General features: G+C 36.1%; 7 protein-coding genes across 16 annotated transcripts; 4 read left to right on the top strand and 3 right to left on the bottom strand.

Moving 5' to 3' along the window:
• The first annotated feature begins 14,694 nt into the window (after window positions 1-14,694).
• On the top strand, window positions 14,695-23,207 carry LOC121261931 (rhodanese-like domain-containing protein 6). Of its 6 annotated transcripts, none has more exons than XM_041164354.1 (10): window positions 14,695-14,957; window positions 15,087-15,248; window positions 16,051-16,156; window positions 16,293-16,491; window positions 17,467-17,548; window positions 18,307-18,419; window positions 19,671-19,803; window positions 19,938-20,103; window positions 20,472-20,954; window positions 22,737-23,207. In XM_041164354.1, the coding sequence occupies exons 1-10, from the start codon at window positions 14,703-14,705 to the stop codon at window positions 22,787-22,789; spliced, it is 1,752 nt and encodes a 583-aa protein (XP_041020288.1). In that variant the 5' UTR covers window positions 14,695-14,702; the 3' UTR covers window positions 22,790-23,207. The 6 variants fall into 6 exon arrangements, with proteins under 6 accessions (XP_041020288.1, XP_041020284.1, XP_041020289.1 ...); XM_041164355.1 differs by having other exon boundaries at window positions 14,696-14,957; window positions 18,337-18,419; window positions 19,941-20,103; XM_041164350.1 differs by lacking the exon at window positions 22,737-23,207 and having other exon boundaries at window positions 20,472-21,553.
• A 2,334-nt stretch (window positions 23,208-25,541) lies between these two features.
• LOC121261930 lies at window positions 25,542-26,323 on the top strand. The gene has a single exon (XM_041164348.1). It carries the CDS (start codon window positions 25,615-25,617, stop codon window positions 26,104-26,106), a length of 492 nt encoding a protein of 163 aa, XP_041020282.1. The 5' UTR covers window positions 25,542-25,614; the 3' UTR covers window positions 26,107-26,323.
• Window positions 26,324-31,408: 5,085 nt separating this feature from the next.
• On the bottom strand, window positions 31,409-35,176 carry LOC121261927 (pentatricopeptide repeat-containing protein At3g62890-like). Of its 3 annotated transcripts, none has more exons than XM_041164343.1 (3): window positions 34,949-35,176; window positions 34,791-34,878; window positions 31,409-34,702 (listed from the first exon to the last, which is right to left on the bottom strand). In XM_041164343.1, the coding sequence occupies exon 3, from the start codon at window positions 34,112-34,114 to the stop codon at window positions 31,754-31,756; it is 2,361 nt and encodes a 786-aa protein (XP_041020277.1). In that variant the 5' UTR covers window positions 34,115-34,702; window positions 34,791-34,878; window positions 34,949-35,176; the 3' UTR covers window positions 31,409-31,753. The 3 variants fall into 3 exon arrangements, with proteins under 3 accessions (XP_041020277.1, XP_041020279.1, XP_041020280.1); XM_041164345.1 differs by having other exon boundaries at window positions 34,811-34,878; XM_041164346.1 differs by having other exon boundaries at window positions 34,811-34,873.
• A 63-nt stretch (window positions 35,177-35,239) lies between these two features.
• On the top strand, window positions 35,240-36,873 carry LOC121261929 (psbP domain-containing protein 1, chloroplastic). The gene is made up of 3 exons (XM_041164347.1): window positions 35,240-35,603; window positions 35,864-36,298; window positions 36,530-36,873. Exons 1-3 carry the CDS (start codon window positions 35,364-35,366, stop codon window positions 36,749-36,751), a joined length of 897 nt encoding a protein of 298 aa, XP_041020281.1. The 5' UTR covers window positions 35,240-35,363; the 3' UTR covers window positions 36,752-36,873.
• Window positions 36,874-38,458: 1,585 nt separating this feature from the next.
• LOC121261926 (AP-3 complex subunit mu) lies at window positions 38,459-43,846 on the bottom strand. Of its 2 annotated transcripts, none has more exons than XM_041164341.1 (8): window positions 43,674-43,846; window positions 43,291-43,390; window positions 42,606-42,716; window positions 42,348-42,437; window positions 40,758-41,005; window positions 39,700-39,909; window positions 39,271-39,478; window positions 38,459-38,954 (listed from the first exon to the last, which is right to left on the bottom strand). In XM_041164341.1, the coding sequence occupies exons 1-8, from the start codon at window positions 43,706-43,708 to the stop codon at window positions 38,709-38,711; spliced, it is 1,248 nt and encodes a 415-aa protein (XP_041020275.1). In that variant the 5' UTR covers window positions 43,709-43,846; the 3' UTR covers window positions 38,459-38,708. The 2 variants fall into 2 exon arrangements, with proteins under 2 accessions (XP_041020275.1, XP_041020276.1); XM_041164342.1 differs by having other exon boundaries at window positions 43,305-43,390; window positions 43,674-43,715.
• Window positions 43,847-44,914: 1,068 nt separating this feature from the next.
• Window positions 44,915-48,663, bottom strand: LOC121261925 (Golgi apparatus membrane protein-like protein ECHIDNA). Of its 2 annotated transcripts, none has more exons than XM_041164339.1 (6): window positions 48,448-48,663; window positions 47,473-47,529; window positions 47,153-47,356; window positions 46,958-47,017; window positions 46,348-46,474; window positions 44,915-45,282 (listed from the first exon to the last, which is right to left on the bottom strand). In XM_041164339.1, the coding sequence occupies exons 1-6, from the start codon at window positions 48,460-48,462 to the stop codon at window positions 45,191-45,193; spliced, it is 555 nt and encodes a 184-aa protein (XP_041020273.1). In that variant the 5' UTR covers window positions 48,463-48,663; the 3' UTR covers window positions 44,915-45,190. The 2 variants fall into 2 exon arrangements, with proteins under 2 accessions (XP_041020273.1, XP_041020274.1); XM_041164340.1 differs by having other exon boundaries at window positions 47,153-47,248.
• Window positions 48,664-66,792: 18,129 nt separating this feature from the next.
• Window positions 66,793-69,001, top strand: LOC121261924 (galactinol synthase 2-like). The gene is made up of 4 exons (XM_041164338.1): window positions 66,793-67,369; window positions 67,860-68,180; window positions 68,269-68,403; window positions 68,511-69,001. The coding sequence occupies exons 1-4, from the start codon at window positions 67,055-67,057 to the stop codon at window positions 68,742-68,744; spliced, it is 1,005 nt and encodes a 334-aa protein (XP_041020272.1). The 5' UTR covers window positions 66,793-67,054; the 3' UTR covers window positions 68,745-69,001.
• Window positions 69,002-70,441: the final 1,440 nt, after the last annotated feature.

Raw genomic sequence — 70,441 nt, 5'->3', positions numbered from 1 at the left:
ATGAAATGAGTTTATTTCCATAAAAAAAACAATTAATTAAATTTTATGTTTTTAATTAGGAATAATGATATTAACCATACCAGTCGTAGTAAAAATGGGAAATCGACCAATAATTCGTACATTTTTTTTTTAACAAAGATATTTGGTGTGAGAATAGTTTTTTTCTTAAAAAAGAAACAGATTTCATTCATAATGAACTACAAGTACATAGGATCACAGAAAGGTATACTTACAAAAGCATTATCTGATAAAACTCTACACTGGATAAAATCTGGACATTGATGCCTCTATTGTATAGTGTCTTCCACAAAACAAGCATGTCTTACAAGTAAGTGATCGGCTTCATTCCCTTGTCAATCAACATTAATCACATCATGCATTTTGAACCGAAAAAGAAGACATTGAATTTCTGCAATCACTGGCCCCTATCTAGATAAATTTGATTATTTAGAACAAATTACTTCAATAATAGTCAAAGAATCCTATTTTAAAATCATATTAGAAACACCCAAATGCAATATTAATTGTAAACCCTATAATGAAGCTAAACTTCAATATTATCTACCTTAAACAACACTTATATCATCTCTTAAAATAACATCAATACCAGCTAACTCTGAAGGTCGAAATAAGACATCATCAAAATTAAGTTTAACCGTATTTTGTGGAGGAGCTTCCAAGAGAATAGTTGAAAGAGGTGATTTGTTGCAGCCTAAAGTCCAACAAGGGAATTGAAAATGCGTTGGTCTTGACTCTTTAGGGGGATTTGTTGTGCGGTCTAGGGTGGGTTTTGGAGAATTTATCTCTCTTGAAGTGGATAATTTCTTATATGAAATTATTTTCTTGAATGGAAGTTGTGTAATTAGTTCTTGTGTTATCAAATGTGCTGGTCTTGACTCTTTATTCTTCATCCTTGATTGACTGTTCTTGTTATTTATTTCTATTGTTCTGTGTATGTAAACCCATTTTTTAATGGTGAAATAAATTGTATGAAAACCCACTTGTTCACCGAGAGTTGACTACAACATAAATTTTCCTAAGAGCCATTGTTTTAGGTGGTTAATCATTTAATCAAACCATGTGGTCAACTAGAAATGCTGAGCGTTATGGGTTTGCATGTATTTCTCATTGAATGGACAACAAGGTTATACAGATGATCTTATACTCACTTCTTTATAAGGTAGGAAGCAAGTTTGATGAATATGTGTTTTAGGTCTAAGGTGCCATTTCATCTTCTCCAAAATGCTGAATTTGACATCAAGAAGGAGGCTGCTTGGGCTATATCAAATGCTACCTTTGGAGGACCTCACGAACAGATTCAATAGGCTTTACTCTTACACTGGCTTTTCTTCTTTACATTGACCTTTTATCTTGCTTATATATATATATATATATGTCTGTGATAGTTCACAAGAATAGAGAGATATTTGGGTTGCTGATGCCCTTATTGATTGGTCCGTTTTATATTCTTTTTATCGAGTTTTTCATTTGGCTGTTCCCATCTTCTCTCTTTGCTAAACAAAACAAAGTAAGCACCATATTACTTACTCCATGTTTTGTTGCTTGGCCTTTCTTATGCTTGTTCAAGATAATTTCTTGAAGACCATTCTTATGTTTGTAATCGTTAGTAGACTGTTCTAATTCCTACAATCGACGAGTTGGAATAACGTCTTTTGTTGGTTTTAAGTTTTGACCTGAGGGACTCATATCTCTTAAAATGCATCAATTTCATTTTATTTTATCCATCTGATAAAGTTCATCTTGTATTTTTACTACCATTATGCATAGACAACAAAGCCTTGCACTTACATGCTTGGTCTATGCTCTTGTAGATTCCTGGTGAGCCAAGGTTGCATTAAGTCGCTATATTATTCTAATCTAGCTAGACTTGATGATTGTGACGGTGTGCCTAGAAGGGCTTGAGAACATTCTAAAGTCCGAAGGGAAAATGGCAATGAATAATGGAATCAATAACGCACAAATGATTGATAATTGAGATGGGTTGGATAAGATTGAGAATTTGCAGACCCATGACAATAATGAGATTTATGAAAAAGTCGTGAAGATCTTGGAGAGATATTGGGCTAAGGAGGAAGAGCAGATCCTCAAGGAGAATGGGAATGGAAATCAACATGGTATTAGTTTTGGAACAAACCAACCTAACCTTCCCCCTGGCGGCTTCAAATTGGGTAAATTGGCAGTTTAGGATACTGTCTTTCCCCTGCCAATAATTGTGTTATGTTTTACCCAATTTGAGTTTATTATTGTGTTATGTTTTATGTTTATAAATAATTTATTTAATTTTTTAAACGAGCTTAAACTTGTTTTCAAGTCATTTAATTTTAAAAAATTAAATTATTTATTTCATCTCATATAACTTTACTTATAAATCTTTGACATACAAAGATGAGGATTTGTAAATCTATTTAATAGTTTTTACACACACACGCACACCATTAAAGCACATGGAATAATCGATTGAATAGAAAACAATGACTTAAGATGCTGTATGTTGAATCTCCCAACTCCAAGATGAGCTCTCCCCACCTCCCTAGTGAGTCAAACCCATCCTAAGGATCTCCCAACAACCAGCTTCCCCAGCTTAAAACAAACTTTCCCAAACAACATCTCTTAGTCCTCCCATGCTACTAATTAGATCTCACTACTGCAACAAATCCTCACCAGCAACACTTAACAAGTACCTTTCTTATTAATCACCACAAACAAACCTCATTACTACCATTAACCAACACTCCCATCTGAGTTTCCCAATCTGTCATTCACAAGAAACTAGAAAAGAAAATGGCTGCCTAGGTGTTGTAGTCTAAGGATCTCCCGACAACCAAATCTCCCTAGCTCAGAACCAATTCAATCAAAAATACCAACTTCCTCCTCAGATTAATTATCAGCATTGAAGCCTCAATAACCAAACCAAAATGGGCATTCCTCATTAATCCCCACATCCCATTACCATCTTTATTTAGAATCCCACACATGAACCTTTCAATAACCATATTTTCAGAACCCAAACCTCGAGCCATGACTTCCACCCTTGACACAGAAAGCCAGTCCTCAATATCCATAACCCTAAATTGGAAAGAATTGAATCTGGAACCATAAACTGAACTTGTTGCTTATCTATCCAACCAGCACTCATAGGCCAGATGGTATCATCCAAACATCTCAATAAGAATGCCCTTCATTCTACCATAAAGGCAGTTTGGAGCTTTGCAACTGGACTAACCATTGAAGGCATGACCATCAATACCTTCCAATTTACATTCTCATCTCAACAAGAGAAGAATCGAGTGATGGATCAAAAACCTTGGAACATCAAGGGTTTTCACATGCTGATACGTGACTGGCCTCCAGCTTTGAGTTTACAGAAATTGGATTTAAAAATGTCAGTAGTTTGGATTCAAATCCATGAGCTTCCATTAGAGTTAATGACAAACCAAAATGCTGAAAAGATAGGAAGGAAATTAGGAAACTTCATCCAAGTGGAACAAACAAATAATCTGGGTATAGTCTTTAGTAGATATATGAGGATACAAGTTGAGATTAATGTCAAAATTAGGAAACCCTCTGCCAGATGGATTCCCTCTAGCAAGAAAAAGAAAGCCTACCACTTGGATAAGTTTTAAGTATGAGAAGCTATCAGATTTTTTTATTGTTGTGGCTGCGTAGGTGATATCCAACAAGCTTACTCCCTCCTCCAAGTTCAAACTGAGGTCACTAATTTTGGACCATGGATGAGAGTAGAAAATCCGGTCTCTAGAAGAACACCCCTCGTTGCTAACTATTATGAGCATGTACTAATGCAATCAATTGAAATGGTAGCCTTGGGAGAAAATGCAGCAGGTCAGCCACAAATTCACCAACAACCACCTGCCACAAGCTCCTAGCAAAGGTAAGGACAAAGTGATTCAAGAGGAGACAAGTCAAACTGTGAATCAGAATCTATGATGGGATCAAAATAATGACGCAAGACCACATTGCATCCAGCTTGAAGCTCGAGGTTCACCATTCCATGGAAGCCAAACCTACATGGGAATGAGATTCTTTGAACTGCACTCAGTCACACGTGCCAAGTATACAGTTCAGAAGGCAAAAAGTCATCATGCTTTTCAAAACATCAGATATTATCACATCTGATCCCCTGGACAGACCCAGATAGTACAAGCGGACCTCCCCATCACATTGGTCAAGACAATCCAGCCCTTCCATGCAAAAAGTGGAGATCCAATGGCAAGCATCAAACCTCATGCATTAAAACTCAGTCCACAAACCTCCTCACCTATCACTTCATCTACTACTAATTCCCTCTCTGAACAAAGCAATACCTCAGATTCCAACCTGTTCAAACATATCATCTCAATTTGAGAACTTCCAAAGCCCAACAAGCCTGGACCCAAAAGCAACACTGAATTTCACTCCTTGTTAGTCCATCTGGCAAGTCTTGCCTAGCAATTAGGCCCACTTCAAGTATACTCAGCAACACAGACAACATAACTAATCCAACACAAGAACTCGATCTATTTGACCCACACTGTAATAGAAATATCTCCTCAAACAAACCAACTCTCATCAACTCACTCCTGAATAACCCACCAAATCCAGAGATATGAATGGTATTGACTCAAGAAGGACAAGGGGATTCGAGCAACCTTAGAAACAAATGACTCAAACTGCAGATAAAGGAAGATGATGAGCCCATTCTTAAGTACATCCAATCAGCAAAGAATAAGAGAAATGAGGGCAACTGCAAGAAATCCAAAAGAATCTGGTTCTCTCCATATCAGAAAGAGTACCACTAATCTAGTAATAAGACTCAGACTCATTTTTTTGAAAATGTTGGTGTGGTAGGGCCCAAACTGCCACCAAAGCAGAAATGAAGCTACTTTCTTAGAATTGCAGGGTATAGCCTGACCCCATGCAATCAGAAGTTTGAGGGCTAACATCAAGGCCTATAACCGTGATGTTGTCTTTATCTCGGAGACCATTTTGGTACATGTAAATATTTCTAACATTGTAGATAGACTAGGGTTCTCTATGTATATAGAAGTGCCTCCCACTGGCAGAAAAAAGGAGTCTTTTGTTCATATGGAAGCATGGTCTAGATATGTAACCAATTTATGTTAATAGCAATATTATGTCTTTGTTTGTGTATTCTGACCCTACTCATAATCCTTGGCTTCTTAATCTTGTCCATTGCCCTGCTCAAAATAGTCAAAAAGGGAAGTTTTGGGACACCATGAACTTAATTGTCAATAATTTCAATGGACCTATCTTAGATATTGGGGATCTTAGCTCAATTCTGATCCAAACTGAAAAAATAGATGGGAGACCTTTTGCCTGCTCCTCACATGAAAATGGATTGAGAATCTATATGGATAACACTAACAAGATTGATATTGGATTCCTTGGTCCCAAGTACACTTGGACTAATAACAGACAGTGATTAGGTAACATAAGGGAAATGCTTGATAGAGGGATTGCTAACCATCAATAAATGAACCTTTTCCCTAATGCAAATATACAATAACTCCCAATTAATGCATCTGACCACTCCCATATTTTACTTGATACCTTAGGGAGAAAACATCATAAACTCTCCTTTAAATTTGAAGAATTTTGGATGAGGGGTCCCTCCTGTCAGATGGTAATCCAAAAGGCATGGAACAACCAATTCTCTGGAACACCTAGCTTCATTCTTTCAAAGAAACCGAAGGAGGTTAAAAAAGCATTGAAGATCTGGAATAGGAACCATTTTGGCCATATTTGAACTGCTATTAGACACCTCACACAGGAGCTTTCACAAATCCAATCAAAAGATCCAACCATTCAGTTCATGAGCAAATAAAATGAAATCAAAGCTAACCTCAATGAGCAACGTAGAAGAGAGGAAACCCTTTGGAGGCAAAAAGCTAGGCTAAGTTGATCAAAACACCAAGTTCTTCCATATGTCCACCACCATTAGGAGGTGCACCAATTCCATTGAGAGCCCTAAAATAAACCCTTAAACATGGACAACTGAGACATCTATGATATAGAATAAGCTCCTTGAACACTTTAAGGACATCTTCACTACTTCTAATCCAATTTTAAACACTGAGTTGAATGACATTTTCCTTGACAAAATCACTGACTTGGAAAACCAATCCCTCTGTGAAATCCCTTGTGATCTCGAGATCCTCTTAATACTGAGACAAACTCCCTCAAATATAGCCCATGGCCCTGATTGCCCGGTTTGTATTCACAACCCATCTCAATTCATCTCAACTAATCTCAACTCATCTCACTACTATTCATTATTATTCAGCAACTTTAGCTCACAAATCTCACTACTATTCACAACCCATCTCAATTCATCTCAACTCATATTCGAATCCAAACGATACCTAACAATCCTAATACTATTCATCAGTTTAGGCCAATTAGTCTCTCCAATGTATGTTACAAAGTCATTGCAAAGCTATTGGCCAACAGGCTGAAAAAGATAATTCCCAAAATCATTTTTTCCTACCAAACAACTTTTGTCCGAGGAATAATTATCCAGGAAAACACCATAATAGCTCAAGAGATATTCCACCATATCAAGAGGAAAAAGAAAGGAAAAAAAGGATTTATGACTATTAAAATAGATATGAAAAAATCCTTTGACTTCATGGAGTGGAATTTCCTTCTTAGCATTATGTCCAATCTTGGTTTTCATAGCTAATGGATAAACTGGATCAGAGAATGTATTTCTACAGTCTCATACTCAGTCCTCATCAATAGCAATCCTTGTGTCTATTTTCATCCATCCAGAGCTCTTAGGCAAGGGGATCCTCTATCCCCATTCGTCTTCATTCTTGGTACTGAGGTACTAACTCGAATAATCACTAGAGTGGAAAGTCTAGGGCAGCTCAGAGGAATTTCTATTAGCAGAAATGGACCCAAAATCTCCCATATGCTTTTTGTAGATGATCTTATCCTTTTTTGTTTAGCCTCTAAAAACAATGCTCAGAAGTTAAAAAACTGTCTTGATAAATACTCCCTCTGATCTAGCCAAAAAATCCATGTAGCTAAGTCCTCAATCCAATTCAGCTGTAACACCTCATCTCACTCCAGAAGAGAAGTGAAAGAAATATTGGACTTCAAAATTGCTTCTTCTAACATAAAATACTTGGGTCTGCCACTCCTTTTCAAGGCCTCTAAAAGAGAACATTTTGAGGAAATGCATCAAAAGATCACTAAAAAATTGGTTGGGTGGAAGGCTAAGCTTCTCTCTCAAGCTGGTAGGACCACCTTAATAAGATCAGTAACAAGTTCCATTCCTTTATACCAAATGGCCAACTCTCAATTTCAAAATCTGTTGCCCAATTCATTGACAGTTCTTTTATGAAATTCTGATGGGTATTCCTTCTAAAAAAACTCACAATTTCACTCTTAAGTCTTGGAAGTCCATCTGCAGACCTAAATCAATAGGTGGCCTTGGACTAAGAAACACTCCAGACTTTAACAATGCCCTTGTTAGCAAGCTAGGCTGGCAGATGGTAAATGAGAGTAACAACACTTGGAAGAGAATGCTTACTGAGAAATACTTGAATAATTCCTCCTTCAATATTAGTCTTAAACCCTCTGATTCTTAGATTTGGAAAGGGATATTTAAGCAAAAAGATTTCTTAAAAACCAGTGTATGTTTTCAGGTCAACAATGAAGTGAATATTAAAGTTTGGATTGACTCCTGGATCATTACTCTCCCATCTTTCCAACCCAGTCCAAAATCAATTTTCATTCACTAGGACCCTAACCTTACTATTTCTGAACTTACAATGGAGGAACCAAGAAGATGGAATACAATCCTACTTCAAGCCGTCTTTCATTAGGACACTGTGAATGAGATCAGGAAAATATCTCTTGCTCAATTAGACCATCATCACCAAAAAGATAGGATCAGATGGACACACCATAACCCAGGGAACTTTTTTGTTAAATCAACATATGCAACCCTCTCCATGAACCAAGTCCACACTAACGCCAGTGACCATTTCATTAACTAGAAAAAACTTTCGAAAATTTGAATCCTGAATAGACTCAAATTCTTCTGTTGGAAAGTTATTCACAACATCATTCCCACCAAGAAGAACCTTAAAAAGTTCATCCTCTTGAGTGAAAAGCACACTAAATGCCCTATATGCAAAGCTGAGGAAGAATCTTAATGCCATCTTTTCTTCATACTTTGGAGACAATCCCCTTGGGCTATTGATACCACTAACTTTGCAAGCAAGTACATAAAAGACTGGCTAGAATGTATAATCACCCCATTTAGGAGACTGAATATCCCTGCCAGTGATGAGCATCATTTCCAAATATTTGCTGTCATAGCCATGGACAACATATGGTTTCTTAGAAACAAGATAGTCTAGGAAGACACCCAACCTTGTGTTAGCAGTTTTGGTAATGGCACCATCAAAACTTTCAATGAGCACTGTTATGCATGGGGCACTAAACAGGTGAATGAAAGCCACTAATGGAGAGCGCTACCTAGAGATCACTATGCCATAACCTTTGATGTGGCGGTCAGAAACTTTAACAGTACAACAGTTGCCATATGTGGAATAGAAGAAGGCATATCAGTCTTTGTTCAGACAACATTCATCCCTAGCCAAAACCCTAATCAAGGAGAAGCCACAACACTGCTTATAGAAGTCAAGGCATATTAGTCTTTGTTCAGACAACATTCACTACTCCTGAGCAAGTTTAATAAAGAATATAAGGCAACTCCTGAGCAAGTTTCAAAGCTGGCAAGTTAGGAAAATTCATCGAGATATGAATCGATACGTGCATTTTATTGCGCAATGGGCAGCTTCCAATAACCTTTATGGAAGCATACCCCTCATTTCTATTCCCCCAAGCCTCCTAGACTTTCATAGTAGCAAAGACCCACCAGTCTCTGATGTTAATTCCTTTGGGTTGTAATGTGTTATGTAATGCTGTACTTAGGATGAACTATATTGTACTCAGTTTTTTAGGTAATGAAGCTCTAGTTACAGGAAAAAAAAATCATTAAAGCATATTCAACACTTATTGTGTTATGAACGTTGTTTTTTCATCTTTTTAAACATTTAACATTGTTGCTGTAATGCTAAAAGTAGAATTATAAAATATAATAAATACAAAATTACAATTTTATGTTTAAGATCTTGGTTCATTTTATAATTATAATAAATGATTTGAGTTGATGTCTAGTTTGAAGTTGAACTTAAAAAAAAGAAAAATAGTTTAACTTAGTTGATTTTAAACAATTTGATGAGTAGTCTTATTTACTTGTATTTCTATTTTACTCATACTTCACTTGAAATGAAAATTGTGCAAAGGTAAATGATATTATGCCCGTGAGCTTATCTCCTTAATTTAATCATTCATGTATTTTATTTTTAATTTTTTTACTTAATTGTTAAGAAGGTGACTGTTAATGTATTGATATTTTTTATTTTTTAAAAATATTTAAAAGAAAAATAAAAATATAGTTTGCACTAAGAACATGTCCAGTGATAGCATACAGGGGTGATCTCGGTCCGGTCCGGTCCAGTCTTGGGTGATATTGTGGACCGGACCGGACCTATTCGGTCCAGGAATTCTCCACCCTGGACTGGACCGAATCACATATAGGGCCGGTCCGGTCCGGTGCATTTCGGTTCGGTTCGGTCCAGGGTCGGTCCAGTCGGTCTGGACCTGCCTCAGATGGGCCTTTCAGCCCATCTAAATCTGCTTTTTTTTGGGCCCAATTTCAATTATTTTCGGCCCATTTCAAATTTTGTACATTTTTTTTAGCTAAAACTACTAAAAAAATTTGATCTTGAAAAATACAATGATAAAAAAAACTAATCTATATAAAAAAAAAAAAAAAAAAAAAACCAAAAAAAAAAAAATAATACAAAAGTTATTACAAATTACAAATTATAATCCAAAACTTAACAACTTAAGTACTTAACATATAACGGGTAATTTACAGAACTTTGAAAGACCAAAATATTAGAACCATCTTCAAAGTTCACATCAATGAAAATTTCTAGTAATCTTCAACTCAGGACTGGCCCATATTTTTGTCTAAAATTAAGACACTGCAGTATATCAAGTAGGGCTGCGACAAAAAAAAAAAAAAAAAAAAAAAAGTATCAAGTAGGGACCAAATGAAGATCATGACATAATTTCAGAGCCTAGCTTACCAACAATCTTCTCACATCTTTAATCTTTAATCATCATTGGGTGTAGGGCCAGTAGGCATTGAATTTGACCCCTCCATAGAATCAGCAAAGTTCGGGTTTCCAACAAGTTCTATCCATAAAAATTTAAAATAAAACAAGTTAAATATAATTACATAACATAGAAGATAAAATAAAATAAACCACAAAATATATCAAAGGTAATTTTATTACATACCCATATCCAGCTGCTTCTCAAATTCCTCCACTTCATCCATTAAAGTCCTAAGGCTTATTGGAGTAGATGAAGAACGAAGCCAGTTTTGTGCACATATGGGACCCTCAACACTCATTGGATTTAAACTACTTCGGAAAGAGTCAAGTACACGACCCACAGTGCTAAATGTAGATTCAGAGGCCACAGTAGATACCGGTATTGCAAGAACATCGCGTGCAACTGTTGAAAGTACGCGATATCTAACTGAATTCACATTCCACCAATTAGAAGGTCAAAACTATCATCTTTATCCTCACATCTTTCAGCTAGATATCTATCAACCTCTGACTTATTTTCCAAACTATTCTCTCACTGCAACTATTGCTTAAATTCAGCCATCATTTTTGCCTTTCTACTAGCTGCACTGTCAGCTGAAGGAACTACATCTTCTTGTTGGGGAACTTGTGCGCTGAGCATAATGCCCTTTTTCATTTTCCATGTATGCCTCATATATGCGGATAAATGCATTTTTCACCTTCCAATTGAAATCAATTTTTTTTGCATGATCATGAGCATACATCTTTCCCAACCCAAAATCAAAATATCACATCTTGTAGCGATGATCAAGAAGAACACCAACATAGAGCAACATATTTTGATTTTCCAAGTTCTTCCAATACTTGTCAAACTTTCTCTTTATATTTGTGGCCATTTATCCTACCACGGGATTTCATTCTTCACACTCCATGTTAATGACATCTTTAATAATAACCAACTCCGGAAAAAAAAAATTACAAATTACATATCCACCCCCCGAGAATTTTAAAATTACATCATGAAATAATGCAAGGAACCTCACAAACAACTGAACCTTCGCCCAATTGGATGCATTGGGAGGCCCTAACTTCTTTGACTTTCTCGTATTCACCACATGGTCTACATTTTCATCATCGACATCGTCGTCATCATCATCTCTAATACTACTAAGGAAGCACGGATCTTCTTCCTCCAACCGATCAAAAGCCCTTTTAAATTTTGAAGCTCTTTCCAACATAAAATAGGTGGAGTTCCACCTAGTCGGTACATCTAGGCAAACTTGAATTTTAGATTGAATATCTTCTAACCCCACACATTTCTGAAATGTACTCCACATTTGAGGGGAGGATTTAACATACTTCACAACACCCCTAACCTTCGCAATAGACTCATCATATTCTTTTAATCCCTCACGAACGATTAAGTTCAAAATGTGGGCACAACATCGAACATGTAAGAATTCATGTTCCAAGATCGTGTCTCTCCTATACTTTGTTTTTTTTTTCAAATAAGAAACAACCACATTATTAGAAATTGCATTATCAAGTGTGAGTGCAAGTATTTTTTGTCGTCCCAATCATGCAAACACATCTCTATGCCCTTACCAAGGGTATCACCCTTGTGATTTTCAACCAAACAAAAGGAAAGAATCATTTTGTGTAACTTCCAGTCATCATCAATAAAATGTGCTGTGAGACACCTATAGTTTAAGATTTTGCACGGATGTCCATGTATCCATGGTGAGAGAAACTCGCTGCCCTCGAAGAGCATTTCTCAATTTTTATTTTTCTTTTAAAAACAAATTAAAGCAATCATTGGCAACCGTCATACGGAATGGAATCTCTACCCACTTAGGGCAAACCACAAGCATAAACTTCCTGAAACCCTCCCCTTCAGCATGCCTAAAGGGCAACTCATCAAGAATAATCATCTCTGCTAAGGCTTGTCGGTAAGCCTCAACACTAAATGCAATAGGCACAAGTCTCACTACCACTTCCTCCCTCCACCTTCCAACCTAAAGTCGTCTGAGATTTATCCGTTTTCTTAAATGGACATTTCTTACATTGGTGCTCAATGTGATACTTCATATTTTTCATACCATTGGTCTTCGTATCACATGCATACGAAGCACCACAATAATTACATGCAGCCCTAGTTTACTTGGATCGCCTTTGGGAATTTTTGTAAAGTGATCCCAAACAAAAGACCTAACTCTACCTCTTTGTGACCCACCAACTGATTGATCACTTACATTGGATGGGAGTGGGGGTGGGGGTGGGGGCATGTTTGGTATTGACTCTTGCACATCATTTGTAGAAGACTCCATCTATAAAATGGATTCAGGACAAACAAGACAAAAAAACAAAAGAACAAAATAATTAGAAAACAAGCATTAATATATAATGTTAAAGCCTTGTAAATTCATGCATCTCAACTATATAATATATATGAGCATATATATGTATGTATATATATAAAATATATATATGAGTTATATTTTTCTACAAATTATATGCATCTTAGATTCTCAACTCATATATTTATACATACATATATATGCTCATATTCATTCCAAGAAAGCCTAAAATGCAACAGTGCTAAAAATCACACAATACTACTATTGTGCTTCAACCAACAAAAAAGCTTCAACCAAAAAAAAAAAAAAATGTCGGAGTCCCTGACCCGTAAGTTTTATGTAAATCCCTTTTTTGCCACACATGACACAAGTTCACAACAAGAGTCAAGAGTCACCGAATTACACTGGGTCATGACAAATTGACAATCGGCATCCAGCGATAAAAACCAAAATCAACACCCAACGAGAGTCAAGACTCAACACCATCAAAATACGCGAAGATTAAATACCAGAGAGAGAGAGAGAGAAAGAGAGTGCCAAAATACTCGACGGAGGGAGGCGACCGAGGGGCTGGAGGAGGGGGGATGCGACGGCTAGAGTTTTTCCGAATCGCAAAATCGCCTTTCGGGGGAGAGGGGGGCGAACTGGGGAAGTGAGGGCACTGAGGGGGGGGGGGAACTAATATTGAAACGGTGCCGTTTGGATTGAAATTGGACCCAAACGGCGTTGTTTTAACAAACGGTTTATTAAAAAAAAAAAACTGACACGCAACTCAGTTTCAAAATTCTGCCCCTCCTGGACTTAAACGACTCCGTCTAGGTCCTATTTTATACTAAACGGCGCCGTTTTGGCTTCTTGGCAGTTGGCAGATGAGGTATCCGTATCTCCCCCTCATTAATAATTTAATACATTAATATTAATAGTACTAATTTAATACTATAGACTATACATTAATTTTAATAATACATTAATAATTTAATACTATAGACTTATAGTGATTAATTATTATCAATCATGATTAATATAAGTGATTAGTATATATTTTTTTAATATCATATTAGAGTCTGTTAGTATACTAATACTATATAGACTTATAGTGTGTGTATATAATATATATATATATATATATATTACAATGATATAGTGATACTAATACTATATATTATATAATAATACATTAATACTATAGACTTATAGTGATTAGTTATTATCAATCATGATTAATATAAGTTATAACTATATAATAGATTAATAGTATTAGTACTAGACTATTAGTAATATAGTATAGCTATATGTTAGTATATACTAATATTAGTTATAGTGATTTAGTATAAGTTATAACTATATTACTATAACTATAACTATTAACTATAGTCTTAGTCTATATTAGACTATTACTAATATACTATTAGTATATATTTTTTTTAATACCATATTAGAGTCTAGAAGTAGAGTCTAGACTATTAATATAATACTTGTATTAGTATAAATATTAGTAATTTAGTATTACTATAAAATTATAAATATTACTATTAGTATAAAATTATAAATATTAGTATTAGTTAATAATTACTTAATGATGAGTTAGTGATAGGATTATGTTAATTAGTCAAATGAAAATTATATACTTAATATATATAAATTATTAAATTATATATATATATATATTTAATTCGGTCCGGTCTGGTTCGAAAAACCACCGGACCGTGGACCAGACCAAATTCATTCAGTCCTTTGAATTTCGGACTGAACCGGACCTGAACCACTCTCGGTCCGGTCCAGTCCGGACCGAATTGGCTGGTCCGGTCAGTTTTTCTGGTTTGGACCGGCCGATTCTCACCCCTAATAGCATAGTATAAAATTGGGCTAAAGAAAAGAGTAATGTTGGTTCAAGTCCTAAATAGATAAGTCTAATATAAGATTTTTTTAAAAAAGTGAATCATACTAATAAATGATAAGTTTTTTTTATATTTTTTTATGGTGAGATCTATTTTTTTTTAAAAAGACTTATATAAAATTTGTCTATTTGAACTTTGTAGAAATATTTAAAAAAAGAAAAAAAGGATGATAATACAGAAGAAGTATCAAGGGCAGAAAAGAATTTTCCAATATATTGGGCCCAATGAGAGTTCCGGTCTCACCTTCTTCTTCCTCCACCATATTAGCCTGCAACTCAAAGATAGCTGCCGTAGAAACCCTAGCAATGGCGAAGACCCATGCCGAAGAGCAAGACCGACAGCAGTATGGTGTCCTCCTCTACTACAAGTACACAGAAATCCCCGACCTGAACGATCTCGTTGCCTTCTACGAGTCCAACTGCAACTCCCTCGGTCTCCTCGGCCGTGTCCGCCTCTCACCACAAGGCGTCAATGTCACTGTAGGCCCCTCCTTTCCCTCTTCACTCTCCTGTTTCCCGAGAGAATACAAAGATTCTTTACCAAGTGCGGCATTAACATATGTTCTTCTGTCTCGCTTTGATGAGTTATTGTGATTGGTACGTGAGTAGGTTGGTGGGAAGTTGTCCTTGTTGGAGAAACACATTGCTGCTGTCATGTCAAATATGTTGTTTGAAGGGACTGACTTCAAGCTCGCGACTTGTGATCACCCACTGAATGACAAGGTTGCAAAGGAATGTGGGTTCACTTCTCTTTCTATTCGAGTCGTCAAGGTAATTGTGATTGATTTTTCTTCTTGAGTAGGCTTGAAGACTTTTTATACACACCCTGTACATGACTCCCCTTTCTAATGAATTCTCTTTTTACTTGCAAAATTGAAAGGGCTACATTTGCATACACGATTTTCTTTCATGGTTCCTTTGTGCTTTTTTGAAAACTTTAGCTATGATTAATCTATATTTAGTTTTATCTTATTTTAAATTGAAGATTTAAATTCTTATTTTTCTTCATTATGTCATGGGATACTAGAGAGACTTCTTCATGACGTAAGCTTTCTGTGGCGTTTCGTTTTGCTAAGTAACCGTAAGGAGAGGGGAGAAGGATGGGGTCCGTAAATACACTCCCAAGCCCACCCCAAAAGGATTACTCGATTCCCAGAATAGCTTAGACTGTTATAAACCATCATTCGTCATCTGTTGTTAGCAGTGTGAGATTGAACTTTCTGGTGTGGAGGCTGATATTTTTGCATAATTCCTCACACAATGACCATAAGGAATTCATTTGTTTAGAGGTTGAAATTAAAATTTACCTCCAATTGGTTAGGTCTAATTGCGCTGTACCTCCATGACTATTACAAAGTTATTGTAAAGGTCATTTTACTTCCAATTAATTATAGGAAAATTGAAGACAAGCACGGAGGAAAGATTTTGGGCAGTCAAGGGATCAAACAGATGAAGATGATATGGCATCACGTAACTAATTCACCAAAAAACTACCAATTTAATTCAAATAATTGCAATGTTTAATGTAAATTTCCTTCAACCATTTAATAACATAACTTTACCTCATTTTCAGGATCTGGTTACGCTTAGTTCTCAACCCCTGTTAAAGTCACCTGAAATTTCTAATGCTGGGACACATCTCTCTGCAGTTGATTTTCATTCTGCCCTTCAGAGTGCTGGTAAGTTATTTGGTTTTGGCACACAGAAGCTCTTGAATATGCTTCTCTCTCTCTCTCTCTCTCTCTCTCTCTCTCTTATGGAGGAAATAATTGGAAATTGCAATTGTCATCTTCTGATTGCGCATATGTTTGCCAGGACAACTTTTGGAGAAAGAAAGTCCTGCAGACACCGAAGGACTTGTTTTATTGGATGCAAGGAATTTATATGAGACAAGAATTGGGAAATTCCATGCACCAAACGTGGAAACTTTAGATCCGGGAATTAGGCAGTATAGTGATCTATCCTCATGGATTGATGATAACTCCGAGCAATTGAAAGGGAAATGTGTTCTTATGTAAGTTCACCTCTGGAACTCTTACTCTTCTGGATGTTTCCTGCTATTCACTTTCTATTTATCTTACTGCATAGCTGGAACAACATTATCGTGTAACATATTTTTGGAAATTTTTTTTCCTGGGGTGCATATTGTTTTGATACATATTTGTTGAGACAAATGATTCTATCTGCACTTCAGCTTTTGGTAGAGATTTAGGTTGGGACAACATGATGTATGTGTCTTATCTCTAGCTATTTGTGGAGCCTGCTTATGTTTATGTTGTTTATAACATTTGTCTGTGTGTTTCCCATTGCTGTTTTGTTTATCACTTATCAAAAAATGGTGTTTCCTTGTGTAGAAAGCCTTGTTGCCACTATTTTTTTTTATTATTAAAAGCAAAGAAAAGTGCAATCTAATGCATGGGAAATATACCGGAGAAATGCCAAAAAAAGTATTAAATTAAGAGAAGTAGCAGCTTCAAATCCACAACAGAAGCTTCTTAAGCCTAAAAAATGTGAGCATTCATTTCCCTTCATGAACACCAAACAAGACCCAGCAGTTTTGATACTGTTTCTTGCACCATATGTTAGTACCCTCAGTTTTAATTTACAGAAGCCAATGCTCAAGTGAGTAGCTCATATATTTCTATTGATTTATATTTCTGCAGTTGAGTCTAGGAGATTGTAGCTGTTTGAGAAAGTACTTGTAATAAGTTCAGTGCAGTTCATTTTTTAACTTTTTTATTTGCATTTCAGGGGTTTTACATTTTGTCAATTGCTTACTGATTGATTGGAAAAGCCAATATGTTACTTATATAGTTTTTCTAATGTACCTTGCTCGGAATGGTAATTTAACTATGGACTACCACGACAAGCATTTCTTATATACTGACTTCTTTGTATATGGGCAATACTACTTCCGAGTCATTTCTGTTTTTTCTAATCCTGTGATGCATACTTCATTTTGGCTCCTGGTTCGTTGTTTATGTTTCAGGTACTGCACTGGCGGAATTAGGTGTGAGATGGCATCGGCCTATATTAGGTCTAAAGGTGCTGGGTTTGAGAATGTGTTTCAGGTGAGCTCCTGCAGAGAAAGTTTTCTTCCCCAAAACAATTTTTTCTATTGGTGATGTTGCTAATTTCTGTTGTTTTCTTGGAAATTTTTTCCTCGCCATAGGAGTACATATACTTCAATAGTTGCTGTATCCATATCCAGTATGTATCTGATGGGATAATCTTGGATACAGCAGGATACTTGTTTGCTATCTCCCTCTCTCTCTTGATAAATGCTCTCTCTCATTAATAGCTTCTTAGTTAATTTTATTATTTTGACACATTTGATGCCTTCTAGCCTTTTGATTTTTCTGTTGAAGTAAGGCTAAGCATATTATATATTTATAAAATATTTACTTATATCTCAATACATTAGAGAACCCATATTGTATCATATCTTAAATTTTAGAGAATTGATACTTGTGTATTCCGTATTTGTATTAGTGCTTCCTAGTCATGAACCATAGACTACGATAAGCTTATTTGAAAAGCTCATGAATTTGTGGTCTATTTTTCATTTTCATTATCTTTCCCAAGACAAGGATTGCATTACCATATTTACCCGAGTAACTATTTTGTTTGGTCATCTTATTGTTTTATAGAGATCTGCTAGAACTCATGACATCATACATACCTCTATATTTTGTTTGGGTGTTATCTACATAAAGATAGAATATGTATATATAAAAAACATACTTTCCTTGATAAAATGGCATAAAAACATGGCTCTTATTAATGGTGATAATGATTATATTTGTTGACAATATGGTCATTGTTGCAGTTGTTTGACTTAGCAAAAAATTTATTGCAGTTATTTGGTGGGATACAGCGTTATTTGGAACAATTTCCGGATGGTGGTTTTTTCAAAGGAAAGAATTTTGTTTTTGACCATCGGTATGTTGTTTTAATCTCTCAATGCCTCTACTTATTTATACAGATACTGCTGCTACCTATCATGTCAGGTCTGGAATATGGTACATCCAATTTGAATTTTCAAGTTTTACTATGGGATTCCATTCCCACGGGTTCATATCAGTTACATATTCAAAGCCTCTATTGGAAATACGTTTCTAAAAACTGTCACAATGTTTCCCAAAGAAATTAGTTGAGATAGTCTCTTGTTTCTCATTATCTCAACCTAAAAGAGACATACTAGATGTCCTTGTTCACGAGCTTGGGTTCCAGAGTACTAAGCAAGTGATTTGAATCTTTATAATTATTTTAATTATGATGATATACATGGTTTTACATAGACTTCAAGGGCTATGGTTTTGTGCTGGTTGGCTTAAAGGTTTTATCATCTTATAAATAGTGAATTTTTCATGTTATAAATAAATTAGTAAATAGTGGTTGTGACAGCTATCTATGTATGGACCCTTCACTTTTTATGTAACAATAAAACTGCCTTTGGTTTCCAGGTTCTTTTGAGAGCCCTAGATTTGCTAGATTAAACACCTAAGAAGAGGCTTTCCCTTTGTTTTACCCAAAAAAAAAAAAAAAAGAAAGAAAGAAGAAAAGAACAGAGGTTTTACCAAATAGATACGCTATTAAGATGAGAATCGCTATTGAGATGAGAATCTCATGGTTTGAACATCAAACATTTGAATTTTTTGGGATGTTTATGTACATATATGTGTGTGTAGTAAATGACATGCAGACGGGGTTCACCCTTTATTTGGTTCTTAAGTCTGTCTCTTTGATGTCATTAATATTCTTAACTATAGGATGCTTATAATTTTTGTTTCCATTTTTCTTTTAACTTCGGGATCTTTCCATTTTGATTTTTTTTTCTTCTATGTATCAATTTTTTGTTATTTTTTTCTTCCTTTATGATATTATTGTTGTGTCCTCTTTTGATGATCCTTATCTAGTTTTATTAACATTGAAAAAAAGTAAATGACATGCCCCATGGGTGTGTGCTTAAATATGCCAAGCAAAAAAGGAAAATGTAAATGACTCGTGCTATATTGGAATATAGGCTTTTTTGATACATAACTTTTTTTTTTTATCAATGATACATATGCAACTTACATTGTGAGAACTGCTGAAAATAACATTGACAATGTTGCAAACGTAATTCCTACTCTTTTTACTCGTAAAATGAAAAACTTTGATTCCTAAAATTTTTTGTTTTGTGGCTGGTAGGATATCAGTTGGGAGCTCGGATGCGAGTGTCATTTCCACCTGCCTACTTTGTGGCTCTGCATTTGATGATTATTCTTCACGCTGCCGATGCACCCATTGTAGGATGCTAGTTTTGGTCTGTGGTAGTTGCAGGGTACAGGCAAATAATCCTTCTCATGATTAGAAATTGGCTGAGCTATTTTAGATTTCCCTTTGTCTTGGTTTTAAATGATTGTAAGTGCTTCATACCTTGTATTTTTTTCTTCTGAATTTTGTTATCATGGTCAGCAGAAGGAGAGATCTCTATATGTTTGTGAGCTTTGCCAGAAACATGGGAAGGGTGTTGGATCAGTGCCATCAATCAAAAATGGCGAAACACAAGCAGTATCATCAGAAGAGCTTAAAACTGTTTTCTCAGATACAGAGCTCTCACGTCAAGTGTCTTGGAGCCATGGTAAGGTCTGAAATTTACATCACTCTAAATGCCCTTTCTGTCCCGACTAGCCAGAGCAAATTAATCAATATTCCTGATTCTCTGTTGCTGGCAGTAAACACTTATCATACACACGTAGACCCCAGTACATATTAGCCAAATCTGTAACTTTCAGGAACACTATTTTCTCTTATTTTCCCTTATTTGGATGAATCAGAACAGTCTTTTTAACAATGGTATAATATTTTTTGTGTTTTTCCTTTTTTTCAGTGGTTAAATTAGAAAATTCATTTAGTGATTAGTGGCTTTCTTTAATTCCGAAGAGTTGAAGGTTGAGGGTCCATGTTTTGGCTTCCTTGTGTTCTTCCTAACATCCTGATACATTGTAGATAACCAACCTCGAAGAAAAATAAAAATATTATGCCTGCACGGCTTTCGGCAGAATGCCTCCAGTTTTAAAGGAAGAACTGCATCATTAGCCAAAAAGCTCAAAACCTTTGTTGAGCTCGTATTTGTTGACGCACCTCATGAATTACCATACATCTACCAGCCCTGCTTCACAGAGTCGCATGGAGATTGCCCATCACCTTCATTCGAACGAACCCATCCTCCACCATCTGAGAATTGCAAGAAAAAGTATGGATGGTTAGTGGCACCTGATTTCAATGGAAGGAGTGAAGCAGATTGGAAAATTGCAGATTGTCCATTTGATCCTCTCCAGTACCAGCAACAAACTGATGGCTTTGAGGCATCACTGGCATACTTGAAGACCGTGTTCTCTCAGGAAGGGCCATTTGATGGGATATTGGGATTTTCTCAGGGAGCCGCAATGGCTGCTGCTTTAGTGTCTGCACAAGAAGGGAGGCTAACAGGTGAAATGGATTTTAGATTTGTGATTTTGTGCTCTGGATTTGCTCTTAAATTACCAGAGCTTGAGTGTAAACGGATCAATTGCCCTTCGCTTCACATTTTCGGCAGTGACCATGGGAAGGACAGGCAGATTGCAAACCAGGCTAGCAGGGACCTTGCTTCTTTGTTTGATGATGGTTGTCGTGTGATTATTGAGCATGACTGCGGTCATATCATTCCTACGCGGCCTCCTTATATTGATGAGATCCGAAATTTTCTTCAACGTTTTCTCTAATTGGTACTCTTAAGTGCAAGATTTGGACCTTTTTTTGGCAACTAGTGAACTATACATAAGAACTAGAACTGAGATTAATCTTTAAATATTTTAGTCTTTATATTTAGCCAAAATCTTGTGAGAGTAGATTTCTTGATGGCGAGGTCATGGTGACCTAATTGCCTGAGTGCTATGGATGTGAATATTTTTTGTATAATTATAATTGGTTTCACAAATAAGGGGTGTGTTTAGACCGTTTGTAAGCAGCAAAATTTGTAGGTGAATGTCTTCTTGCTATTAATAGACATTATGATGGGACATCTGGTATAGATCTCATGTTTAGATTCATTTGAAATCCACATGCCTTCCCCCTTTTCTTTGCAAATGTCCACTTCTCTAGCTTTAGCACTCTTCAATGCCAGTCACACCTTGAATGCTACTCCCAAAGAAACTAGCCATGACTATCATTACTGCAATTTCATTCTATATAATTGCAACAAAATGCCTATTGTGCCAAAACCTTCAAAAGGAAACAACTTCATAAGATATAAGAGAAATCCTTAGAGTCGGTCTGGCTGGTTTTTACACAAAAGCAGCCATCATATCTATTCTAAACCAGCAAACATCAAAAAACTGATTTCAATCACAGAAATCCTCGCACCCCCTTCGTCCTTCGCACCGTACAGGGGCGGTTATGACATCGTGCTCACCTGCGACAGCCTCTCCTGTCGTCCGATGAGACCTGCTACCCTCTCTCCTCCTCCACGCCTTTCGATGACTTTGACTATGATCGCCCCCAATACACCTCCTATGTCGAGCCCTCCTCTTGTCGCGATGAGGCCCTTGAGACTGAATACAGTAGCTACGCCTGTCCTAAGCCTCGACCCGCGCCCCCTCCACTTGGTGAGGGAGATTTCGGAGGAGGTAAGTATGGGGCCTAAAGTCGAAGCTCAACCCAAAGTCGAAGCTCAACTCGAGATTGTGGGTTTGCAATGGTTTCACTGTGATTTTGAGCTTATTCTTTGTACTTGATAATCTGAAATTGTGGGTTTGAGATGGTTTCACTGTAATTTTGAATGGATTATGGTTTTATTGTCGGTTGATTTTGGTTTGATCGTGGGTTGATTTTGGTTTGATTGGGTTTTGATGGAGATGATCGACAGAGATGGGGGAGATCGACGATAGAGATGTGTCGGACTAAGATGGTTGAGTTGGCGTCGGCGTCAGACTGAGATGCTTGTGTCGGAGTCAGATTGAAGGCAGAGAGACCAGCGAGGAAGAGAAGGCTAGCACGTACGAGGTGATTGTCTATGGTGGGGTGTATTTCTCGTAGAGTGTTTTATCCTACGTGGCTTGAGATGAATGGAGGGCTGTTTTTGTGGAAAAACCAACCCGACCAGTGTGAAGCGGTTCTCAAGATATAATTGACAGCTCCTATCCACTCCTCTAACAGAACATTGCCATATCTTTCATATGCAGGTGTTTTCATCCAGTCAGTTAATAAATGTTATTTATGCTGGGCTTATTGCAGGAATATATGATTTGGTAAGAGATTTTGCAGCCGAAGACTTGGATGATACTTGAACCGTTCCAGCTAGGCCAAAGAAGCAGTGTTCAACTTGGTTATTTGCTGAGGTGGATATGACCATGGGCTCAACCTCAACTCAGTGTCATGGACCAGGGCAGGAGGCATTTTGGTTGGTTTAGGTTGTTTTGGGTAAAGAAACAATGTTGAAGTTGGGAATCAGGTGTGATGAATATGCGCCTGGGTTTTACTTCCATTCGATGTCATGGACCTGGGGTAGGTGACAGTTAGGTTTGCATCAGGATGCAGTTGGTTGTTATGGGTTGTGAGAGGGACAGTGTGTATTTAAATGCTTCATTCATTAGCTGATTAGGCAAGTGATGGGCTTCCTAATGTTAATATTCACCAAGCTCACTAATGATCTAAAACTGCCTATTAAATCACATGTCCCACCTGTAATAAATGGGATCTAACTTAAAACCCGATTGGATAAAGAATCATTTCATTTCATCTCATCTAATTTCAACTAATAATCTCACTACTATTTACAAACCATTTCAACTCGTCTCATCACACTATTCAAGACCCGTTTAATGAATCTGTCAAACACATAAAAAATATACCTTTCTATGATACAAAAATCAATATCAGACTTGCCAAAGGTTTTTCTTTCCAATATTCTACCTTCCACAACATAAATATGAAATTTTAAATATTTATTTAATTGAAAATATAAGACGTTTTAATTATTTTATGTATCGTTATTAATAAAATCACTTTTATATAAATAAAATAACCAAAATTTCTCATATTTATTTAATTGAAAATGAATAGATCCTTGGATGAGATTGATATAAATTACTCGATGTTTGAACAAATAAAAATAACAACAAAATACATTTATTTATTTAGGTGTGGTGTTTGTTGGTGGATACACTTCTCATATATTCAATTGACACCTCGGTCATGCACGTCGAACTCCCAACCCCCAATACATAGTTCAGCGTTCCCAACTGCATCACACGTGGAATAATATAATTGGCTGCTTCCTCAACACACCTTAATTCCACCATAAATGTTCAACCATAATATCATTACCAATATCAAACAATAATAATGGCCTATATATGTTACCCTTATTATTTAATCTTCATTATGTAATAATTCATTTGAAAAAATATAGGATCTATATAAAAAAAAAAAAAAAAACTAATTTAATTTAATTTAATTTTTTTTTATAATGGATATCTTTTTCAAAGAATTTACTAGAGTTTTGCATATATGATACTCTTGTTGAAAAAGTGAAACTCATAGATCATAATGAATTTTTTAATAAGAAAAATTACACCAAGCTATCCCAAACTTGGTGGATAGATGGGAACCAATCAAATCTGAAATTAAAAATATTTAAAGATAAAAGTGATAAAAAAGAAATCCACAATTTCAATATATAGAAGATGATATATTTGAAAATGCTGTAAAAAATGAAATAGCACGATGGATGTTCTGAATTGAAAGATCTCTTATATTGCTATAAGAAGTACTACAGATACAAAGAAATTATATAAAAATAAATTTATAAATTGACGTTATTAATTTATGTAATCAGTTAAATCTACTTTATAATAAAAATAGATTTACAAACTGATGTATCGTATCAAATCACGTTAATTTATGAATTTGGTTTTGTATAATCATTTTGTGGCTAAATTATTTTTCTATTGATAATATCTTTTTCATGCCAATGATACACGTTCAAATTGGCCGTGAGCGTAATTCTAATTGTTTTGGTTCAAAGAAAAGATATCCGTTAAATAGTTTGTCCATTTTAGATATTCACTATCATCAAGAAGTATTATATCTGTTTTCAGGTAGGCCTTGAAAGGAATTATGCATTGAATTACTCACTGAACTTGGATTTCTTCATTTTAAATAGAATGGAAAGTATCCATAGTACAAAATATGAGAAAATAAGTCTTATTTATAAAAAAAAAAATATTACATAAAAATAAATCTACAAAATAAAATGATCATAATAATCTTACGTTTTATATTAAATGATTCCATCAATTTTAAAGAATAAAAATGTTACAATTTCCTTCAGTTCACCTGGAGTAGATGGTATCCAAGTATACAATATATTTAATCATTTTATTTATCAGCATAATGCGAAATGGATAACATTTCCTGAAAAATTCTGTACAATAAAATTCCTATATTATTATATTATGAGAAATAATATTTACAGTAATAGGATGTGTAAGTCTCACATATTCATTTTAAAAAAGGTGAATAAATTTGAGACTCACATGAAAAAATTATTTTTTAATAATAGATTTTTCTTTTCTTTTTTTTTTTCTCAAGAGAGTGCACGAGACTTACGTATCCTAAAATTATATCTAACGTTAGTCTTATGTTATATCGACAATTAAGATAATCCATAACCAAATTAAGATTTATAAACAAGTTCTCATTTTTTAAAGAAAAATACTCTTAACTACAAAATGATTATACAAAAATAATCTTACAAAGTGATGTGACTTAATATGATTTATCATATATTAAATAGAAAATACTCTAGCCATAAAAGGATTAAGAAAAAAATAATCTCACAAATTAACGTGACTTGATGTGATTCTTCATATTATTAAGTTATTTTTATTGTAAAATAGATTTAACGGATTAGATGAAATCACATCGATTTATTGAATTGTTTTTATAAACCCCAGTGGCATTATTGCGAAATTTTAGAAGAAACAAGGGTGACTTTATAACTTCACAACTATATAAACCCGAGCTCTTCCTCCGAACTTTTCAACATTCATCTTCCTCTCACTTCATCAAACGAAAGGAAGGAGCACCCAAGAAGGAAGCTAGAGCAAAAATGTCTACGGTCACAGATGAGATCAAAGCCAAGGCAGAGTTCTACCAGGGAGACGAGATTTGTCAAGCAAAGTCGAAGGAACTGCTCAAAGAAATGGCGTTGCCAAATGGTTTACTGCCGCTGCATGACATTGAAGAATGTGGGTATCTGAGGGAGACTGGGTTTGTATGGCTGAAGCAGAAAGCGAGCATAACCCACAAATTTGAACAGATTGACAGGCTTGTGACCTATGCCACTGAAGTCACAGCCTATGTTGAGCCCGGAAAGATCAAGAAGCTCACCGGGGTGAAGGCCAAGGAGCTCTTGGTTTGGCTCACACTCACTGAATTCTCAGTGGCTGATCCCCCTACTGGGAAGATCACTTTCAAGAGTACCACAGGGCTCTACAGGTCATTCCCCGTGTCAGCTTTTGAAGTTGAGGAGCATGTCAAGGAATCTGTGAAGGAAAACCTGGAAGTGAATGAAGCTCGTGTGGAAGTGCAAGAGGTCTGATTTTTAGGAGTGCAAATATCTCTTTTGGGTAAAAAAAAGTGTTAACCGATAATAAAATGGAGTTATCAGAATAATTTCACATGGGGAATCATTGTTTGGCCATAGATATTTATAAGTTTGTGAAGCAAATTTCTGCAGAGTGCAGAAGACTATCTTATAATATTGTATAAGCTGTAATCTCAATTGGGAGAAGTAAAAGAACCGTTTTAAGGATTTATTCTGAATGCAATATGGGAAGCAAACATACTGTTTTATTATCTTTTTCTGAGTAAGTCTAATGAAGTTTGGGTTTTTGTCCCTGGAGACATATACCCCAACAGGAGGTTGCTCTGTAAGGATGCCATGGTAAGCATGGAGTTATGGTAACAAGCTGACATAACTGCTTAGAGGGACCAAGAGATCAGTGGGTCCCTAGTTTGAAACCTTGATACGATAGATCCAACACTTTTTGAGGGTTTTCCTATACTTTTTAGGTTGATTGAAAACAAAAAACAACCTATTCTTTTGTCTAGTCATATGTTTGGGTATTCTTTTCTCCCTATTGAACTTGAGTACTTCAAAAAGTACTTATTTTAATTAAAACTTTCAAGTTCAGGTAATATCTAATTAAAACGGGGAGGACATGATAATCAATCAATCTTAATTTATCATTATAATTTTTTTAAATTTTAATACAAAATATAATAAATAATTTAAAATTTTCAAATCTTAAAATAATAATAATATTAAAAAATAATATTCTAACAATATTTTATCATCTCAACTCAACTCAGTTCAACATCTAAATACAGCCTTACTCTTTAAGTCATGCAGATTCTCTTTGAAAAGAAAAATGAGGTTATTATAAAAAATTGATTTAGATTTCATATTTCTTATACTTTCTTCACTATAAGAGTACACGAGCCTGGTATATTTTAGGATTATATAAATCATGTCCTATTTAGCAAATATAATGTCGAAAGAGAAATAATATTTACAGTTTATGGTGTACAAGTCCCGTATACTATTTTTTTAAATCTAAAATCTAAAAAAAAAAAAAAATTTAATAATAAATTTCACATTTTTTTTAAAAAATGAGTGTTAGACTTTGATTCTAAAAATGTATATAGGATTCCTTACTTCGAAAATAGTCTACCAATCATTCTACCTATCTATCAATCATTCTTCATTTTCCTTTTATTTATTTTTCAACAACTCTTAAGATCCTTAATTATTAAAAAAAAATAAAAATACACAATTTTATTAATATTTAGTTCTTTAAGTAAAAAAAAAAAAAAAAAAAACAATTAAAAAATTAAAATAATCAAACAATAACTTTAAGCTGTATCTTTGAGGGACTCCACTAGTCTTTTCCGAAAAGCCAAATAAAAGCCAAATAACGGTTGAGAACCAAAAATTCTCAACTTCAAAGGATAACATACAAAATAATCCTTCAAAAAATAAGCACCTCAGTTGTCATACGATACTGTGGTCATATTTATCTAAATTATTAACAATTACAACATGTTATTCACATGCATTGTCCATTTTCTAGATAACTGCATGGTCTGTGTTTCTTGTAGTTCTGATTGAATGGTATTATTTAATGTTTATTTTCCATCAATGGCACCATTAATAGACATGAGATGGAAGTGTATGCAGAGTAAGGGCTTGGTGAGTGTTTGGATAATAATATCATTGTATTACTAATGTCTATCAGAAAACTGTTTATTAGATGAAATCAATTTTTTAAAGATAGAGGATGGTACTATAATTTTATTAATAAGCTCTCACTTGTGGTAAAAAAAAAAAAAAATAATAGCATGTTAACAATTTTGAATACCTTGGCGATTACAAGTATTTAATGAATTAAAAAACCAAGTATCCTAAAATTCTTAGAACTTAAAAATGTTAGACATAAATCTTATATCTTAGTATGCGAATTCATATACTGATATTCTATATATGATACGTTAGATCTATTTTATAATAAAAAAATTACAATATGATGTACCACAAGAAGTCATCAATTTGTGAGATTGAATTTTGTAAAATATCTCTGTTAAACTAAAATTTCTATAAAATCTTTAAAAGATTCCCAATCCTTTTCGTTGTGCTATATTTTCACTTCTCTAGTAGACAAGATTTTCATTAGAACTACATCTTCACCACATTTCTCGAAGACAAGAATTTCATCACAACAAAACCTGAAGATGGGGGACTTGAGCATGACCTGAAACTGAAGGGGTTAATGGTTCTGAAACAATTTTCGTTATTCGTACAACCTCAAGTTGGCTATAAGAAAAGAAAGAGAAAGGAGTTGTTTAGAATAGGAAATGGTGTCTCTCTTGAGAATTTCAGTTTTGCTACATCTAAAATCAATAGAAAAGGGGAAACATAACAGGAATGGCATGATGAAAGACTTCATATGTTCATTTAATTAACTCTTATCACTTCTTTGTTCTCCACAGGATTAGTTAGGTTTAAAGAAATTCAACTTCGTGAGAGGATGAAACATGCAAGAAAATAATTATGCACTAGCAGGAGCATGTGCATCTGTGGATCCATTGATGTGCATGTTAATGAAAATGCACCCCAGGTATAATCTCAGAATATTTTTACTGGTTGCGCTTTAGAATTTTAGGGGTAGGTTCTCAGCCAACAAACTGAATTAGCATATGCACTAGTTGCAGTTCAATGAGACATGTGACTACTCAATACAAGTACATATTTGTCTCAGTCAGATAGAATTGATTTTTGACCGAGAGTTAATTTTCCTATCTATTCATGGCCCATTTTCCAGAATCATGCCCAATATAGGGCAAACATTACATCGACTAAATTGAAATTTTGGAACAAATTCAAGTTAAACAAAGTACCAATAGATAGGAGTCATGGAGATGAGGAGGCATCTGTGTTCATGATCAATGGTCAAACTACTACCCAATTTTGGCAACATGCAACAAATAACACGAGGCAACTAATATGATTTGGTAGCATATGAAACTCAATGTTTATAACAAGTAAATCGGCTAATTCTAGAACAGCCTGAAGTGAAGGATTATTGAAACAAATGAACTAATGTCACATAGAACAGATATAGATTGAACTAACGATCGCAGGATCAACAATGATCTTCCTCATATATCATAAACTAACCAGAACAGACCAAACTAACAACCATAAAGTTCCAGCAACATAATTTAGCATTAAAATATGTATCCATATGTGATTTTACTAGCAGGTAAAGAGATTGTGAGTCCAATAGTTAATGGACCTTCGTGGGATGATTAAAACTCACTCTCATTCCAAACAATACCAGAGATAACCATACGATTGAAGAAGCGGTCATTGATTGACAACGTCAAAATATAATAAACCTACTAGATGGGATTCTTGGCACAAAACCAGTGAAACTGTATCAAAAATAACATACAACTCAATTCAATTGAGAGTGGGCTAGCTATGCGCCAAACAATCAGAAAGTTCCATCTTTGTTTTAGATTTACTTTCAACTGATGATCCAACATCAATTGCATGCACATTTGCATGCTAAATGTTAAATTTATTGTTCGTCGTTCCCCCCCCCAAAAAAAAAAAAAAAAAAGATATTTTCCCAGTAATTGACAATACTTTCTTAATCAGAACACAAGAATTTCACCAGAAAGCCAAAATATTTGTCTGTGATGCATAAACCGAGGCAATATTTAGGGAGGCAAAGTTTGTGTTTTTGACAATTCAAGCTGCCTATGCTATTTTTTTTCAAGAAAAATGCTATATATAGTACAAAGTTGGGTTGAAACATCCATAACAATCTTGTTGATTTAAGAAAATGCGTTTAGAAGAGGTAATTAATAGGGTTCTTCTACAGAGTACTGACTGACGTCCCATGCATACTAGAAAGTTAAGCAAACGGTAAAAGCACATACACATACAGTCCCAGACCAAACAGAACCGAAGGATTTCGACATTTCTCATCGACCTCTCCCAGACCAAAACCAACTTGAGCTTGCAAAAAATATTGCATAATATAATACGTAAATAAGCCAAAATACCCCTACCACATTCATCAAAGCAAATGTATAAAAGGAGCAGGAGAGCCTAGGGTTTGGCTAGCAAATCCTACCAAGAAACGCGTTTGTTTCTGCCTGCATTTGTGCGAGCAGAGGAGGGGGGAAGGAAAAGAAAAGTGCGAAGAGGACGGAAAGGGAGGGTCTAGGTTAAGGTTTTAACAGAACAAAAAGGAATCCAATAGAGTAATAAACACCACAAAAACAATGGATTTGAATACAAGGAGCTGACCTTGAAGATCCTGCTTATACAGATCTGCACTATGTACTCGCTTTGGGGAGGGGCGGCGTGATGGAGGAGTGTCACAGGGTGGCGCTGGGCAGAGGGAGGCGACGTGGGGTGGCGCTGGGCAGAGAGAGGCGACGCAGGATGGCGCTGGGTTAGGAAGTGGTTTTCGCAGGATGTCAATTCGAAATGGGGCTCAATCCAAATCGCGCGTTTCTGTAGTGGGGGAAAAAAAATATTCCAGCTCAGGTGTGGGGTGTGGGGTTATGAACAGTTGCTGATTTGTAGCATTTCTCTATAACTTGAATGGCTCCAATGAATTTCCAATTAAATTAATCCACTATCTTTAACAAGACATTAGCATCAACTATTGCCAACAATACAAGGCATAGATTTATGTCCACGATGAATTGTAAAATAAACTTACAAAATAACCAAAATAATTTTGTTTACTCCAATGAATTTCGTTTACTTCCTCAACCACAATATTAGAGTGCAAGAAAAAATAATTTATTTGACAATGAATAATGTGGATGTGAATGGGGTAGCTTTGGGGTAAATTTTCTGGAACAAAATCTAAATTTAGAGGTGCAACATTTTTTACTCAATCATGCCTTCCATAAAGGTTCAACCTTATAGACCTGGGTTAAATTTTCAGGTACAAAAAATATACCAACAACTCCTACAAAGATGCATTTCAGAATTTAAAAAAAAATTCAGAATTTAAAAAAAAAAAAAAAACAGTAAATAAAAAATAGAAAGACAAACCACTTTCAGAGGATGGAGATAGACAGAGGACGTCACGACGGCAGTCTGGTTGCGACGGAGAAATGGTCCCAACAGCAGCGAAATGGTTGATGGTGGTGGGAAGAAAAAATTGTAAGGCTGTGGAGAAGAAGTCCTGGGAGTAAGCCAAGTGCGAAAGCAGCGGCTCATACACAGAAGGCAGGATTTGTTTTCTCTAGATCTCCTGTGATGCGGCTCAGGAGCTTATTATGTGGAGGGCTTACATGTCTATATGCTATTGGTGTCCGTTATTCTCAATAGAACAGCAAATCCGCTCCAAAGCGGAACTGTTCCTTAAAGCCTCGTTATAGGCCTTAGCCTTCCAAATTTTCCTTTTCGTCGTAGGAACTATCTTCAAGTCTCACAAGAGTGGTGCTGCATCAATCATCGCCCGTAAGCAATTAATTGCTGCCATGGTGGTTCACCAGCATGCAACTTGGAACTGTAAAACTATCAAGCTTCACAGCAAACTATCAGGCAGCAGTGAAGCAGATGTCTATTGTACAGCCAGAACTGGATAAGCTCTCGAGGAATAAGGTGAATAACCAATAACATTGAAATATATTTGGTTGTGTATAATATATTACTACCAATAGTCCGTGCATGAACAAGAACCTTGCTTAAAGTGGTGAAAGCGATGCCGATCCCTGATCACAATTTCCCGATTAAAAGCTCTAGAAATGAACTTAGCTGCTGCATGACAATCATTACAGATTCGTAAATTCTTCATAATCCTTATTGGTGTTGGTGGACTGATAGCAATAAGCCCAAAGGCAATTGCAAGCTTCTCACTATGCCTAAACAGAGAGGTTTCCTTCTCTTCTTGATCAATATCAAGGGAAATTTCATTTGTGTCCGGTGCATAACCTTCCATTTTTAATTTCTTAGCTATTTCATCCAGCTTATCCTCAATCTCCTTCATCCAAGGATGGGTCTTATCTCCTGCTAGAAATTCATGAACTACTCCTTTTGCTTCAATCATACTACAACCTGGGGTCTTCACCACCCCATGTCGCATCATCATGCCCCTAACTTCAAGAGCACCATCCCAATTACCTTTTGAAGCATATATATTGGACAATAACACATGGAACCCATCATGGTCAGGTTGAAACTCAATGAGCTTTCTTCCTACTCTCTCCCCCATTTTATTGTCACCATGTTTCTTGCAAGCCCCAAGCAAGGCACCCCAGGTAGCAACATCTGGTGCCATGGGCATAGTTTCGATGAGTTGCTCTGCTTCTTTGAGCATACCGGCACGCCCTAGAAGGTCCACCATGCATCCATAGTGCTTAATATTGGGTTCTATCTTGTGCTCTGGAATCATTGAATTGAAGTGTCGATACCCTTCATCTACTAAGCCCATGTGTCGACAAGCACCAAGAACTCCCATTAATGTTATTTCATTAGGCACTACACCACATCTCTTCATCTCAGAAAACATGTCAAGCGACTTATCAACCAACCCATTTATTGCCAAACCAAGAATGAGAGCATTCCAAGTTGAAACCCACCTTTCCTCCATGCCATAAAAAACTTCCAATGCATTTTCCACACACCCACATTTCATGTACATGTCTATAAGGGTTGTACCCAAGATGACGTTAACCTTTAGACCATTCTTCTTTATATAAGCATGAATCCATTTGCCTAGATCAAGGGCAGCCAGGTGAGTGCAAGCTGATATTACACTAACCAAAGTTGTCTCATCGGGGCTAAGTCCATCAAGCTGCATCTCCTGGAAGAGTGCCAATGTCTCTGAGAAACGGTCATGCTGAGCATACCCCGATATCATTGCACTCCAAGACACGACATCCTTGTTGGGCATGGAATCAAATAACTCCTTGGCAATTTCAACTGATCCGCATTTCAAGTAGCCAGATATCATGGAGTTCCAAGATATCTGATCCAAGTGGCAGCCTCCATTGAACAGTTTTCGGGCTGCTATTATGTCCCCACATGTTGAATACATGTGAATAAAAGCATTTTGAAGGTTAACATAAGATTCAATACCAATTTTCACAACCAAGCCGTGGATGATTTTCCCTATCTTGACAAGTGATAAATGAGCACACGCAGAAAGAACACTAACCACCACAACCTCATCGACCATAATTCCATTAGCCTTCATTTTCATAAACAGAACCAAAGCTTCCTCGTACATATCATTTTGCTCATAACAAGAAATCAATGCACTCCATGACACCATATCTTTCTCTGGCATCTCATTAAATAACTGAAGAGCCTCAATCAGGCGACCTGTCCTACCAAACAATACAATCATAGAATTTGAAGCAATTGTGTTCCTTTCCGGCATCATATCATATATACAATTGGCATTATCAACATCCCCTATCTGAACATACCCTGCCAAAATTGAATTCCACGAAACTGAATCCAAAACTGGACTTTCATCAACCAAGTGACGTGCATCACCCATATTTCCACAAACTGCATACATGTTAATCAATGTGTTCTGTACATAAACATCCGAATCAAAACCTGTTTTCAAAACGTGATTATGCAGCTCTTTCCCTTCAAATTCCGATAACCGGATAGTACAGGCTTGCACTAGAATTGGGTACGTGTAATTATCGCAACCCACATTCCTATCCAACATCAACTTGTACAAGCATATAGCCTTTTCAGGAGAGTTTCTTTGCACATATGCTCTCATCATGGTGTTCCAAATGAACCCATTTGAGTTATCGATGTGGTTGAATATTTGGAGGGAGTGATCAATGTGAACGAAGGGTGAGTCGGCCGAGCACTTGAGCACTCTGCTGGCAGCAAAGGTGTCCCTGATGAACCCAGTGAAGATCATTTGGGAGAGGACTTGGTTCAGCTGTTTGGGACTTTGGCATTTGGGCAAGTGGGCCTCTAGGATTGAGAGATTTATGCTTGGTTTGAAGGCGGGTCTGTGATTCAAAGCTTTGATGAAATTCATAGGCCCGCAAAAAAGAGTCCTACTAGGGATCAGCCAATATTTTAACACACTAGCCACACCGGCCAGGGTGTCAGTGACGTGGCTTTAAACAAATATAAGTATTCCGCTTTGCAACTCGGCAAAGAAAGGAAGAAGAAAGAAAGAAATTTCCTCGGAACAAAAACCATCAGCAGCTCGTCTGAAAGCCCTAGCAAAACCATCATCGTGATTCATCTTCTTCCTCTGCATCTCTATTTCTTTGAGATAGCCTCTGCTCTGTTGCTCTTCTCGACGGCGATGGGAAAGGAGCTAGCCTTCCCACTGAGACCTGCTCTTCTCGACGGTGACTGGAAAGAACCTGTTATTCCAACCGACTAATGTTCTTCCACAAACCGTGGACTCCTTCCTCTATTTTGTTGCTCTTCTCGACGGCAACGGGAAAGGATCTGGCCTTCCAGCCAACCTAGAACCTAGCCTTAGCCTTCATCAAAGCGTGGTATATAATGTGCATTCTCAAATCTGCAATTTTTTCATAGTTTCTGCGCATCCAAAATGATATATAACCGTGGTATCTCATGCATTTGGTAGACCCAACTTACGAATTTATCTCTGGAAGCATAAAGGTGAGCAGACCAGATATCGCTCAGAGAATTACAAAAGCGAATGAGAAATTAAAGCTTAACAAATGTGAATTTACAAGCGGTATGATGAGTCTACTTCTGATGAGTCTATGTGCAAAACGCGAATTTGGTAACCGGGTATAGCCCTTTCAGAATTGCCCTTCCCTATGCAAAATAACCAAACTCAGGATTTTCCAAAGAAGATAATCAATACATTACACTTATGGGAACTTACAGAAGCCATTTTGGCGATTTTGGCCAAGCTTGAGGCCACTCTTGAGGTAATTCGACCCTAGCCAGACCAAATGCTTGCTATCAGAGGCGAAGAGCGACACGGTACTTTGAGGAAGACTAGAAGCAGCCAACATCAGGCCAGATCATTTCTTGTCTTTGTCGAGAAAAGCAGCAGAACGCCTAACGCTTGAGTAGAACTAGGTTTGAGGAACCGTCGTGAAGGGAAGAAAATGTATTTCGAGTTTTTGGTCCTTTTGGTCATTTCATCCCCCGCCAGTGTGGAGGTATGGCCGGTGTGTTAATGGGCTGCTGCGGTCCAGGTCGATCATGTAAATAGGTCTCCCTCTTCTCTATTGATTGGCCAACCAGAGAGAGACACGTGTGCTCGTTATCCCTTTCCATCTCTTTACAGTGATATGTTAACTCTCCCTTCTCTCTCTCTCTCTCTCTCTCCCTGTTTGAAAATGGCCATCGTCTTCTTCGGCTCCCTCCCTTCTCCCCCGACTCGCTCTTCAGAGACTCACCCACCCTCGAGGTCAACTCGCTATACGACGCCGTTCCATCCCCGCATCTTCACTCGTTGGCTTAACCATTCACTTCATAGCCACCCCTCCGATTCCACGCACTGCCGCTCAGTTTCTTGCAAAGCCCAAACGGTAATTCTTCCAATTTCCAACTTCGCTTCAAGACCAAAACACTGGAAAATAAAAAACAGGAAAAAAAAAATATTTTCGTTCTTCTTAATTTACATATACTCCTTTAGTTCATGTGAGTACTGGGTAGTTTTCTTGACAACTTAAAAAGACAGCATACTTAAAGATTGTTACTTTTCTGGGTTTCTAATTTTCAAGGGTTGTCTGCATGGCATTACAATCTACAGTGACTTTTAGTTATTCGTTTTCTAATATATAATCAGACTAAAGCTTTTGCAGTTCCTAGGAGGAATGTGGTGGCCTTGATCTTCTCGACCGCTTTATTCTCGGGAGTTAGTTTGAGCGATGCTGCATTTGCTCAACCGTCCGTTGGGCTAAGAGAATACATAGATACGTTTGATGGGTATACATTCAAGTACCCTCAGAACTGGATTCAAGTCCGAGGTGCTGGGGCTGACATATTCTTCAGGGACCCTTATGTACTCGATGAAAATATCTCCGTGGAGTTATCCTCTCCCTCGTCCTCTAGGTACAAGAGTGTTGAAGACTTGGGTCCACCTCAAGAGGCTGGACAGAAAGTGCTGAAGCAATATTTGACAGAGTTCATGTCTACGAGACTCGGCGTCAGGCGTGAATCAAATATTCTTTCCACGTCTTCCAGAATTGCCGATGATGGGAGGACTTACTATCAAGTTGAGGTAAGGTATTTGGAGTGCTGAAAATGTTGAGTGCTTGCATTGCAGAGATTATACTCATTAAGATTGTCCGGTCAGATTGGCCCCCATAGAAGGCTAGTTGCACAGAGATATAGAGTGATTTAGATTAGCTGTAATGCATCATATTTGGCTGAGTCTTCAGCATGTATATATTTTGGGTGATCTAAATACAACTGTTTGAGTTGCTGACAATGTGTTTTTTATTGACTTTAGGTGAACATAAAGTCATATGCAAACAACAATGAGCTGGCTGTTATGCCACAAGATCGTCCGGTTCGTTTGGAATGGGACCGGCGATACCTTTCAGTTCTTGGAGTTGAAAACAATCGGCTATATGAGCTAAGACTGCAAACACCTGAAAATGTGTTCTTGGAAGAGGAATATGATCTTCGCCAAGTCATGGATTCCTTCAGAGTAAACAAGGTGGTTGCTTGATCAATGCCGCCTTTCCTTTTTTGTTTCTTTTATTCTTCCTTTAGTTTTTGTATGAGTAAATTTAATTTTTTGTCTACTACATGTAGTGAAGGATAATCCAGCTTCGGCACTCTTCTACTTCATATCCATCTTTCATGTGCTACTCCCTTACTCGTGCATTAATTTGTTCTTGCTGAATACTTATATAAGAAAAAAGATTGTTCTAGCTGAACGTCCTGTGGAAAATGTTCAGTTGTTGTGAGTTTGTAACTAGTAATGGTGATAGATAAAGGGGAGTACGTCTAAAACTCTTTGTAGGAAAAGCTCTTCTCACAGGCTAGCTCTAGCTTCTTTCATATGAATTTGATCGAGTTCTTTGTCCATATTCGTTTATTACTGCATGATCATGTTCACTTGCCCTGAATTTGCATTGACCAGTGGTTATAAAATGTAACCGTGGCCTTGGTTTGGATTAAAAAACCACTTCAACCCATCTCAACTCATCCCACTACTATTTACTACTATTCACAAATTTCAACTCACAAATCTCACTACTATTTACAAACCATCTCAACTCACCTCAACTTATCTTTGAATTCAAACGGGGTCTCAAATCAACAATATATGTGAGTCAAAGGATGAAGTTCTGAAACTATAATTTATGAATCAAAGTCTTTTGTCCTTGAGCAATCGCATTGCATGGATGATGGAACCAATTTGCAATCCATTCTTCCAACTCATTAGTACTGGCCTTGGAACTTCGAATGGTATAGAGAATATAAATGAACTTGCATGGCTGGCTGTTCTTTTTCCACTTGGGTTTACCTGGTTATGTTCCTGTTTGTTTGATGGTTGCATTCTCATAATCCTTTTGGGAGGGGGAACTGAAATGTGGATGTGGTAAGAGAATATGGTATCAACTTCTAGAGCCAACGCGTACTACTTCATGTAACTCGGTAATTGTAAAATACATCCTAGCCAACACAGGTAAATTTTAACTTCTTATACTACTGCAATATTCAGAAGAAAATAATGGAGAGAATGAGGCAAACACACTTAATTCATTAAGAGCTTTATAAGCGAAACTCTTTCCAATTTCCAAACTCATCCTGCTCTTCTTTCAACTTCAACACAATTTTTGTATTATGCTAGTCATAAAGCCGCAGCACGATATGCAGGAAAATGGATAAAGTTAATAGATAAGATTAACATATGTAATTTGTAAACAATAAATAGAACAGAATCTCAATTTTAGTATCTTGTGTGATAAAGAAAAAAGAAAAGGGAAATGCTTTGGCTACAAAGGAATTTTACAAAATAAACACACGCGCTGATGTGGCTTGATGTAATATTTCAGATTATAAACTTATTTTTATTGTAAAATAAATATAACGTATTACATCAAGTCATGTTAGTTTATAAGTTTACTTTTATAAAATATGTTAACCGTAGCACTTATCTTAAAAAACCCTCACAAATTTTGCTTAAATAGAGAGAAAATCAAAGGATTATTTCCATGATATTCCTAGAAAGGTCAAAGGTTGTTTTGACTATAGACCGTGCGAGTCTTTTAAATATTCATACTCAGAGATTTGTGCAAAGGTGTTGCTCCACGCTGATTACTAAAATCCTCTTTAATGAAAACGCACCTTAAGATTTAATCCAAAATACCAATAAAACGAGATTTAATTCAAGATCATGAGAGAAGATATGGAAGATTCTGATATCGATGAACAGCATCAAAGCTCATTCATTATAGGCTAATGCTCCACAATTATGTATTTTAACAGATGTTCATGACATTAATCATTCAACTGAAGCTTAAATCTATCTAACCACCAAATGCTATCTTATCAACTTGAGTGTTAAATGAAGTTATTGCTCAAAATCCTAATGACACAAAAACCTTGAAATCCAAAACAGCAACTATCTTACTCCAAAACACATCAAAAATTGATCTTGATGCATCAAATTGGACTCATGATCTTACTTCAAATTCCCCTGCTCGTGTAAGAGCTCGAAAACCTTTGTAAGGGCGATTAGGTAGATTCTTCAGATCCAATTTATCTATTTGCAGGCCAGAGAGGGCAACACCCATTATTCTAAAAGCCACTTGAAATGTGGGAAATACATGAAGGCGCTCTAACCCTGTCTCAAGCACCAAGGTTCCAGACATTGAAGGGGCTTTGTCTTTAGGAATCCGTTCAATTGACCACAAGCAGGTCTGCATAAACAAGATAGAATCAAATTCCAAGGAGAGAAACAGCATATGTTTTACATTTTATGATCTTGAACTTGGAAGTTTAATGACTGCAAACAGCCAATATCATTTATAAAAAATCTAACTAGTAGTCTATGCAGCAGTAGATAACCAGAGATGCATATTCTGATATTCCAACTCAAACATTGTAGGCTTCCTCGTGTATGTATACAATGAATAAACCATGAGATGAAGTGCAGTACCGAATCTTCCCTCCAGACTAACAGCCAAAGGGGCCAGTATTTACACCAAATATATCACAAAAAAAACAAATACGTACCTTATTTGCAAGGATGTTTACTGTTCCATGATTTGAAGTCATATCAGCCGATAAAATGCAATGGGGCAGTTGAAATTGCACAGTTATGGAGTCAATTGTCTTTCCAGGATCATTTCGTATTCCAACCAACACATCGATACGACACGTCCCGCCGCCTGATGTTAGCTGTGGTTTTACATATATTGGAGTACTCTTCAGTTTTTTTACCCTGCATAAAGGTAGTTGTTGAAATTATAAATACATTTTATAGGACAAGTAAGACGCAGATGTACAGTGTTGTTGTCCATGTTTCCCTGAACCTACCTATGTCACCACATTTTCTTAGTACACAATTAATATGCCACTCGAAATATTTGCTAAAAGTACAGCAGAACTCCACATGAAGAAATAAGAATTAAGGGATTAATATCTCCTCAAAAGAAGATGCACCTGTAACTCATGAGCTTAAACTGTCCATCAGGAGGCACAAATGACATAATTTGATTGGACTCCCAAGGCCGAAACCGAACACAGGGATGGAATCTCACATCATCCAAGATGGAAGGGTTTGCAAATGAAAGAGTCAAATCTGGAAGACCTGAGAGATGGGAGTTCACTTGAACTTCCCCATAAATTTCGCATTTCACCAGTACTCCATCCCTAAGGAGAATTTGTAAGGGGAAAATTGATTAGCACCAAAGGTACGAAACAAGAGTGTAAAAATAATGAATAAATCTTCACAACCTCCTCACACTCCACACTCCATATTTTTTTTTAATTTTTATTATTTTTTTATTTTATCAAATATTTATTATATGTATAATAAATAAAAAAATTTGAAATAATTTAAAAAGAATAAACTCAAAAAAAATATTAAAAAATTAAAAAATTTTAAAAAAATGTGGAGTGTGGAGTGTGGTGGAGGTTGTGTAGCAAAACTCAAAAATAATTAGCATACTGTTCTAACTACTAAACTGGAAAGATTCTCTTTTGGTAAGTTCAATGGGAAAGCTTCTACAAGAGACATTCGAGGTTTCCATATTAAATACAATTTCCCACTGCCAACATTTAAATGAGGAAATGTCAGATCTTATCCCATTCAAAAACCTTTCAGAAAGCAACATGGAGAAGCAAAATTATATTCATTCACCAAAAAACATGTGATTTATACTTCCAAACAAGAATTAAATGCTACTGTCTCTTGGCTTGTGTAAAGAGTCATCAATTACCAAGAAAAAGGCATGTCCCTTCCCAACACTCAATTTCTCAAGTTATTATTATTCTGTTTTGCAAATTACTGTACATAACTTTTAGATTACATCCCCCCCCCCCCCCCCCCCCCCCCCCGGCCGGGCGGTGTCACACGAGGCAGCACTGGAATGCATGCTGCAGTGTGGTGATGTATAAATACCTGTACAGCTAATAATAAGACCTGAGTTGCTTAATCCAAACCAATAGATAAAGGATCACAGAAAGAGGCAATGTCCAATTAAAACTTGATATCATACCTGTTTATAGTTGCATCCATTTCTTCAACAAGATCTACATAAACTTCATTATTAGCATATTTTGGGTCCGTTGTCCGCCATGGAACACATGATGCTGTTGCACCTGGAAGGGTTTCACTGACATTGGAACTATTACCAGTGACAACACTCAAAACTTTGCTAACAATGCTTGGTTGAGCTATCATCTCTCTCAGTATGTTAGGCTCCGTAGTGAGAGGGAAGCCATTGTCTATCATCTCATCCAGAAGCTGCATGTATAAACAAACATAACAGTGTATTCAACCAAAGAAAAGCCAAAAGAACAAGGAAAAACCTACATAACGAAAATTAACATGGAGAAATGGGGAACGGACTGAATCTAAAGTGGTCTTTTAGAATGAGAATGCTCTTAACTGAGTCTAAAGTGGAGACTCGTGAGTCGTGTGTTTCTTCTATGCCTTCCTTTTGAAAAGTAAAATGAACATTTACAATATAAAGTCAAAATTGCTATTTTTTTATAAGGAAAATGATATTCATTGAAAAGAGGCATAGTCCAAGTACACACTAGGAACTAGAAATCGATACAAGCAAATTATGAAGACTAATCACATTACAATCAATGACCAAAGACCAAGAAAATAGAATATTGAAGAAGAACCTTTTCAGCTCCTCCAAGGAATGCTCTAGATCTTCGAAACACCTACCATTCCTCTCCATCCAAAGGCACCACATAAAAAAATGAGGAATCATTTTCCACACCGCAGCAATATGAATATTACCCCGAAGACCTCTCCAACACCTAAAAGTCTCCGCTACCCTTCTAGGCATAATCCATGCCACACTGGTCCAGTTAAAGATATCATCCCACAAAAATCTGGCCACCTCACAATGTAACAATAATCCGTTGTTTCCCCATCTTTCTTACATAAATAACACCAACCCATAATGAAAATACCACATTTCCTCAAATTGTCAATGGCAAGAATATTCCCAAGGGAAACAGTCCAACCAAAGAAAGCAATTTTGGAAGGAACCTTACATATCCAAATACTCTTCCAAGGAAAATGGTTTACTATGATGACCCAAAAGAGCCTTTTAGAATGATCTAGCTGAAAAACACCTACTCACCCCCAGATTCCAAATCATCCTTTTGAGCGCACACTCTCAAAAGTGCTATTTCCTTGGCAAAGAGGATTAAAAAGTTAACCTCAACTAGTAGTTCAGTTCCAAATCACTAACCTTAACGTGTATAGACTGACAAATCCATCACCTAATGGATGAATAGTTCTGCATATTTTTTGAACTCTAAACCCATAGCACAAGTTATAGAAGAAAACCTCATGTAGATTAGTTTTATGGACATAATGTTGATGTGTGGCCTGGCTTCCTTCACAAAAAAGAAGTCAAGTCTAATACATATATGGGATTTATTTTGAGCGAGTATTTTGGGCCTCTTCACGTGAAATGATTTAGGTGCAATAAATGTGCCACCTTTCATGCACAGTTCCACATGTGATTGTTTTGGTTTTTAACCGACTTGAGTGCTTCTATCCCTGCCCTTGTGTACTCCAAAGCAACAATCAGCCTGGAAAGTTTATGTAATAAAAGTACCTCATATACAATGATAAAGTTATCCTTTATCACATCCTCATTCAACCCTCCAAGATAATCTGAGAGGACATCGGCTACTCTGCAAAGAAACTAAAAATAAATGATCGAGGGTCAAGAAATTTATTTTATTCAATGCAAGGATAAACACATTTTTAATCGATAAACAAAATTTTATTGATAATAGGGATAGGCAATAGCCCAAGTACGCAAAGATAAACACATTTTTAATTGAAAACTTTATAAGGCTAGAAGATCTACCTCGATGGCCATCAAAGGTGGCATCTCAACTTGAGTGCATGCTAAAAACGTGATCCCTTCACGAACAACTTGGAAAAGGTAATGTGTTGGGGATGCAATTACTGGTTGTAGCTATATAAAAAGCAGCAACCAAAGTATAAAAGATGGGTCAACAAACACACAAAACGGCCGCATCAAAATAATGCAGAAAAAATTGAAAATTGAAAGGAAATGAGAACCATATATTAAATAAAGAACACTGCTAAAAAAAACGTGGAATACAAAAAAATTATGAACACAATGTGAAATACAAGACTAGCATACACAAAAGTAACTATGTCAAACAAACTGGACTGCAGAAACTAAACTACGAATAAAAAACTTAAAAGCTTCCAACACAATACATAAGAGATTAAACGTGAAAACACAATAAATAAAATAAAATCAGTCTCAGATACAAATAAAACAGAAATTAACTAAGATTGACAACCAGGAATGAGAATTCAAAAACCGAAGAAAGTCTTTTTCTAAAAGCTTGAATTAGAAGAGCACAATTTAAGTAAGAAAACCAAACACAGAAAACAACTATGTTTAGCTCGAATTATTCTCTAAATTAAAGTAGAAAAATAAAGAAATTACCAAAAATTTAAATATAAAAACAAAGCTATACATTTTTCTTTTCTCAAAATAAGTAATTTACAGGTACCTTGAAGGAATCACCTTGAGAAATAGCCTGCTCCCAGAACCACGCACATATGGACCGGTCAACTCGATGCCCGGTTAGCTGTTTCTCCAGCATTACCTCTCTGTCCAACCCAAGATTGACAAAAATAAGCTTTCAACTTAAACCAGTCAAAGGAATTTACCACAAATCACGAGAAGATAACACAGTTCATGAAGAAAAATTAATGAATCCAAATCACAGCCTGGTATTTGTTTATCGGAAAAACCCAGTCTGGTATTCGACTTAAGGTCGACATGTTTTGGGTTTACATGTTCTGCAAGTCTTCGCAGCCAACAAATCTAAAGGGTCGGAATTGGAATCGCTTAGAATAATAAGCAAAAAGAAAAGAAAAGTTTAGTGCTTACCCGGAATCTGATAGAAGAAATATACACTGCAACATCTCTATCTGGATTCTGAAGCACAAGCTCGGATCGACCAAAAAAAAATGACCGGGACTGGGGACGCCAATGGCGTATATTAAAATAAAAACAAACCGTTTGTCTTATAACCGGTGTAAGAACGCAGGAAGAACCCTTTTTTTTTTAATTTTTTTGGGTGATCCAGTGTGTGTATATATATATATATATATATATATTTTCTTGCACTCTCTCTTTAGTTATAAGATTGTTATTTTTTTTAATGGAGTTATAAGATTGTTATTAATCAGCATAAATATTAACTAATTTCTAATTACTGAAAATAAGACTACTCGAAATTAGTTTGATCGAATTTAGTTTATTTAATAACTCATTCGTGAATACAAAATTATAATCAATTGTAAGTTATTTGTAAATACAAAATCATAATCGATTATTTAATCATACAATTCATATAAAACTTGGTTTGATTCGTATAAATTTATAGAAACTTGAATAAGTTTATATTTATTATTTTTTAATTTATAATATGAATATTGGGTATTTAAAAAGATAAAAGAAAACAATGTTCCTAATATTATGAATGTTGTTTGAATCCTTTATGATTAAAACTAACCAATTTGTTTTCAAATACTTTCCCATTTATTATAGACAAGTTAAGACCTTGCTTGAAACAAATAACAAGGAACAAGAGTTCAAGGCTCCGTCCCTCGTTTGGATTCAGAAAGTATTTCATATTTTCTCTTCTCATCATTACAACTTTTTCAAATTTCTACACAAAATATAATAAACAATTCAAATTTCAATTCAATAATAATATTAAAAAATAATATTCTAACAATATTTTTTTTCAACTTTTATCTTTTATTTAAAACCATCTCATCTCTCTTTAAATCCAAACCAGCAAATGCATATCAGTAGATGAAAAGAGAGTTTTTCTGAGCCCAAACAATAACCTTAATGCACATCAAATTAGGATGACAGTGGACATTGACACAATATCGATGCTTTTGGACAAACCATTCCACCGACTTGGTTTTACCGAATGATTGGAAATGGCAGAGAGCAGGACATGCAAATGGGAAATAGCATGCAAAAGACAGGATGCATTGATTAGATGAGGAAAAACTTATGTTCAAACTTTTGGCCAGGGAGGGCTCTAATGGGAAGCAGCCCCACTGAGAAGACAAGGCATCTTTGGATGATGACCAGTAGGCTCTTACCCATCATTGCAATCCAAAACTAAAATGAAGTGAATGATTTACAGGCAAAATATCATCTGATGCTTCTGATATTGCAATTCACATGCTTTTCATTCAAACCATTAACGAATTTAGACAGGAATATTAAACAAAAAGAAGTCGAGCAAAACTTCTAAGCTGTTGTTTGCCGTACAGTAAGGTTCCGGACTGAGGGGCAACATAATGAGCATTTACACGTTTCTCACTTCTCAAAGTCTTTCACAAATGCATTCCCGTTTTACTTCTCCAATGAATAACTCGGAGTCAGACAGCACTGAATATTGCTGACTGTATGGTGGATGATACCTGAGATGCAATGGTCTGAGAAGCAAATTGTTGAATCTTCTGCTTAGCATCTGAAAAGGACACCGTTTTTTTCATCGTGAGTCCCATATTAAAAATGATTTGGATAATTAGAACATAATATAGCTAAGCATCTGCACAAATGGTACAGGGTGGCAATAACACTACAAGTTGCAGCTGTAATTTGTATGCTCACTAAAGCATTTTTGGATGTTAAGCAAAAATGAAATCACTGCTTTGTTCTTTTTTCATATATATAAGTAAATATGTAATCCCTGCTTTGTGTTTCTCATTTGTTGCAGATGGGTATTTCTAGATTAATGCATTCATAGGTGAGTCATTTCAAATCCATGCACCCTAATATCTTTCATATTACTGAAGTTTCTAACTTATAATAACAAGTTACATGCTCCAACATCGCCCAAACCAAAATCACTTGAGAAAAAATGAAAGGAGAGCTATATGTTGATGCATCAAGCAATGCACATATAGAGCACGAGAGAAATTCAAAAGGCCCAAAGCAAATACAGGTACCGCAATGAGTCGCTATTGAAGTTTGCCTATTAACAGCATAAAAGCTCAACTGGAGTACTCTTCTTGGGTTTATACGAGTTCTTTAAACAAATCCCTATACTAGTTGTGCCAAATTAAACTAAGAACAATTAATCATCTTTCCTTCCATATTAATGTTCATCAGCATGCTCAGAAGACATCTATGATGAACACTCGCTCAAAACATGGTTGGAATCACCCAAACAGAAACCATGAACAGTGGAGTGTAAGCTACATTAAGCAGCACCCAATTTATAGGGCATCCATTGATTTATTCAACACCTAACCTAGATGTTACTTTTCTCAGGGAAAAAACTATCTTGTAGAAATCACATCTTACAGTCCAATCTCCAACCCCAAACTCCCCAAAAAATCTTCACAATGATAATTACCTTTCACAAAAATATTAATTAAAAATGATATACGGTTATTTATTCTTAGATTGTAGAGGGTAACATTGGAATGCCTATATTGGCTCATCTCAGGAAAGAGACATTTTAATAGGCCATACCCAGCAACTAATATTACAAGGTTATGATAAAAAATGAAAAAAACTGCTTGCACACCTTTACGGCATTTCGTAAAGCCAACAATATTTGCAATACTGAGGGTTAGACAAACTCCTATAACGAGAAGATAATCAGCCTGAAGCCTTATGAGAGAGAATATTGCCAGCACAATCCATGCAGCCGCCTAAAAAATACAGAATAGCAAGTTTAGACACTGAAACAAACTACATAAAAAGGCCTAACTACAAGCAGAAAGGTCCAGACCAGCTGTTCAAATTCTCGTCAGTTTTAAATTCTTAAACTCTAAATCCAATTACAAATATATTCTCGGTACCCTTTCTTACACAGACACTTCCAGGAAAAAAAATTATTTCTATTAACATCTAGCTGTCAAATCTCTTGCATTACAAGTGCACTCTTAGTTCAGTTTATTACACAGCATGTCAGAGGCAGAGCTGGGGGTGTGTGGTGAAGCCATGCAACCTCCAGAATTTGACCCCTAACCTCCAGCACCCCCAAATGGAAACTTCCAGTTACACCACTGCACTGCATGCACTTCTTCTTTTTTATTTTTTATATTTCTCGGGAGGGGGACAGCAGGTTATACTCATGCTATAATAAATCATATGTGGATTGTCACATGCTATAATAAATCATATTTGCTTACCGTAAGGTACAGGGTCCACCAGAATAGCCACGAATCTTTCTTGTTCATGCGGGCCAAGGACTAAAGCACAAACAAGCACCAACATATATGAGACTCTAGAACTAAAGAGAAAATAGAACTTGAGTATCACCACTAAGAGATATTTACCAGATGAAGTAAAGATAAGTTGATGCTAGAAAAGCATAACATACTAACCTCTTGGTCAAGGGATTCAAATTTCCATACACTCTCACCAAGATCATTTATCTCATTCCACCACCTTAAACCAACCAAGATACGGCCACTCACATTCTTGACTACCCAAAAATCAAGAGCAGCAAGAAGAACAGTCACCACAAAAATGATGACAAAATTACTAATAAATAAGGCAAAAAGTATGTAAAAGGCCAACGCTGCAGCCTGCCAAATCCAAAAAGAACGAATTCATGCACTGAAACATCTTCTCTCCTAATTCAAAAGGTGCAGAAACTGGGTACAGAGAAAAAAATTTTAAGAAAATAACCAGGTATATAGACCTTGAAGATAACATGAAAGAGACACGTCTTCGGGTGGGCGTAATTTTCTCCTGCATGCTGCACATGAGCGTAAAAGGATAATCATCTGAAATTGAGACAATATCTGACAAACCTTAAAAAAAAATGTCAATTTAGACATTTCTTCGACTTAACAAACTTCCAGATAGCAAGACTAAAAATCTTCACAAGAACCAGCAATGAAAGGTGCACTCAATAGTCCATGTCTACCACCCAAGAAAGTTAGCACTCCTTTTCATCCTAATGATAAAGGGATTCCAGACTAGTCCTTCTTGTGCCAAAAATTGAGTTACCATTGTCACATTCAGCTTTCAAGTTTATTTCATGACTTAATGCTGTTTATTGTTTTTCTTTCTATTTTACAAAAATAAAATGGAAAAATTTGTCATAAATAAGTTTTCCCAAATAATTATATTACGTTTACAGGGGTATTGCTTTCTTGGCCAACAACGATGGAAACTTTCTTCTTTTTAATATTTCCCCTTTTTTTCTCTCTTTCAATGCCAAGACCTTTCATAAGCATAATCCCAACTTTTTATCCTTTCCTTCATTTTCTCATAAACCAAAAGAACCCAATGAGAATCTCAACCATACTCAATATGGGCAACCGCCCAACACAGCAAACTAACTTAATTCATGCATTTAGCTTAATCAGGTGAATTTGATCATTTCTTAGTTTTATATTACAGCAAAAACTGTACGAGATATTCAAATCAGAAGGTGCAATTAATTCTCTCTTTCTTTTCCTAAACCTTGTCACAACAAAACGTAATGGCGAATCATCTAGCAACAACAAATACAACCCAAATCGAGTTCTGAAATCCAGATTTAACCACCTCCCAAAACCAAAGCTATCACCATATATTAGCCAAAATTTACAATTATAATACGCACGCTACACTAACACCATGCTTCAAAAATCTGAAGAGGTGACGTCGCAGAAGTGAGTAAACTCACCGGGTTGAGATCCATGCTGGGGAGGTTCAAGAATTTATCAGATGATTGGGGGCTTCTGGCTTCTTAAAATATCTCTTTCTCTCTCGCAATGATTTACTCGGTCGGAGAGCGAGACTTCAGACGGAAAAATTGGTCCTTCGGAGTTCGAACGGATTTCTTTTGTTTTGTTCAAGGCCCCTAGTTCGTAGATCCGATGTTTGTATTAGATTTGCAGAAGGTACCATAAATTTATTAAAAATTAATTGGTTTCCCCACATGCTGGCTTGTTTTCTGTTTTGTAGGGTGGGCAGCGGAGCTGCCCCCTACTCTGCCACCGTCCGCCCCACTCTCATATAGACAAGTGGGCTATTCCGCATCGCTTAGCAGATGTCGGGGGCGGGTTATTTGAGTCCCACATTATTCAAGTAAGACTCTTGTATTACTTTAGTCTCCTATATAAATGTTGACTTAAGAGGCCAATTCACAATATAATATTGTGAACAAGTCTAACAAATTTAAAAATTGATAACATAGTTTTTATCTTATCAGTTTTTAAATTATTATTATATATTTTAATTTTAATGTACAATTTAAATTATATACTAATTTGAGTTTGGGTCCGAAAAATTATTTTTGGACCAGTTTTAGGCCGAATGGAGCTTCAATACCCTTGAAGGGGGCGGGGGGCAGGGCGGATGGAATGTCCGCACCCGCCCCCACCTCTCGGGGGCAAGGTGCGGAGCTAGAAACACCACCCCTTGCATATGCAGGGGGCAGGATGCGGGGAAGGGTGACCCCGCCACCACATATGTGGGTATCACCCCTATAGTGTTTTGGATTAGATTCAGATCAACCATGAACCAGCCTCGTTGGGTTGATTTGACTTGATTTATGATAGCATATAAACAATTGTAAGTGCATTTTTCCGACTAAATAAAATGGCAAGAAATCGTTGATGCTCATTCAAATTGGATTTCAACCATTATTTAGGGTATGTTTGGAATCTTTTGATGTCAAATCCATTTTAATCTATCTAATGGGCACCAAGATGGAGCTAGTCTTAAAGATCATTTGCAAGTTTCAGATAGGTCAATTACAATGTCAATAGCTAAGAAGATCAAAAAAGCAATATAAGGATTGGTGCAATCTACTTGGGATGGAGCTAGCAAGAGCCCAACACACAAGATGAGCTTTAAAAAAAAAAAAACCAGTTTTGATCCACGTGATACAAGCTATGAAAGAGCAACATAAATTAGGGCCTATTATTATGTTTATGTGATTAAAGGCATTAGACTTGTTTATTTCATTAAAGAGATTTATTTTATTAGTTATAAGAATTAGTCTAGAATAATTGGGCTTGATGATGTTTGGCTCACATGTATTTTATTTTGTTGAACTAAGGTTTCAAGAAATTACTGTAGCTGCGGCACTATTCATTCAGGGGTAGTTTTGGAAGAAAGGACTTTATTTTGGTTAGGGTTTTAATTAGGTTTTGGTTTAAATACTCTTTGTAACCTCATTTTAACTAGTTTTATGAAACTTGATGAATTTATTCATTATGAGTTGAGTTTATCTCCTCTTGTTCTTGAATAAACTTTTGAACTTATCAAAGACAAATCACAAACTTGTGGCGTTCGTCCTTATAATTTAGGTTATTGAGACAAGTTCTTCAATGTGTCTAGATTTTCATATAATCTAGGTTATTGAAGCGAGTTCCTCAACGGGTCTAAATTTTCCATTGGCTTGATTTTGGTTTTTTTGGGTGAGTTTTCAAATTGATTGTGGGTTCAAGAGATTCTATTCCCACGGGTTCATATCATTTGGTATAAGAGCAAAGTTTCCAATTAGGTCTGATTCTATTTTTTAATTCTTGCATTTTAGGGCTTCATTGTTCTAGGGTTGTAAGAAACAAAAAAATAAAAAAAACAAAAACAAAAACAAAATGTAGGCTGCCAAAATTCTTAGGGTTTTTGGTATGGCTGAAATTTGTATCACCTAGGGTTTCAAAATTCTAGGGTTTCTTGCATCTCTAAGTTTGTCAATTACTTGGAGTGCCGTTCCATTTACTCTCTTTTACTTTATTGTCAATTTTTGTGTGCTTGAATTCAATTACTTGATTTTCACAATTAAATATTGTTGTTTGTGATTGAATTAGAGAAAATAAGAGAAAAGAAAAGAAAAGAAAAAAATGGTACCATATTCAAAGGTTGCTACATATTTACAATAAAGAGAAAGAAATATATTTGTTGATTGAGTTTTATCATCAAATGGGCTGAATACATCTTTCTAGTTAGTATCTTGTTTTATAATTACTCTTTCCCTCGTATAAATACCTTGAGTCTCGTGTCATTTTATTCCTTTCTTGTTTCTTGAACCTATTGCTGGTTGGAATAATAATACAAGGTTGTATTGTTTTGATTTAGTTCAACTAGTTCTTAAAGAACTTAAGCAAAAAAACTATTGAGGTAAAATTCAAGAGAGTGTGAAACTATTATAAAAAAAAATACAATTAAGAGTGAAACACGAGTGGAGTGTCATTATTCGAGTGTAAACACGTAAGGGAGTGTGAGGTTTTTCAGTAACATTCTTTTTGTGCAGCACATTACGATGTCTCATATGAGTGACTTATAGCCAGAGGAGATGGCAGATAACTTATTCTTTGTGTTGCAAGTCATGAAACAACAGTTTGAGCAGTTAAACTTGGTGTTGGGTGAAGTGTGAGAAATGATGGATCAACAAGATGCAGTGTGTAGAAAACTACAAGGTGCGATAGATATGAAGAGGCATGACCCAAGTGTCGAACATAAGTATAAGAATGAAGAGTATGGTGAGTCTCTTGTTGTTAGGCGTGCTCTCAATACACAAATTAAGATGGATGATACAGAGTAGCAGAGCGAGAATATTTTTCATACTAGATGCCACATCTACAACAATGTATGTAGTATGATTATTGATGGAAGGAGTTGTATTAATGTGGCTAGCACTACTTTAGTTGAGAAATTGAATTTACCTACCTTAAAACACCATAAACCATACAAGTTGCAGTGGTTGAGTGATTGTGGGGAGGTTAGGGTAAATAAGCAAGTACTAATTGTTTTTTCAATTGAAAAATACCAGGATGTGGTGTTTTGTGATGTAGTGCCTATGTATGGTGGCCATATTTTGTTGGGGAAGCTGTGGCAGTATGATAGGAAGGTGATCCATGATGGGTTAAGGAACATGTACAGTTTTTAAAAAGGATGTAAAAATAATCAAATTTGCTCTTTTAACTCCAACACAGGTCCATGAGGACCAACCAAAGTTGAAAAGTGAGATTAAAAAAAAAAAAAAAGTGTAAAAATAAGTATGGGATTGAGGAAAAAAGAAATAGTGAGACTGAAAGGAAAGAAAAAAAAATGAGAGAGAAAAAAGATGAGAGTGAGGCTGAAACCTCAAGAAAAAAAAAAGAATAAGTTGAAAAATAATTGAGGCCGAGAGTTCAAAAAAAGATGAGAGTGAAAGAAAAAAAGAGAGTAAAAAGAAAAAAGTTAGTGAGGAAAAAAATGAATGAGGTCGAAACATCAAGAGAAAGAGAGAGTGAAAAAGAAAATAGAGATGTGGCTGAGAGTCAAGAAAAAAGAGTGGAGTCAAGAGAGGAAAAAGAAATAGAGATTGCATAGAAAAACAGAAAAACAAAAGTGAGCTTTTATGCCAAGGCAAGCTTTTATACTAACGAATTTAACGACTCTTTTCCTAGTGTTGTTTCTTTATTGCAGGGATGTGAGGTCATGATTCCTAACGGTGTGTTTAGTGGATTGCCACCCACTAGAGAGATAGAACATTACATTGATTTTGTATCAGGTGCGACAATTCCTACCCGACCTTTCTTTAAAGAACATGAGTTATTGACGCACTTGAAGGGACAAAGTAAGTTGAATAGAATACATGCCAAGTGGGTGCAATTCATTGAGACATTTCCTCATGTAATTAAGTATACACAAGGTAAGGAAATTTTTGTAGTTGATGTTTTAGCAAGAAGGTATGTCCTTGTCATCATTTTAGATACAAAGTTATTGAGACTTGAATATGATAAGAAATTGTACGTTAATGATTATGGCTTGACTAGTGTGTATGGAGTACGTGAGAAAGCATCGTTTGGTCAGTTCTATAGACTAGATTGGTATTTGTTTAAAGAGAATAGACTTTGTAGGCTTACTAGTCTTATGCATGAGTTGCTTGTGCATGAATTTGGTTTGATGGATCATTTTGGTGTAAAAAAGATTTTAGACGTGTTGCATGAATGTTTGTGGGAGTATCATTTGCCAATCATTGACTTGATGCATGAATATTTGTGAGAGTATCATTTGTCTTTCATTGAATTTGCATATAATTGGAGTGGTCATTTTGGTATAAAGAAGATTTTAGACGTGTTGCATGAACGTTTGTGGAAGTATCATTTGCTAATCATTGACTTGTTGCATGAACACTTGTGAGAGTATCATTTGTCTTTCATTGAATTTGCATATAATTGGAGTGGTCATTTTAGTGTAAAGAAGATTTTAGACGTGTTGCATGAACTTTTGTGGGAGTATCATTTGTCATTCATTAACTTGTTGCATAAACGTTTGCGGGAGTATCATTTACCTTTCATTGAGTTTGCATATAATTGGAGTGATCATTTTGGTATAAGGAAGACTTTAGATGTATTTCATGAATATTTGTGGTAGTATTGTTTACCATTTATTGAGTTTACATATAATTGGAGTGTTCATGCTACTACTAAATTTTCACCTTTTGATATTGTTTATAAACTTAGTCTATTTACTCATTTAGATTTAATGCCCTTACCTGTTGATGATAGGAGTAGCTTGGATGGATTCTTCCAAATTCTTGAACAAATTAATAATAATGTATATCGAGTGGAGCTTCCAGGTAAGTATCATATTTCTGCTATTTTTAATGTTACTAACATTTTTCCCTTTAATGCAGGTGGAGATTCGAGATCGAATCCTTTTGAGGAGAGGGGGAATGATGGGCACCAAAATGAACCTAGTCTTAAAGATCCTTTGCAAGTTCTAGATGAGCCAATTATAAGGTCAAGAGCCAAGAAGATCAAGGAAGTAATGCAACGATTGATGCAATCCACTTAGGATGAAGCTAGCAAGAGCTAAACACACAAGATGGGCTTTAAGGAAGAATGAACCAGTTTTGATCCACGTGATACAAGTTATGGAAGAGTGCAATATAAATTAGGGCATATTATTATGTTTATGTGACTAAAGGCCTTGGACTTGTTTATTTCATTAAATGAGCTTATTTTATTAGTTATAGGAATTAATCTAGAATAATTAGGCTTGAGGATACTTGGCCCACATATGTTGTATTTTGTTGAACTAAGGTTTCAAGAAGTTACTGTAGCCACGTTACTGTAGCCGCGATAGTATTCATTCAGGAGTAGTTTTGGAAGAAATGACTTTATTTTGGTTAGGATTTTAATTAGGTTTTGTTTTAAATACTCTTTGTAACCTTATTTTAATTAGTTTTATGAAATTTGATTAATGTATTCATTGTGAGTTGAGTTTATCTCCTCTTGTTCTTGAATGAATTTTTGAACTTATTAAGAACAAATCACAACCTTTATGATGTTCTTTCTTATAATTTAGGTTCTTGAGACAGGATCTTCAACAGGTTTTAATTTTTCATTGGCTTGATGTTGGCTTTCTTGGGTAAGTTTTCAAATTGATTGTGGGTTCAAGGGATTACATTCCCACTGGTTCATATCACTATCTCAAATCAATCATTGATGAGATTTATTACTTTTTTAACTTTCTATAAAAAGTTAAATATAGTTCAACCTAGTTCATATATTCAAACATATATTTCAACCTACTTCATATATTTACATACATCTCAATGAGACAATACTATTTATAGATCAATTCAGATTATCTGAGATTATTTGAGTGTCCAAATGCAGTCTTAGACCCCCGACTCTATTAAAAGATCTACTAGATCCGTAAACAACTAATACTAATAGCTTAAGGTGAATTCAACCTTAATTTGAGTCCAAGATTTAGTACATGTCAAATTATGTTGGTGGAGTAAGTAGTTGATATACCTTTGATTTTGGTCATGCGTTATGTGAGTATATTGTTGAGGAAAACCGAGCACTGCTGTTCCTTTTCTTTTACATTCGATTCTCAGCTGGCGTCTACTGAACCCCAAGTTTGATTTACAAATTATTTCCCCACTTCGAGGTAAGTTATGTAATGAGTATATAATGAGGAAAGTTACGTCCTCACTTGAATAGTGACATGAGATGAGATGAATTGAAATAATTTATGAATAGTAATGAGATTATTAGTTGAAATTAGATGAGATGAGATGAGCTGTAATGATTTCATCTCACCTCTGTATCCAAACGAGTGGTTGTTTTTGTGAGACAGTTGAGATGGTCAGTGTTCACCATTTTGTTGTTTCTGTGAGGATAATAAAGGCAACAAAATCGTTTAGATCTAAACAAATTTTGTGTATGATCATCTTTTTCAAATGATAGATAAATAAAAAAAAGTCATTGTCTAAGGCTCTATTTGAATTCAAAGATGAGATGAAATGAGTTGAGATGGTTTGTAAATAGTAGTGAGATTGTTGAGATGAGTTGAGATGAGATGGTTTTTGAAAATTTTGTGTGTTTAGATTGAAAGTGAGATGAGATGATTTTAACTTTTTGGAAATGAGATAGATGTGGATCCCACAAATTATTGCATATTGTTTGTAATGATTTTGTTTTATTTATAAATATATTTATAAATAAGTAATAATAATTTATAAATTACCTACCCAATTTTTATTTTTTATAATATATTTCATAATAATATTATAAGATGACAATATTTTTTTCTAGCCAAATTATTTTGTAAAATATCAAATTGGAAATTTAATTATTTCGAAAATCATTAAATAATTATTTTATATATATAAAATAATTTTTTATAAATAACTTGTGCTTAAAGTGGCGGTGGGTGAAGGGGTGCGTGAAGGGTGGGTGAGGGGCTGAGGGGTTTTCATTACACCCATGAGAAAACAGTCCCTTCTAAAAAGCAAAAACTAACGGTCAAGAGGTATTTTGTCGTATATGAAACAGATGAGATGCATTTTACTATACCATTTGAATTGGAGATGGTTTTACCGTACGGGATATCTCCAAATCCAAACCGGGGCTAAGGCTATGTTTGGGTAGTGAGAATATCTGAGAAGTGTTGAGAATATTTGTGAATAGTTATGAGTAGAGATTGAAGTGAGTTTGTGGGTCCCATTGAGAGTATTTTGAGTTGTTTGGATGTGTGAAGTATGTTGAGTTGTTGACTTTTGTATAGGTAGTTGAAAAAGGTGTGGGACCCATAAATATTATAGTGATTTTATTTTTAGTAATAAATATTATAGTGATTTTATTATCTTAATAAATATTGTAGTGATTTTATTTTATTTTTATATATAATAATGATAAATATTATAATGATTTTATTTTTAATTTATATATAATAGTGATAAATATTATAATGATTTTATTTTTATATATATAATAGTAATAAATATTATAGTAATTTTATTTTTTATTTATATATTATAGTGATTTTATTTTTTATTTATGTATAATAGTGATAAATATTATAGTGATTTTATCTTTTATTTACATATAATAGTGATAAATATTTTAGTGATTTTATGTTTTATTTATATATTATAGTGATTTTATATTTTATTTATATATAATAGTGATAAATATTATAGTGGTTTTTGGAAAGATTTTGGTATGAAGATGGTTCATTGCGTTTAGCATGTGGAGTATTTCTAATAGTACGAGAATACTTGGAAAGTGTTGAGGTATGTTGGCTACCCAAACGTAGCCTAAGTTAGCAAAGTTGAAGCTTTTTTTTTTCTTAAAAAAAAAAAATCAAAATAGAGATACAAGAAGATGGGATAGGGTGCTCCATACAAAAATCTCATCACGGTAATTACAATGCTCAAAGAGAGAGGAGGAAAAAAAAAAAAAAAAAAAAAAAAAACAACATACCAAGAGTTTGGGTCCATGTATCGAGCAAATGAGGGAATCGGCAAAGGCGGTTTGCATTGATCCTACAAGTGGATCAATTGGTTGTGGCTTCAAACCATAACCGATAAGTGGCAATACTAATTAATTATTCTAGTGCATTTTTATAGAAGAATTCTACTTTCACTGTCTCTATATTCTTGTTCGAAAAAAGCAAAAAGATAGCCAGATGGTTAGAGACGAAACATTCTAGTGTATTTGAGCGCAATAAAAGTTTACATCACCCCTTGATAAAGTCCTTCTCTCTCTCTCTAGTAGTCTTTGGAAAAGTTCAGATAGTCTTGCAAATGAACATTTATCTTATGCTAATAGTAGAATAAGAAGCGAAATTTTCAATACATGACCGTGTGATGATCCCGTAGTGATGTTTTTCTTTTAAAATTAAATTATCTCAAGCATGCATCATCAGGTTTGTAAAATATTAAAAGCAAGCCACAGTTTTAACCTAGAATGAGCTCCAGAAGATGAACATTAGATAGTCTGCTCACTGCCTCGTTTGTTTTCGTAAATGAGATGAGTTGAAATAAAAGTTAAAAATTGAATAAAATATTGTTAGAATGTATTTTTTAATATTATTTTTATTTTAAGATTTGAAAAAGTTGAATTGTTTATTTTATTTTATTTGGAAATTTGAGAAAATTGTAATAACTAAATGAAATGAATTGAGAAACTTGAATTCAAGTTATTGGATGGCCTTGCCGATTCCGACAACCTAGCTGACTTGATTCTTGGGAAGAGTCTTGTCCTGACCTACTTTCATTCCTGCCTTTGATTCATTTCTAGTGTTTTCTTCTTTCATCCAACTTATTTTTCCATTCAAGTTGAGAAACAATAACCACACCAATGTTAAGTAATTTTGACAATCGCAAACACAATGCTATCTTTGCAAAACGAAAACTGAACTTGCACACGCCAATTTCAGCTCTGTGTCTGTGTTCACATAACGAAAAATGTACGTGAATATGGTCTTTCGAATATATAACACGTTTCAAGATATATGAAACTGAGATCCTTTTCAATTGTTAGATCGAATTGCATAATTCAATACTCATAAAGATAGACACAATATTAAATGCTGACGTCGGATCTAAACTATCCAAAAAACTGTATACAAACAATATCAACTACTATAGAGTCCCTTCGTCTCTAATTATCTCAAAAAATTACTATAGACACAAAAATATTATATAAAATAAATCTACAAACTGACGTGATTTATAGAATCCGTTAGATCTAATTTATAATAAAAATAACTTTACAATCTGACATACCACATTAACTTACATCAGTTTATAGATTTATTTTTATATAATCTCTTTGTAACTAAAATATTTTCCTTCCAAATAACTTTACACTAAAATCTTCCTGGCCCATGGATAATAAATTTTAGGAAGCCCATCCACAAAAAAAAAAAAAAAAAAAAAAAAAAAAAAACTTGTTGTAGATATGGTGAGAAAGCCCAAAAGAATGATCCAAGACAAGTGGCGCTCTAACATCCTTACCAATATTCAAATTCCAATGGCTTGAATCTGAATCCATCTGCTACCTAATCTTACTGATCTATCTACACGTCTTGATTTTTCTTTCTTTTGATGGCAATAAGACGTGGCCCTATAGTTATGAACTTATGACAGCATGATTATCTTTTTATTTTTTATTTTAATTATTATCTCAAGAGACGTTACATTTTAGGAGCATTTGTTGCACCAAATCCATGTAGTAGGTTCTCGAGGTGGCAATTTCATGAGCCATTCATGGCCCCATTCTTTTCAATACCTTCATTTCACTTTCTTTCACGAGTTATGTTACTCATCATTCTTATATTATATATTAAAATAAATAAAAAAATAAAAATAAATATATGATATAAAGATGACAAATATAATTTCTCTTTTTCAATTGTAATATTAGATACAGTCTTAAAGTATGTAATACTTGTACATGCATTTTAAAAAAATATAGAGTTTACTATTAAAAAAATAATTTTTTTATGTAAATCTTAAATTTATTATTATTTTTAAATGAATGAAGCGTATCACAATAAATATATTTTCATTTAAAATATACGCCGTTAGTGGGATTTCTTTCCTCTTCTACGTCAAACATTTGTTAATATTTGACCTTTCTATGTTGATTTTTTTGCAATAAATTAATGGCTCAAATTAAGGAGTGACAAAGGAAAGAAATCTTTAAAAAAATGCTATCAAAGAAAAAAAGTTAATAAAAGAAATATTAATTTATTCTAAATAAAATACAATTATAGGCTTATTCAAAAAGAACTCCAAGAATTATGATGGAATATTCTCAAAAACACTGTCCCTAGTCATATTACAGCTATTTCGGAGGTTTTAATAATAATTGAAAAAAAAAAAGTCTAAAATATTATCCAAACTAAATTGGTCGGTTTAGTCCAAGTCAAAAAATACCCATGCAACGTGATCCCTTTTATGTTACGAATTTATTTATTGCATTGTCCCCACAAATATAGTTTTTTTAGTTATTTTATTAAATAAGTTACCTCTTTTAGACCAACCAACAATACTAGAGAAAAAAGTTTTAGCCACGTGGCGGAACACCGTCCACTGAATCATAAGCCGACACGTTGCCTCCTAGTACACGTGGCAAAAATTTATTTTGTGACCCTACTTGACCGTTTTGACTTTACGGCTCATTTCGCTTACCAAAACGAGGATTATATTGTATATTACTAATTTAAACAGAAAGACAACCTATGAGAACGCCACGTTTCAAAGTTTCGGTGTACGTGCCTCAAGTTCGTGGGAGTTTCGCGTGCAGCGGTTAGAAGCCACTGGCTCTGCACTCTCTAGTGGTTTGGTCAGCAGCGGTAGTTAACCAGTAAATATGCATTTTTTTTTTAAATATTTAAATTTCTAAAAATTATGAGATTCATATGGGGTGTAACGGCCAAGGTCTAGTCTGATTTTAGATAAAATTTAAGATCGAATTGATATGTATCAGTTTTGTATCTTTTAAAATTGATTATGCATTTGTTACATTTTTAAACTGGTACGTTCGATTTTACGAGTTTTCAATCTGGTTCGATCCAGTTTTAATAAAATAAAAATTTATCATAAAAAAATCTGTTTATACAAAAAAAAAAAAAAACCTGTTTAAAAAAATTTACTATGTAAAAGAAATTTTACTATAAAAAAACTGTAAGTATCAACTTTAATAAGAATAATTCTTTTATTTAAAAAAATGGTGGTGGATAAAATGACATATCTCAGATGTTCTAAAACAAAATAAGCAAACTGAAGTAAATATAGTACGGAAATAATGAAACTTAAAAAATACTATAATGAGTATCAATGTATCATTATTCACTGTCTAATGAGGTAAACCATAAGTATAGACTATGACATCCAGAATTGACAACTTCATACATGTCTATTAACTCTTGTGCAATACTTGTGCGACATTTTGTATGCAATCTCAAGAGGTTGTGATGATTAAGGAAAAAAAAAGCAGTGGGTAGTATTTAGAACAACAAGAAGAATTTAACCGGAATTCAAGAAGCTAGAAGAGAGAATAGAAAAAAAAAATAGTATTATATATAATTATAATTTATATAATTATTTTAGAAATCGGTTTCGGACTGGACTAGTTCTGTTGGGAAAATCAACACAGCGGAAGGGATAAAAGCGGTAATAAAGAGTACACTCTACGCACTCAGTGACACCAAGAATTTAACGTGGTTCGGCAACTGCCTACATCCACAGAAAAGAGCTTCACTATTAAATAGTGGTACACAAGAAAATATTATAGAGGAGGAGGATCACACTCCACTCAACTCAACTCAACTCTCTTCTTTTCTCTCAGAGCTTTCCAGGCTCTCTCTCTTTTCTCTTCTCTTCCTTGGGTGTATCAGAAGCTCTCGCATGGAGTTTCAATTTATAAGCGAATGTATATCGCATTACCGTGTGAATGCATTCAATAGACAGTTGGGCGCTAGGCGCTGGGCGCTGCACGCTGCAGGTTGAGAAGCAAGCAGTCATTGTTGACTGCTTGCTTGGGGCAGGGACTTCAACAATTCTCCCCCTCCATGCCCATTTACCTAGATGCTATCCATCCCAGCTATGTCTCTGCATATCTCATGCTTCTCACTTGTAACCACCTTCATCAGTATGTTCGCTGGATTCTCTTTCGTATGGATCTTCACAAGCTTCAATAGCTGTTGTTCCATCGCTTCGCGTATCCAATGATAGCGGATATCAATATGCTTGGTGCGGGAGTGGTACATTGAATTCTTGCTCAAATCTAGAGCACTTTGACTATCACAATGTACCGTGTAGTCTTCTTGATTAACTCCTAGTTCTTGGAGAAAACGCTTCATCCACAACATTTCTTTCCCAGCTTCTGCTGCGGCAATGTACTCTGCCTCAGTTGTAGATAAAGCAACACACTTCTGCAATTTAGACTGCCAAGAGACAGCTCCTCCTGCAAAAGTGAAGAGAAATCCTGAAGTAGATTTCCTGCTATCCAGATCTCTAGCCATATCTGAATCTGTATAGCCTTCCAGAACTGGTTTAGCTCTCCCAAAACACAAGCACATCTTCGATGTACCTTTTAGGTACCTGAGAATCCACTTGACTGCTTCCCAATGATCCTTTCCTGGATTTGAAAGGAATCTGCTCACCATGCCTACAGCATGAGCAATATCTGGTCTGGTACAAACCATTGCATACATCAGGCTTCCTACTGCTGAAGAGTAGGGAATTACTTCCATTTCTTCAATTTCTTTCTTTGAAGAAGGACACGAGCTCTTGCTCAACTTGAAGTGGTTAGCAAGTGGAGTATTGACTGGCTTAGCATCTCCCATGTTGAAACGTCTGATGACCCGTTCAACATATTTTTGTTGTGATAGCCACACCCTTTTGACATTCCTATCACGAACAATCTTCATGCCCAAAAGTTGCTGTGCTGGGCCTAAGTCCTTCATGTCAAAGGACTTGGATAGTTCCTTCTTTAGTTTGTTAATCTTGGACCTATCCTCACCAACGATTAACATATCATCAACATAAAGAAGGAGTATGACAAACTTGTCATCCTGGAACCTTCGAACATAGACACACTGATCTGCAACAAGTCTCTTGTAACCATGACTCATCATGAATGAGTCGAACTTCTTGTACCATTGCCTCGGCGCTTGCTTGAGGCCATAGAGACTCTTCTTTAGCTTGCAGATTAAGTGATCTTTCCCTGGAGCTTCAAACCCTTCTGGTTGCTCCATATAGATTACTTCCTCCAAATCTCCATGGAGAAAGGCTGTCTTCACATCCATCTGTTCGAGTTCCAAATTCAAGCTGGCTACCAATCTGAGTATGACTCGGATTGACATCATTTTCACCACCAGAGAAAATATCTCGTCAAAGTCGATTCCCTTCTTATGTTGGAATCCTTTGACAACCAATCTGGCCTTGTGCTTTATCAGCTTTCCTTAGCCATTTTTCTTCAGCTTGAACACCCATTTGCTCTTTAGGGCTTTCTTTCCTTCAGGAAGTTTCACCAACTCATAGGTCTGATTTTTCTGCAAAGAACTCATCTCTTCTTGCATTGCCTGCACCCATAGGCTTCTATCAGCATGAGTTTGAACTTCCTGGAAGCTCTCCGGCTCCCCCTCATCAGTAAGCAGAATATAGTCTGATTCCGGATATCTCATCGACGGAATCAGTAGGCAGCCTCTTGCCGATCTTCTTGGTTGAGTTTCATCAACCAAAGGAGGTTCATCACCATCTAACCCTTGTGGTGGTACACCAGCTGCTGGTGGAGGGGGTTCTTGCTCCCCCTGCTCAACACCCTGAGCTTCTTCTTCTGCTTCTGGATCTCGATCCTGCATATCCTCATTATCTGTGGCGAACTGTAATGGTGCAGGATGTGTATAGGAACTAAGCTCTACTGACATCGAGGAAGCTTCAGTTCCTATATGTTGGTTTTCATGGAATACAACGTCCCTACTTCTGACAATTCTCTTTGTCACTGGATCCCATAATTTGTATCCGAATTCTTCATCTCCATATCCAACAAAGATACATGGAGTTGACTTGACATCGAGCTTCTGTCTCAGCTCATTGGATACGTGTGCAAAGGCTTTGCACCCAAACACTCTCAGGTGAGAGTAAGAGACATCTTTTCCAGACCAAACCTTTTCAGGATCTTCAAATTCCAGTGGTGCGGAAGGTGATCTATTGATCAGGTAACAGGCAGCACGAACAGCTTCACCCCAGAATGGCTTTGGTAACTTAGCCATACTGAGCATGCATCTTGTTCTTTCAATGATGGTCCGATTCATTCTTTCGGCTACACCATTGTGCTGAGGGGTATATGGGACCGTCTTCTCATGTCGAATACCGCGATCAGCGCAGTATGCAGCGAACCTTTTGGAAACATATTCTCCTCCATTGTCCGTTCGCAGGCACTTCAACTTCTTTCCCTTCTCTCTTTCCACTAGGGTGTGGAAATTCTTGAAGTGCTCGAAGACCTGATCCTTTTACTTCAAAACATATACCCAGACCTTTCGTGAAGTATCATCAATGAATGTCACGAAATATCTGTTACCTCCCAATGACTCTTCTTCCATGGGACCACATACATCAGAGTGTACCAGACTCAACAACTCTGATCTTCTCTTTGTAGAGGAATTGAACGAGACTCTGCGTTGTTTGCCAAACAAACAGTACTCACAAGGGTTTAACGCTATTCCTTTGGCAACCTTGATGAGTGCCTTCTTCGCAAGCGTATCCAACCCTTTCTCACCCATGTGTCCGAGTCTCTTGTGCCACAGATTCGGTGATGCCTCGTCTTCCGCTGCATTGAGGCTATCAGTATCAATCTTCACATGGGTCTTGTATAACGTACCGCAAATATGTCCTCGGGCGACAACCATGGCACCTTGTGATAGCTTCCAAGTGCCATTGCTGAAGTAGCTGTCATAGCCCTGTCGATCAAGGGCTGTTCCCGAAATCAGGTTGAGCCGAAGGTCAGGAATGTGTCGAACATCTTTCAACACCATGGTACAACCAACGTTGGTTTTTATCTGCACTTCGCCAACTCCCACGATCTTCGAGGAACTGGCGTTTCCCATCTTTACCGTACCAAAGTATCCTGCTTTGTACGTAGTGAAAAATTCACTATGGGAAGTGGCATGGTATGATGCTGCTGTGTCTACCACCCACTCAACATCATGGCTTGCAACGTGCAGACATGTCTCGTCACTGGTGGAGAGTATTGCCACATCTCCCGACAGAGTGACAAGGGTTTCACCATCTTCTTTCTTCAGCTTACTGCTTTTACCTTACTCCTTTAAAAACTTGCGGCAGTTTTTCCTTATGTGGCCTTCTTTGCCACAATGGTAACATTTCATGTTACCCGTCTGCTGGTTCCTGCTACTGCTGGACCTTCCACGTGGTTGAGACTTCCCTCTGTTTCTGCCTCCACTTCTCCCTCTATCATCACCTCGAGGCCTTTCTTTACTCTCAGTGACAAGGACATGAGTTTGATTCATGCTTGTCTCTTTTCGTCTGGCCTCCTCATTAAACAGGGCATCCTTAACCATCGTCATGGTAAGTTTGTCATCTGGAGTAGAGTTACTGAGGGAGACCACCAGCGTCTCCCAACTATCTGGTAACGAACTGAGAAGTAGCAGAGCTTGTTCTTCATCGCCAAGATTCAGGTTGACAGATCCGAGCTGGTTAACTAGGTTTTGAAATTCGCTAGTGTGCTCGGCAACAGAGGTGTCGCTCTTCAACTTCAAGTTAACAAGCCGTCTCATCAAGAGGGCCTTGTTTCGAGCAGTCTTAGCTTGATACATATCCTCCAACTTTTTCCAGAGGCTATATGCATCTGTCTCCTGGGCCACGTGGTGAAAAACACTATGGTCAATCCATTGTCTGATCTGACCGATAGTCTTCTTGTGCATCTTTCTCCACACTTGATCCGTAACTTCATCTGGCTTCTTCCCTTCATCTTTCAAAGGGTCAGACAGATCTTTACAGTTCAATAGATCCTCCATCCGAGGCCTCCAAAGACTGTAGTTTGAGGCAGTCAGCTTTATCATGGCGCCTGATGCTGAATCCTCCATGAATTTAGACTGATTCTAAATACAAAATGCAAGTACAGGATCTTTGAAGTGGAATATCGCAAAATGGACAGCACCGTTGTGTCCGGAACGCTTGATTTTGTTGGAAACGAGTCTTGTTTCGTCAAAATCGGACTCAGATAGCACAAGGAATGAGCAAAAGAACCAAAACAGGAACACTGTCGCGCGTGTAGCACGTGGCGCGACTAAAAGCGCGTAGGCGCGTGTTCTTCACGCGCCAGAACCTCACTGGAGCGCGTGGAACGTGTAGGCGCGTGTAACTCACGCATTTTCTGGGTCAATAGAAGTGTCAGGCGAGTGAACTTCACACGCAAGGGCCTCTCTGGAGCGCGTGCGGCGCGTGCCGAGAGTGGGTGTAACGCGCTTGTTCCTCTCCTGGGCGCGTGCAGCGCGTGTCGAGAGTGGACTCACTCTCCGATCTTCAGACGGCGCGTGGGAGAGCGTGCGGCGTCCGTCCGGCCTCTAGTTTCACCGCCTTTTCTTGTCTCGATGAGACGAACACAGTGGTATGCTCAAATTTGAAAACTGAGCTACACAATAAACGAGTTTTCTGTAAAAAAAAACTCTTCCCAACAATCACTCTGATACCACTTGTTGGGGAAATCAATACAACGGAAAGGATAAAAGTGATAATAAAAGAGTACACTCTACGCACTCAGTGACACCAAGAATTTAACGTGGTTCGGCAACTGCCTACATCCACAGAAAAGAGCTTCACTATTAAATAGTGGTACACAAGAAAATATTACAGAGGAGGAGGATCACACTCCACTCAACTCAACTCTCTTCTTTTCTCTCAGAGCTCTCCAGGCTCTCTCTCTTTTCTCTTCTCTTCCTTGGGTGTATCAGAAGCTCTCGCATGGAGCTTCAATTTATAAGCGAATGTATATCGCATTGCCGTGTGAATGCATTTAATATGCATTCAATAGACAGTTGGGCGCTAGGCGCTAGGCGCTGCACGCTGGAGGTTGAGAAGCAAGCAGTCATTGTTGACTGCTTGCTTGGGGCAGGGACTTCAACAAGTTCTACCGGTTCGGGCCGGTCTGGTCTGATTTTTCGATTAAAATTTACACCCTGATAAAACTGTCGATCTCTCAATATTTATAATTTTAAATATTATGAGATTCATAACACTGTCTATCTGTCTTAATTACATAAAAGATCTTCAATAAATAAATAAAATCTTGGTGCCTAGAATCTTCTTGGCCATTTGTAAATATGTAAGTAAATCAATTCATACCGTTACAAAAAATAGAATGGTATAAGCACAATAATTATTTTAAATAATAAGATGATATATATATATATATATAAGAAAGACCTAAATTCAAACTTTAAACCAATTGATGAATTATGTACATGTATTTATATGTGTTATGAAGATGCAAAGACATGATTAATGAGTTTAAGTTTTGAGTTGTCCTCCTACTTGTGTCGGTTCTATTAAGATATTCAAACCTCAACCCAACAATGTAAAAAAAACATAATTCCCACTTACTAGGTGACTATAAGTAGCCAATTAGTTAGATTTAGAACATTTTTAATGACATAATTCAATTTTGGGACCAATAGAAAGCAAATGATCTTAAATAAAATGTCATTTTATTAACCAGACATTTATTCTTAAAATTGAGAAGAGTTGTCAAACTTTAAGACCAATTGGTGCTTTTTTTTAAAAAAAATTCTCAATATAAATACGGTTAAACCCAATTTCGCCGATTTCATTCCCAATTTTACCGATTTCATCGATACCCATTTCGGCAATTACGAGAAGATCAAAGTTGACAAATTCCATACTTTATTCTCTACATTTATTATCCTGCCCCTTCGCGGACCGCTCAATTCCTTCAATTTCTCTCTCACCGTCGGATCAGATCCCGGATCTCTCTCTCTCTCTCGTTTCAGATAAGTAATTAATTACTGGAATTTATAAAGTAACGTCGTGAGTCATCATGGGTAGAATTATAAATTTAGAACCACATTAGTCTAAGCGATGCCGTTTAATCGGTGCTCTACGTACCTTTACCTTACCGACAAGTCACAAGAACAAATATATTTAATATTTTTTATTTAATTACCATAATCTTCAACGTTACACCTAATCAAATCAACCCAAAATCCTATATAAACCCACGCCACCCCCCCAAGCTTCAAGTCCTCCACACAAAACATCCATCTCACTCTGACTGCAAACTTTTTCTTCTCAAACACATTTTCTCATCATCCAAACAAACGAACAAAACCATTTTCTTTTCTCAACTCCAAAACCTCATCCTCATTACCCTTTTTCTTCCTTAATTTCCCTAGAAAAATAAACTGTTTTTCTTCCTGACCAAACACTCTAAAAGCTAGCCTTCTGATCAAATCCGTTCACCCGGTCTTTGTTCATATCATCCTTAATTTCTCCAAAAAACCAACTTCAAATGGCTCATGACATCACCACCACCGGGCTAACCAAGGCCGCAAGCATGCCCACCAGGGCATACGTTACGTTCTTGGCAGGCAACGGGGACTACGTGAAAGGTGTGGTCGGGTTGGCAAAGGGCCTGAGAAAGGCAAAGAGTAAGTACCCACTAGTGGTGGCAATCTTGCCGGACGTGCCCGAGGAGCACCGTGACATTCTGGTGTCTCAGGGTTGCATAGTGAAGGAGATTGAGCCGGTTTACCCACCTGAGAACCAAACCCAGTTTGCCATGGCATATTACGTTATCAATTACTCCAAGCTTCGTATTTGGGAGGTATGCATGCTTTGTACAGTAGTAATTCATTTTCTAATTTTTCATGGTTTACACGTATTTTCTGCTTTATGTCACTGCTAGTTAGTTTGCGTGTGGGGTTGTGACACTTGCTCCAGGGTTTCAAGAGCCTGTGCTCTGTTCTAGATAAGGCTTGGTTTTATCTCAAATAAAAGTAGATTAGTCGGCTCGGTTCCTCATCCAGATATTGTGGAAAAAGTTTTTTCTAGAAACATATCCATTTGAAGCCAAGCTTGTCTTTCGTCAGCTTGTGCAACCAAACAATCCTTCATACTTTTGCTTTGACCACCTTTTAGCCTTTTCTTGTACATGCTCTTCCAGTGAAAGTGTGTACGAAAATATTCATGACGGCGACATACTTTTTTTGTAAAAGAAACGAAATTTATTGTTTTTTTTTTGTCCTACCTGCATGATTTTCTATATCATTGTAAGTGGTGCTTATTTTGATGTTTTGCTACGGTGGAAATTGCAGTTTGTGGAGTACAGCAAGATGATCTACCTAGACGGAGATATCCAAGTTTTTGAGAATATAGATCACCTCTTTGATCTCCCAGACAACTACTTCTATGCAGTGATGGATTGCTTTTGTGAGAAAACATGGAGCCACAGTCCACAATACAAGGTTGGCTACTGCCAGCAGTGCCCAGACAAGGTCAAGTGGCCTGCTGAGTTAGGCCCCAAGCCTCCCCTCTACTTCAATGCTGGCATGTTTGTGTATGAACCCAACATGACCGCATACCATGACCTCCTCAGGACACTCAAAACTACCCCTCCTACCCCTTTTGCTGAGCAGGTAATTCTCAAAACTTCATGACTCAGGAGTGGTTTTTAGTTGATCAAATCAATTATCAAACCCAAAAATATATTTATGCTTCTTTCAGGACCTTCTGAACATGTTCTTTAGGGATGTTTACAAGCCAATCCCTCCAGTTTACAACCTTGTCCTGGCCTTGATGTGGCGCCACCCAGAGAACATCGAGCTTGACAAGGTCAAAGTTGTTCACTACTGTGCTGCTGTGAGTATCCACTTTTTTTTTATGAGAACAATCCCAGAGTTTTGTATACACTACTGTTGTTTCTAGGAACGATAGTCTTCTAACGGTGAATTTGGTTGGTTCTTTAGGGGTCAAAGCCATGGAGGTATACTGGGGAGGAACGGAACATGGACAGGGAAGACATCAAGATGCTGGTGAAGAAATGGTGGGACATATACAACGATGAGTCATTGGACTACAAGAATACCGTGCCTGCAGGAGAGGCTGGAGCAGGGGATGAACAGAAGAACCTGCAAGCATTTTTTCCGGCGCTTTCCGATGCTGATGTCGTTAACCACGTTTCAGCCCCATCCGCCGCTTAGTGCTTGTGTAGGTTTTATTTTGTTGAAGGGTTGGTTTTGGTCTTTCTGTTTTTTAAGTGGAAGACCTTCCTATACATGTAACTTGTAAGTAATATTGTATCGGTTGGTTTTGGTCTTCTTTATTTTTAAGTAGAAGACCTTCCTATTATTTTTTTCATTAGGATTGTTAAAGACTTTTGGGTCCTGCTTGCCATTCCTTGGCCATTGTTTGGGTTTCTTCATATTTTCTGTTTTATCAGATACAAATATTTAAGTATCTGTGATGTTGCTCTCTCTCTCTCTCTCTCTCTAAGAAAAGTTTGAAGCATATTTGTAACTCCCAAGTTCAACTCAATTGCAATATTGTGAAGTTCAAATAGCAAAGGACAGTCCAGACTCCATAACCCAACAACAGGTACCATTAGATTCTAAAATGCTTCTTCATAAAACTAAATTTCAGTAGGTTAAAACAATGAAAATATAAAATACTTGGCATAATTGGGTAACTAAAGATACTCAAAAGTACCAGTCCACACTCATATGAGGCTTACTAGATATGCAAGACTTAGACCGCAATAAATATCTCCAGCTTCATGCATGCATAAATTTTTCACCTTGAAATCTCCTAGATCACAACCTCAGCAAAGCTTGAGATGACACAACACTACTAGCAAAAACTTAACACAGTAACTAACAAACGTTGGTGATCGGATGAGGCTTGAGAGATTACCAACACGTTATTGCGTGACTAATTATCGAGTTTCTTGTATATAATTAACGCCTACTATAAAGCAGCCTTAATAATTGCAGTGTTTGATCCATTGTATGTTGTTAAATCAAAATTAATTACCGGTAAGTGATTCGGAAGCCCAACTTTTTGTATTTTCCATGGAACCAGTCACTGAACTTTTTGTTTCAAAACTCACTTTCTGTGTTTTTATACCTTTCAATGAACTATAGAGATTATTTAGCATCTTCGTTTTCTTTATGTTTATGTCTGGGTGTGTATGTATTAGTAGAGATTCTTGAATGAAGCCTTTGAGAAACTCAGCAGTGAGCATGCATAGAAAGATATGGATGAAAATGACAATGTGATTGTTTTGTAGGTTTGCGTACAACAATGTATTTAGGTATGAATGTAAGTGAAGGAGAAGGTCACATTTATAAAACCTTAAGACCTTGCAATGTTTCGAAAGTACATGTTGCAGGCAATGGTTCAAAACAACGGGATGGATATAAAGCCAGCCCATGAAGGTAGGCCATGAAGTATAAATTTCAACCATCCACCTATACAACTTTGCTAAGAAAATGCAGGTTTTTATTTTTAATTTTTTTTATTTTGTAAATGCGGGTAATGTTAAAAGTATCTGAATCTTGATTTTTTTTTTTCATTATTTACTTCCTTTGCTGAGAGATCTAAGATTGCAAACATTCCATTTTATTGGACCTAGCACAAGTAGGGCCTTGACTTAGGTGGGCATGAAAATAAGAGCTGGTTCCTTCCATCTTTCAGGCGGTAGGATATATTGATTGAGTTATGAATCCTAATAAGAGGAGATCAAGAATCTATATATTAATGATTATAATTATTCAATTCTAATTTCAATTTTAGTCAAATTTAAACGGGAAGATAAGAGTATTATCCAGTTTTCTCTAAGGTATATGTGGCAAATTGTATGCATGTTACAAAGTTTCTATATGTAATGCATGTATTTGTA

Source organism: Juglans microcarpa x Juglans regia, chromosome 4S, assembly GCF_004785595.1.
Source record: "Juglans microcarpa x Juglans regia isolate MS1-56 chromosome 4S, Jm3101_v1.0, whole genome shotgun sequence".
Taxonomy (NCBI): Eukaryota; Viridiplantae; Streptophyta; class Magnoliopsida; order Fagales; family Juglandaceae; genus Juglans; species Juglans microcarpa x Juglans regia.
This window is presented reverse-complemented; position numbering and strand designations above follow the sequence as displayed.

What these genes read in the sequence shown, in the direction of transcription:
- LOC121261924 (XM_041164338.1), top strand. Translation starts at nt 67,055, where the DNA reads ATGGCTCATGACATCACCACCACCGGGCTAACCAAGGCCGCAAGCATG. An exon ending in CTACCCCTTTTGCTGAGCAG is followed by an intron (nt 68,181 to 68,268) that starts GTAATTCTCAAA and finishes TGCTTCTTTCAG; the next exon opens with GACCTTCTGAACATGTTCTT. An exon ending in TTGTTCACTACTGTGCTGCT is followed by an intron (nt 68,404 to 68,510) that starts GTGAGTATCCAC and finishes TTGGTTCTTTAG; the next exon opens with GGGTCAAAGCCATGGAGGTA.
- LOC121261931 (XM_041164350.1), top strand. Translation starts at nt 14,703, where the DNA reads ATGAGAGTTCCGGTCTCACCTTCTTCTTCCTCCACCATATTAGCCTGC. An exon ending in TTCTGCCCTTCAGAGTGCTG is followed by an intron (nt 16,157 to 16,292) that starts GTAAGTTATTTG and finishes TATGTTTGCCAG; the next exon opens with GACAACTTTTGGAGAAAGAA. An exon ending in GGTTTGAGAATGTGTTTCAG is followed by an intron (nt 17,549 to 18,306) that starts GTGAGCTCCTGC and finishes TCATTGTTGCAG; the next exon opens with TTGTTTGACTTAGCAAAAAA.
- LOC121261929 (XM_041164347.1), top strand. Translation starts at nt 35,364, where the DNA reads ATGTTAACTCTCCCTTCTCTCTCTCTCTCTCTCTCTCCCTGTTTGAAA. An exon ending in TTTCTTGCAAAGCCCAAACG is followed by an intron (nt 35,604 to 35,863) that starts GTAATTCTTCCA and finishes ATATATAATCAG; the next exon opens with ACTAAAGCTTTTGCAGTTCC. An exon ending in GGACTTACTATCAAGTTGAG is followed by an intron (nt 36,299 to 36,529) that starts GTAAGGTATTTG and finishes TATTGACTTTAG; the next exon opens with GTGAACATAAAGTCATATGC.
- LOC121261925 (XM_041164339.1), bottom strand. An exon ending in TTGAATCCCTTGACCAAGAG is followed by an intron (nt 47,018 to 47,152) that starts GTTAGTATGTTA and finishes TTTGTGCTTTAG; the next exon opens with TCCTTGGCCCGCATGAACAA. An exon ending in GGTGGACCCTGTACCTTACG is followed by an intron (nt 46,475 to 46,957) that starts GTAAGCAAATAT and finishes TGTATTTTTTAG; the next exon opens with GCGGCTGCATGGATTGTGCT.
- LOC121261930 (XM_041164348.1), top strand. Translation starts at nt 25,615, where the DNA reads ATGTCTACGGTCACAGATGAGATCAAAGCCAAGGCAGAGTTCTACCAG.
- LOC121261926 (XM_041164341.1), bottom strand. Translation starts at nt 43,708, where the DNA reads ATGTTGCAGTGTATATTTCTTCTATCAGATTCCGG. An exon ending in ATGGATGCAACTATAAACAG is followed by an intron (nt 39,910 to 40,757) that starts GTATGATATCAA and finishes AATTCTCCTTAG; the next exon opens with GGATGGAGTACTGGTGAAAT. An exon ending in TTTAAGCTCATGAGTTACAG is followed by an intron (nt 39,479 to 39,699) that starts GTGCATCTTCTT and finishes ACCTTTATGCAG; the next exon opens with GGTAAAAAAACTGAAGAGTA.
- LOC121261927 (XM_041164343.1), bottom strand. Translation starts at nt 34,114, where the DNA reads ATGAATTTCATCAAAGCTTTGAATCACAGACCCGCCTTCAAACCAAGC.